Consider the following 72,089-nt stretch of genomic DNA (forward strand, 5'->3'; position numbering starts at 1 on the left):
AATAATGTCTGTAGGCACTGGTATGTGATTTACCCTAGATTCAATAGTGTATTCTCAAAACTTCGTCTTATTTAGTCCAACATGGACTCAGTGTTTCATGAGCACATCTTGCAAACCCCCTAAGGGTGACAAATCTAACTTTATCTTGCCTGACTTGTTATTGTGTTTTTTTTTTTTATTAAATTGTATTTGCTGTAATAAACTTAAAATTGTGATCATATTTTATTGAAACTCTCCTGAATTGTTTTGGAAAGCAAACCTCTTCAAGGCCTTATCATCGGCCCATTCCATCGGGCCTAAAATCATTAGTTTTCAATAAGTCGGAGAAAAATTTACGACAATAGATATCATTACTTGCAAGGAAGAATATAATTAGAGAGACGAATCATACACTGATCCCAGATTGAAGGAACCCAATTAAGGTTTAAAGGACGTTCATATGTGACAGAGGCAAAGGAAATTGAATTTGCCCTCGCAAGCAGGACAGACACTGCTTTAGAGACTGACCATATACATATATGAGATGCACCCAAGCACCTCTCCACCTAACCTAGGACCAGGCAATGGCTGCTGATGACTCAGCAAGGAAGGTGAGGTTGCAGACACTAAAGAAAGTATTCTTTTTGAGTGGGACTTGAACCCCAGTCCTGTGAGTGCCTGGCAAGGACACTTTCAATAGGCCACCACAACTTATAATTACTGGGATTGGATTCCAGCCAAATGAAATAACCAAATAATTCTGGATCTCTTTGGAAGATGCAATAAAGAACAAAGGAATGTGCAAGTTACAAAAAATTTAATTATCGAAATTCAACATTGGTTTCAAAATATCCATCAACCCCTCTGTTAGAGAACCAAGCATTGTTACGGTTGTTACAAATAAAGTAAGAAATGTAACATTGCTTATCAGTCATTTTCTCACAATCAATTAAGATGATTTACAGTAAGTGATGAATGGAATAATTATTTTAATTTATAGAATATTTATTACTTCTTTTATCGCAAGATCAGAGGCAATGTAATTTCAGTTAAAGTAAAGTACACAGCCAAGCTATGAGAGCCTCTGTAGCCCAGTATTTACAACTACATTATATAATTTCAACGCGATCTGATTAAAAGTAGAAACCATGGTATGATGGTTAGGAATATTAGTTGAAGTTGATGTCTAACCCCAGACGTGGGGGTATTCAATAATAATAATAAGTGCGCTATTATTCAGTCCCGTACCTTAAGTTTTCAATCAACATGACCATGCTCTTTATAAAATTCTGATTTTTTGTTCTTCCACTATATATGTAAATTTTTACTAAATTTTCCATACAATATTAAAATTTTCACTCACAATTATGAAAAATAATTAAAAACACAAAAACAAATTAGTTAGAAATTCAAAGTCTACACAACTGAATATAGTGCATAATAAAATAAATAATTTATTGTTTCATTTTACTTAGATTCTGTTACTATTTTGGTTCAGTTTAATCTTTACTTCTGTTATCCTTGCCGGCAGTTATGTCTCGGGGCTGACTGATTGTACATCCTTTCTAAGGGCCTGTCTTGGCTGTGCATGATCTTGGACCAGCTTATTTTCTTACATAAGCTTGCTCTGGGCAGAGCAATACTCTTGAGCAGAGTCTTGTGAGCCAAGATCTGGCAAGACCATGACCACACCGATTGGGTCTTTCACCACGTCCGGGAATAATGTCCAGGCGCACGCATGCACATGTACTTTTATATCAGTAACAACAGGATACTCTAGAGGATTCTGGATCATTCAAGACTAACATTGCGCAATAGCGACGCTCCAGGAACCCACTCTCGAATATTTCTGTTGAACTCACGTTCGTCTAGAACTCCCGTTCCAGAACATAATGATATTTTGAGTTACAAATACATTACCATATATAAAAACAATTTGTTTTATTTTTATATGAACATATATGAAATAAAACGAATTATTTTATTTTTACATATTTGAAAAAATAAGCCATTTTCTCAAGTTTTGTAGTACAATGTACATAAATTTAACGTAACATATAACACTTAGGAATATAAATTCATTACAGATTAATAAATGGCCTTGGCTTACGGTCTGAATCTGTAATTAGTCCTGAAAAGGAAGTTGGGAGTGATGCCTCGAATTTAGTTTTTGTTGTTGTTTTGTTTTGATGGCGGTAGACTCTGTCTTGAGAAAATTGCAGTTCTTGAAAGATTGTTTTCCAGATCATTTATTAAGGTTTGACAAGAAAATGCTCTTGTTCAATCAGGGCCCTCGCATACCTAGCTGCCACCCCAGGGCAAGGTTCCTAGTGACAACCCCCACCCCCTCCCCCGCTCCCACATCTACATTCAGCCCTAACCCACCAGTTCCAAATCCACCCCTCTTTTGAATTACTTTGCTGCCCAATGCCCTTTATAGAGGAACCTAACTATACTGCAAGGCCTAGTAACATGGTATCAAAATATATAATAACATTAATTACACTGGTGAAAAACTATTTTATATCAAGTGACTTACAAAATTACAAAGTAAACAGCTCTTAATTTTTGCTTCATAAATACACATTAACAGCAGTGAAGACTTTGAAGTAAACGAAAATAAATTGATTTCAAAACAAAGTTCCATCAGCCATACAGAAATATTCAACCATAACATAATAATAGTGTTAAGAAGAAAATACATAAATACTTTCCATTATTTGGTAGAAAATAGATTATAATATATATATATATATATATATATATATATATATATATATATATATATATATATATATATATATATATATATATATATATATATATATATATATATAGATAGATATATATATAGATATAGATATATATATATATATATATATATATATATATATATATATATATATATATATATATATATATATATATATATATAATCTTCCTTACCACGAAGATAACTCAATATATGGTAGTCTACATAAGGAAACTTGAAAGAAGTGTATATGTAGAAATGCTCAATGGTCCTCCTCTTGTAGCGTTTATTATGCAAAGAAAATATGCACACTTTTGTACATACAGGAAAGGTTTCAAATCGTAAAAAAAAGGAAAAAAAAGATAAAGATAAACTATCACCACCCAATTTTTGCCTGTGGGGTAGTAATAGTATATTTTTATCCTTTTTTCCTTTTTTTTTTTGACAATTTGAAGCCTTTCCTGTATGTACAAACGCGTGTATTATTGTTTTGCATAATAAACGCCCCAAGAAGAGGTTCATTGGAAGACGAAACTAAACAACATTTCTACATATACACTTCTTTTCATTTTCCTTAGCGTGTTGCGAGTTGATGTCCGCTTGAAGGTTATCTCTCAGTTAGGCTTTTCCTCTTCATTCTTGCAGTTAATGCAGGAGGGCTTTTTGTGGTGTGAGGTCACAATATTCACAGGGTCTTTCAATATTATTTTATTTCATCACCCAATTTGCTTTATACCCCAGCCTGAGTCTGTGGATGAATATAGCCTGCTCTCCTGGCATGTGTCTGTCAATGGGGGAGGCACTAGGTCCGTGACCCATGTGTACCTATACTCTGTGTATGTGTCTGGTGCTTTTGGCTAGCTCATCTGATTTCTTATTCCCTGGTATTCCAATGTGACTGGGAATGCAATTGAGAGTCACAGGTCTGCCTCTTTAATTCCGCTGATGTAGGAGTGCTTTGATATCAGCTAGTAGAGCCTTGGTTTCTTTGTTCTTTTCCTATTGCAAGGCATGCATTGAGGATCTTGAGTCAGTATGAATGACTACAGGTTCTTCATTTTCAATCGAGTGTTTTAGTGCTTGTTTTATTACAACAAACTCTGTCTGCACGGTGGAGGCATTGTTGAATGCTCTCCAGCAGGCCAAAAAGTTATTGAAATATACTGCAGCTCCTGTTTTCCGAATACCAGGATCTACGGTACTGTCAGTGTAGTAGGTGTGCGCCCCTGCCGGTTTTGTACTCCTGACTGTTTCCTGGGCTAGAGTTCCTAGTTCCTCCATTGTGCAGTTCATATACTTATCCTTGCTTGATAGATTGCCCTGCCTTCTGCTGGACACGGGCTCTTGCGTTGGCAGTGCATAGGGACATGTATCCGTGTGTGTGTGTAAATATTTATGTTAAATCTTGATTATAGTCTTATTTTCTGTTTGTTGAATATCATTTTCATAATGCTGTTAATTTTTTCCTATTGTTTAAAAAACTTTATGAGTAGATTATGCATAATCTACGTTGTGTACAATAGATGAACGTAACAGAATTTGGGGCCTGGCTGGGAGCTAAATTTTAGTCTTCAGGATGCGTTTTATACGTTATAGATATATTCTGAGTGATGATCTGTCTGTAGTTTCAGTCTTCTTGAAGTCTTTTAAATGTTAAAGATATATTCAGAGCAATAACCGTTCTTTAATTTTAGTCTTCTGGAAGGGTTATTAACATGATAGACGCATTCTGAGCGATGATCTTTCTAAAATTTTTGTCTTCTGGAAGCCTTTTGAACATTATAGATGCATGTGGGATTTTGTACTTTGGTAGGAAGTTCTATTAACCATAATAATTACCTGGAACATAGATGAAGTATCGTTAGTAATTATTTCTCAGCTGATCCCATCTGACGTCGTCGAATATAGCTTGATGGGTAATAATACGTTGGTATTATAAAATATACCTTTAATATATAAAAGACTACATTATGAACTTCACTTTGTGACAGCTGACTTTTAAATGTTAAAGATATATTCAGAGCAATAACCGTTCTTTAATTTTAGTCTTCTGGAAGGGTTATTAACATGATAGACGCATTCTGAGCGATGATCTTTCTAAAATTTTTGTCTTCTGGAAGCATTTTGAACATTATAGATGCATGTGGGATTTTGTACTTTGGTAGGAAGTTCTATTAACCATAATAATTACCTGGAACATAGATGAAGTATCGTTAGTAATTATTTCTCAGCTGATCCCATCTGACGTCGTCGAATATAGCTTGATGGGTAATAATACGTTGGTATTATAAAATATACCTTTAATATATAAAAGACTACATTATGAACTTCACTTTGTGACAGCTGACTCCCAAGTGCATATGGAGCGTCTTACACAAATCTCATAAACCAAAACATTGCTAAACAAAAGAGCATCGCTCTGAAAAGACTTAAATCCTACTCCAGTACAAATCATAAAGAATCACATCTTATCTGAGGTAATCAACAAATGTTTGAATCCTAATACCAAAACAAATCATTACTCTTATGCATAAAGCATGACATGTCTTATTCATGCAATATGATGCAATGTTGCGCAATACCTGAAACACTTGAAATAATATAGTACATTGTTACAATAATACATAACAGTCTCCTCCCCCTTAACTTGACATTGTAAAAATATTCATAAATCTAATCTCTCAGGGGGCTTTCCTCTGTTAATCCTACTAGGAAGCACTTTAACCTCATCTTGTACTGGTACATGAATTGGTTCTGAATCTACATCGGATGTTGGACCATCTTGGTTAATACTTGACTCATTTGATCTAACTACTTCTTTAAGTTTCTCATCTCTAACATTCACATGCTCTACTGTCTTTCTGTTTAACGGCTGTAATTGATCAACATGACGTTTTACAACATTATCACCAACACGAACATCATAATGTAAATTTCCTATCTCTCTTACAATCTCTCCTGGTACCCACTTCGCTGGATTGTTGTACGATCTTACCATGACATCAGACAAAGGTAAAAAAGGTCTTACATTAGGAAGCTTTGCTACTTGTTTATACCCTTTATCTTCTAAATCACTTTGCAAACTTGGATACAACAAATCTAACTCACACCTTATCCTCCTTCCCATTAACAAATTTGAGGGTGCCACGCCTGTTGTGCTGTGCGGCGTTGTTCTATAAGACAATAAAAATTTTGACACATGCAAAAATATATTACCTGCATTTGCCTTTCTACACTTCATATTGTGTTTAAACGTTTGAACAAATCTTTCAGCCTCTCCATTAGTGGATGGATGATATGTAGCTGAAAATGTATGCTTTATACCATTGACATTACAAAATTCTTTAAACTCTTGTGAGGTAAATTGTGGACCATTATCTGCAACAATTCTTTCTGGAATACCATGCGTTGAAAAAATTTGCATTAACTCTTTTATTGTGGCGTAAGACGTTGTCGTCTTCATTGGGATAATTTCTGGCCACTTACTCTAAGCATCTTTACTATCAAAAACAAATAATTCAAAAAAGGACCTGCAAAATCTATATGCACTCTTTGCCATGGATACCTGGGTAACTCCCACGGGTGCATTCTAGCAAATTGAGGATTGTTTTGTTGCATAACACAATTCATACAATTCTTTATATAACATTCCACATCTTTATCTACACCTGGCCACCATACAAAAGTTCTCGCAATTGACTTTGATCTTACAATACCTTGGTGATCAGCATGTATTTCAGACAAAACCTTATTTCTCAGTGAATTAGGAATAACTACCCTGGAACCTCTCATCACTATTCCTTGTGTCACACTCAGTTCATACCATATATCCTTATACGGTTTACAATTTTCCTCCTTTCCACATAAGTCCCTACCTGTCATTAAACTCTCCAAAACCTTACTAAGTACTGGGTCTTGCTTGGTACTGTGTGCTACATCTTTTGCAGTTATTAGTACATTATATACAGAAATTAACAGAACACCGTCATCATACTCTTCTGGAGCTTTGTCTACGGGTAATCTGGATAAAGCATCTGCATTACCCATATTTGATGTTGGACGGTATTCTATATCATAGGGGTACGCTGATAACATAACTGCCCAACGTTTTAGTCTTGCAGCTACCAACGTAGGTAAACTTGCTTTTGGACCCAATATTGCTAATAAAGGTTTATGATCTGTAACAAGTGTGAACTTTTTCCTACCATAAAGATACATATGGAATTTTTTAACTCCATAAACTAATGCTAAACCTTCCTTTTCTATTTGAGAGTAATTCCTTTCTGCCTTGTTCAATACTCTAGAAGTGAATGCAATTGGTTTTTCTGTTCCATCTGGCATTACATGAGATAATACTGCACCTAAACCTATGTTTGATGCATCACATATTAATTTAACTGGTAAATCAATTTGATAATGTACTAAGAATGTAGGTGATGTTATTTCCTGCTTGATTCTTTCAAAAGATTCCTGACACTCTTTTGTCCACTTCCATTCTACACCCTTATTCAACAGATTATACAATGGATGTGCAATTGTAGACAAATTCTGAATGAAATTCCCATAAAATGTTACTAAACCTAGAAATGATTGTAATTCCTTAAAATTTTCTGGCACTTTTGTTGATTGTACAGCTTTAATCTTCTCTTTAGTTTTGTGAATACCCTTGCCATTTATTACAAAACCTAAGTATTTCACTGAATCAACTTCTAAAATACATTTGTTCTTATTTACTCTAATATTATGTTCCTTCAACTTCTTCAGAACTGTTCGCAATCTTTCTCTATGTTCTCTTGTGTCTTTACCCGCAATTAAAATATCATCTATAAAAATGAATACTCCTTGCATTCCTGAAAAAATCTTATCCATAGTTTGTTGCCATATAGCTGGACTACTTGCAACTCCATAAGGTAATCTCTTTGGCCTAAACAAACCTAAGGATGTATTTATGGTACATAATTCTTGTGAAGTTTCATCCATGGGAAGCTGTTGAAATGCTTGTCTTAAATCTAATTTAGAAAAAAACACTGCATCCTGACATAGTTGCAAACATGTCTTTTGGATTTGGTAAGGGATGTTGAGCTACTTGCAGTTGTGGATTTAACGTTACTTTGTAATCTCCACATAACCTAACCTGTCCACTTTCCTTCACAATAGGAACTAATGGTTAGCCCAATCTGAATATGTAACCTTTTCCCAAGAACCTTCACTTTCTAATCTCTTGATTTCTGTTTCAACTGCACTTTTCAATGCATACGGTACTGGTCTCGGAGCAAAAAATCTAGGAGAATTGTCAGGTTTCAAAACTAAAATTGCCTTTGCGTTCTTTACTGTACCTATTTTATCTTCAAATACGTCTTGAAACTCTGATAGGATATCATCCATAGACATTTCATTTTTGTTTTCATCTTGTCTACCTGCAACTTTCAAAATACTAGGCCAATCTAACTTTAAATACTATAGCCAATCTAAACCTAGCAAAGTTTGTCCATTACCTTTTACTACTGTTAATGGAATTCTCTCTAATTTCTGTTCTTTGTACTGTACTTCTACGTTCGAAGCACCTATTACCTGAATATCAAAACCATTATAACTTTTCAAAACTCTAATTGTACCTTCTAATAACAAATTAGGAATGGTTTTAGCCATTTTCTCAGACATAATTGATACATCGGCTGCTGTGTCAACTTGCATCAAAATTGGTTTACCATTTATGATTACTTCTACCATATGTTTCTTTGCACCTTTGTTGACTGAATTTATGTGAAATGCAAAATCAGTTTCTGAACTAACCTGATTATCATGAACATTTTCCTCATTATTCTCTTGACCCATAGTATCAACTGTAGCATTTATTTTCTTTGCGTACTGTTTAGGAAATCTACAAGCAGTTGCAAAATGACCTAGCTTTCTGAAATTCTGGCATGTCTGTCCAGTAGCAGGGCATTTCTTTGCTTCGTATGCAAGATGATCAGTTTTACCACACCTAAAACACTTGGGTTTTTCCTGTTGTTTCTGTGTATAAGCCTGATTCTGATATTTATGAACATTAGTGTTAGGCACTTTTCTATGACTAGGCTTTGTCATATTCCTTCTCTGATTCTCATTGGTTTTCCACTTGGAACCTACTGTATTAATTTTAGAATTTTCCATTCTATTGCTTGTAGAACTACCTATTATGTGACTTTGCCTATTTGATGTTTCTAAAGCTCTGCCTGTTATCAATACCTTTTCTAATGTTAAATCTTTATCTTGCAATAATTTCTTTCTTAGCTCTTCTGATGTGCAATGTGCAATTACTTGATCTATGATAACATTTTCTAACTCTAGAAATTCACATGAAACGGCTAAATTCTTTAGTCTAGTCACAAATGCATCTAAACTTTCATTTTCTTTCTGATAAGCTTGCGCTGAAAACTGGTATCTTTCAAAAAATTTATTGACTTGAGGAGCAAAATATGTGGAAAGAGCCTTAATTGCAGCTTCACTTGTGTCATCTGTAGGCTGCAAAGTCTTAAACACTTCCCGAACTTCCCTACCTGCTGTATGAAGTAATAATGCCTTCTTTTGTGCATCCTTCATGTTCCCTAATGCTTCTAAATAAATCTTAAATTCCTCACACCACTGTTGCCATCGTGTTGCAACAGAATTAGGCTCAGCAGTGACGCTGAAAGCTTGAGGGGGTTCTATATTAAAAGGCATTTTGTTTGCTTACCTTAATAACTGTGGTAGGTTAAGTTACTCTTCTGCAGTCACAAGTATACTTCCTACCTACCCAATTTTAAATTTCACCCTTTTTGTGTATTTGATGAAATTCCTATTCTGCTGCCGGTAAAATCTTCATTGGGCGATTTTACTCTTGTTTCCCGATGTACAAAGACCTTCTCTTGTGCTGGCCGTCCTTGTACATAGGCTCCAATGCTTCTCCCTGCTTGCTTCTCCCTGCTTGTCCGTCGTCCTCAAACGTCGCCACTGTGGGATTTTGTACTTTGGTAGGAAGTTCTATTAACCATAATAATTACCTGGAACATAGATGAAGTATCGTTAGTAATTATTTCTCAGCTGATCCCATCCTCGTCGCCACTGTGGGATTTTGTACTTTGGTAGGAAGTTCTATTAACCATAATAATTACCTGGAACATAGATGAAGTATCGTTAGTAATTATTTCTCAGCTGATCCCATCTGACGTCGTCGAATATAGCTTGATGGGTAATAATACGTTGGTATTATAAAATATACCTTTAATGTATAAAAGACTACATTATGAACTTCACTTTGTGACAGCTGACTCCCAAGTGCATATGGAGCGTCTTACACAAATCTCATGAACCAAAACATTGCTAAACAAAAGAGCATCGCTCTGAAAAGACTTAAATCCTACTCCAGTACAAATCATAAAGAATCACATCTTATCTGAGGTAATCAACAAATGTTTGAATCCTAATACCAAAACAAATCATTACTCTTATGCATAAAGCATAACATGTCTTATTCATACAATATGATGCAATGTTGCGCAATACCTGAAACACTTGAAATAATATAGTACATTGTTACAATAATACATAAAAATGCATTCTGAACAATTATCTTTTTGTTATTCTAGTTTTCTTGGAGCATTTTAAATGTTACGCATGTATTCTGAGTAATGATCTTTCTGTTATTTTAGTCTTTTATAAATGTTTCAAACGTTATAAATGCATTTGGAGTAATGTTTTTCCTGTAATTTTAGTCCCCTGAGTCCTGGATGTGTTTTAATCATTATAGATTTGTTCAGAATGATTATGTTTTTGTAATTTTATTTTTTAGAGCGTTTTCAACATATTAGATGCATTCTGAACAATGATCTTTTTGTAATTTTTGTCTTCCGGATGCATTGAAACATTATAGATGGAATCAGAGCAAGGTTTGTAATTCCAATATCGTATTTTGTCACTTTTATAATATAGCCAGCGAACATGTCAGAAATTAATACCATCGGGTTTTTTGAAGAATTTTGTGAGGATCCACATGTTGAGAAATTAAGTGATCTCAAGAAATCTAGCTTAGTGAGTTTAGACAAACATCTTAAGCTTAATGTTAAAAATTCAATGAAGAAAGGGGATATTGAACATCTGTTAGTTAAACCTTACGTTAAAGACGATGTGCTATCTCAGAATGTGTTAGATACAATGGATAGAGAATCAGTGTGTTCTGATTTACCTGCTGTGGAACTTGAAAGGCTTAGAATAGAAGCTCGTTTAAGAGAAAAAGAATTAAAAGCCCAGACTGAGCGTGAGAGAAAAAAAGTAGAGTTAAAACGTGAGCAATAAGAAGCAGAATTAAAACTTGAACAATTACAAGGGAGGAGAGAGCCAAAGATAGGGGAGCTCAGATAAAGCTTCATGAGCCTGATGCTCAAAAAGAGTTAGAACTTGAAAAATCTAAGCTGACTAGTTCTAGTTATCCTCATAAATAAAGGTAAGTCATTTTCTCATGAAGATAGAGTTGTACCTCCTTTTAATGAAAAGGATTTTGATGAATATCTAGCCTGTTTTGAGAAAAAATCTAAGAAATGTAAGTAGCCAGCAGAAAGTTGGGCTTAGATGTTATCTGCGGTTTTGTGTGGTAGGGCTCAAAAAGTTTAGGCTACTATTCTTGAGTATAGGGTACAATATTATGAAATCTTGGAAAATGTTTTTTTTTTTTTTTCACAAGCCTATGAATTAACATCCAAAGCTTATAAGATGAAGTTTAGGAGTTGGACAAAGCAAGAAAAGCAGACATTTGTAGAATTTAGTAAAAAACAATCAGATTGGTATGATAAATGGTGTAAAACAGCAGTGTAGGGATGATTTTGTAGAAAAATGCAAATCCCTGTGCATTTTACTTTTTTCGTAAATGATATGAATTGTTTGGTTGTGGTAAATTTCGATGTTTAAGTTGTTTGCTCGGGAATGGTTTGATTCTTTTTTTTTTTTTTTTTTGAAAAAGCAAATGCATTTACTTAGCATACTTTAAACTACCTCTTGGGACAATTTTATAGAAAGAAAAAGCCATTCTTGAGCGATGTATTTAAGTTTTACCTGGTTGTTCTCTGCTTGACGCAAGGCTGGGAAAACCGTTGTCGGCGGTGAATGATCTGAAGAAGGGAATATGGAGAGGCCAGCTTGAGAAGCGCAGCAAGGCAGTCTTCTCCTGAATTTGAAGAAATTTTCTTGAAGCCAAGAGACAATGGCTGTCATTCATTAGTGGGAGATCGGAGGCTCTGGACTTAGCCGCTCATGGATCACGTCATCGTCTGACCACTTAATACTACTCATGACCTCAAATAGAGAGAAGAAAAGTAGAGTTAAAATATGAGCAATTAGAAGCAGAATTGAAACGTGAACAATTACAAAGGAGGATGAAGCCAAAGATAAGGGAGCTCAGATAAAGCTTCATGAGCGTGATGTTTAAAAAGAGTTAGAACTTGAAAAATCTAAGCTGACTAGTTCTAATTATCCTCATAGATATAGGTATGCTAACCCATGGAGATATGCCGAGCATATGCCAATCACGACTGGAAAAATCTACATCAGTGAAAGGGTTGGCTCTATCTTGCTGGAATAAGTGGAATTCTTCCCGAATTTCGAGGCTTATCCGGACTGTTACGTCCGGCTCAGGTCCGAACCAGCCTCAAAGGAAGAGACCGAACCGAAGGAGGTTATCATGTTCGATCTCGCGAAGGCCCAGGCTATGTTAGCCCAGGCGATGAAGAGTAGGGGTTTCACCAACTCCAAGATGCCGGCGGTTAGCAAGAAGCATCCAACCTTCGTTGCGCCGAATGCTGCGACTTTCCCCTTCATCGGAAAGGCCTTCACAGCAGTCTTAAAGGCAATGGAGGAAGGGAAACCTTACCCTGCACTGGAGGAGTGCAACCCTTCTCCCTTACTATTCCTCCCGATGATAGGCACTGGAAAGACGTCCAGTCAACCTTCACGGTAGGGAATCTAGAGCCTGACGTAGCCGGTCGTCAATTTAATGAGGACCTCCCAAGGGTAAATGACCACCTCCTTCGTAGGGAACAGGATACGAAGGAGAGGCTTGCCGCGTCTCTGTCCCACCAGGTACAGCTAGAACTTATGGCCGGAGATACTAGAGTCCCGGACTTTTATATGGTCCTAGCCAAATCGCACTTGGCAACGGTGACGAAGGACTTATATAGCTTCACCAGGGCTCGCAGAGCCTGTCGTGAATTCGTGTTCACCAACGCGACGGTGAAACACGAACCCCGGAGGCTGATTTCATCCAATATCTGGGGTAAGTATCTCTTTGCTTCCTCTCTGGTGAAAGAGATTGTAGACAAAGCCGCCACGGAGAATAGGAACCTTCTCCACAAGTGGGGCCTGTCAAGGAAGAGGAAATCCTCTCAGGACGATGGCCCTCAGCCTAAGAGGAAACTTCAGAAGCCGAAGCCCCAGCAACGTCAACAGAGACGACAGTTTCCGGGTACCGCTACTCCCCAAGTGGCCATACAGCCACAACAGACCTTTCAGTTGGTCCCCCAACCAGTGGTGTCGCAGTCACCGGTCTTTACCCCTGCGTATGAGCAACACTCTACTACCTTTCATCCCAGAGGTAGGGGCTCAAGCAGAGGTTCCAGCACAGATTCTTCTCGCCGTCCCTCCAGAGGCAGAGGAGGAAGGGGAGCTAGTGGCCGAGGTGGCAAACCCTCGGGACACCAGAAGCAATGAAGTACTTCCGGTGGGAGGAAGACTCCGCCAATTCCAGGATCGTTGGACCTTCGGTCCCTGGGCGCAAAGCATCGTCAAGAAGGGACTAGGCTGGAGCTGGACTCAACCACCCCCAGCCTTCCAGCAATTCTTCCAACAGTCAACCCCCCTCCTGGAAGAATATGTCCTAGAACTCTTGAACAAGAAGGTGATCAGGAGGGTAAAGTCAACCAGGTTCCAAGGGAGACTATTTTGCGTTCCCAAGAAGGACTCCGACAAATTCAGTGTCATTCTAGACTTATCCCCTCTCAACAAGTTCATTACGAACAACAAGTTCAAGATGCTGATTCTGCAACAAATAAGGACCCTTCTGCCTCAAAGGGCCTACACGGTCTCCATAGACCTGGCGGACGCCTACTGGCACGTTCCAATGTATCATTACGCTTCCTCCTACCTAGGATTTCGACTCCAAAGGAAAAGTTACGCCTTCAGGGCCATGCCCTTCGGGCTCAACGTGTCTCTACGGATCTTCACCAAGCTGGCAGACGCCATCGTCCAACAACTCCGTCTTCAGGGCGTCCAAGTGATGGCCTACCTAGACGACTGGCTAGTCTGGGTGACATCGCCCAAAGATTGTGTAAGAGCCTGCAACAAAGTCACCCAGTTCCTAGAGCATCTGGGATTCAATATAAACACCAAGAAATCTCGCCTCTCTCCAGCTTAGAAGTTCCAATGGTTGGGAATCCATTGGGATATTCAGTCACACCGCCTTTCCATCCTACAGAAGAAAAGGAAGGAAATAGCAGGGTCTGTCAGAAGACTTCCAAAATCCAAACGGATCTCAAGAAGACAGCAGGAACAAGTTCTCGGCTCTCTACAGTTCGCCTCTCCGACAAACCCAGTGCTTCGCGCACAGCTAAAGGATGCCGCGGGAGTCTGGAGACGTTTCGCATCCATCGCTCGAAGAGACCTCAAGAGACGGCTTCCAAACAGACTTCGCTCGCTTTTAAAGCCTTGGTCGGGAGCAAAGGCCCTGAAAAGATCCATTCCTCTTCAACACCCGCCTCCATAGATCAACATCCACACTGACGCTTCGCTGGAGGGTTGGGGAGGTCACTCCCACCAACGATAGGTTCAAGGAACATGGTCTCCCCTATTCAAGACATTTCACATCAACATCTTGGAGGCCATGGCGGTTCTTTTCACCCTGAAGAAACTCTCCCCGCCTCCCTCGATCCACATTCGTCTGACTCTGGACAACTCAGTGGTAGTCAGATGTCTCAATCGTCAGGGCTCGAGATCGCCCCAGATAAATCAGGTACTTCTTCCGATCTTTCGTTTGGCAAAAAAGAAGAAATGGCACCTGTCTGCAGTTCACCTACAAGGATTCCGCAACGTGATGGCGGACGCTCTATCAAGGACAAGCCCAATAGAGTCGGAATGGTCTCTAGACACAAGGTCATTCTCTTTCATCTCTCACCAAGTCCCGGAACTTCAGATCGATCTCTTCGCGACGAGCGACAACAATCAACTTCCTCGATATGTGGCCCGGTACGAGGACCCCAAGGCAGAAGCAGTGGATGCCATGTTACTGGATTGGAACAGATGGTCCAGGATATACCTGTTTCCTCCCCCCAACCTTCTGCTGAAAGTCCTCTCCAAACTGAGAACCTTCAAATGGAGAGCGGCCCTAGTGGCTCCCAAGTGGCCCTGGAGCAATTGGTACCCTCTGGTTCTGGAGCTGCAGCCCACGCTGATCCCCCTACCGGGCCCAGTTCTCTCTCAATAAATACAGAAGTCGACTGTCTTCGCTTCATCACTGAAAGTCAGGGACCTCCATCTCATGATTTTCTCTCCTTAGCCGCAAAGAAAAGGTTTGGAATCTCGAAGAAAAGTTTAGACTTCCTCGAGGAATACAAGACTGAATCTACTAGACGGCAATACGAATCTTCCTGGAGAAAGTGGGTCTCTTTCGTCAAGGCGAAAAATCCTACGGAAATCACCATTGATTTTTGTATGTCCTTCTTCATTCACCTTCATGGACAAGGCTTAGCAGCCAACACGATTTCCACATGCAAATCGGCTTTGACTAGACCACTCCTGTACGCCTTCCAGATTGATCTGTCCAGTGATATCTTCAATAAATTGCCAAAGGCATGCGCTAGACTACGCCCAGCACCTCCGCCAAAACCTATCTCCTGGTCCCTGGACAAGGTGCTCCATTTTGCCTCTAACCTGGACAACAATTCATGCCCTCTAAAGGACTTGACTCAAAAAGTTATCTTCCTTTTTGCTCACGCCTCGGGAGCCCGAGTCAGTAAAATAGTGGCATTATCAAGAGAAGAGGGTCATGTCCTATTCGCAGATACAGGAGAACTTACCCTCTTCCCTGATCCGACGTTTCTCGCTAAGAATGAACTACCCACCAAGAGATGGGGCCCTTGGAGAATCTGCCCCCTGAAGGAAGCTGTCTCTCTATACCCAGTGTAGAGTCTTAAGGTCTATCTTCAAAGAACTTCAGACTTCGGTGGAGGACAACTCTTCAAAGGAGAAACATCGGGTAGCGATCTGTCACTGAAACAACTAAGAGCGGATCCTGACAGTACACCCGCAGGTCACGATCCTAGGAAAGTTGCTTCTTCTCTGAATTTCTTCCAGAGTATGGATTTCGAAAGCCTCAAGAGCTTCACAGGATGGAAATCATCGCGCGTTTTCTTCAAGCACAACGCAAAGCAAGTGCACAAAGTCAAACATTTCGTGGTAGTCGCAGGTAGTGTTATGAAACCTGCTGTTTAACTCTGCATAGAACAGCGAGTTACTTGGGACTGTAACTCTCCGGGTGTCTGTGTTGACCCTATGGTGATACATAGTGATTTCATGGACACTTAGTGTTTCTAATAGACTGTTCTTACCAAGGTGAAAATGTCATAGACTTTACATGAGTGCCACATGCTTTAGAGCATGATGTGTTTTCTTTGAAAAAGACTGACGTTCCTCTGGAACTTGTGTTTCTGGAAGTGAAAATTCTTTTCAGATTCAAGATTGAAGTCTTTATTTCCTATGTACATTATTCTTTATAATTTTGAATAAACTTTTCATTTACTATTGCAATTGTTATCACAATAATCTGCAATTGTTGAAATAAAATTTCTATTTTATTACATGTGCGTCTCTCTCAGCTCTTATTATTTATTATGAAATATATGATTGTCATAGTTTCGTTTACCCCTTTCTTTCTGAAAGAGAAGAATAATACATATATAACTGTATTATATACTCACATATGCTTTGATAATATTCCTACCTGAATATTAACCTTCATCCTGCCTTCGAGACCAGATTGATTTATCCTCCAGGGAGTGTAGTAATTGTTAATCACTTACCTATGATTAATAATATTCCTACCCGAATATTAACCTTATTTCTTGTCTCCGAGTCCTGCACGAACTCTCCATAGAGTGAGTAGCTCTTCAATGATCGCTTCGAGATATTAGTATGGTCCACCAGCACTTCTCTGCCAGGGGGGCAGGAAGCTAGTTCTTCACGGAATCTCTAGTAGGACATGTTTGATACCTCTATTCGAAGCCCTTGGCACTTGCATAAAAAGGGGGAAAATTTCCACGATACATTAATTCTCTGGTACACTTCCATCAGGACGTCATGGCTTGAGCCCAAAAAAACGGATTTTGAGCGAAGCGAAAAATCTATTTTTGGGTGAGATAGCCATGACGTCCTGATGGACCCTCCCGTCTATTCTAGTCCAGCCTTTAAGGCTCCGCCCTGACCTGCTGTATCATGGATATTAGCAAGAAGCTGGCATCAGGATGAGGACGGACGTGACGTCATTTAGCAATGGCGCCCGTTTGTTTACGTCTCGATTACCAAAAGCAGCCACGGATGAGTGTAATTGTGGAACGGCACCCCAGTTATTCTCCACCTTTCCATATCGAAGTGTTAACTCTATATGGGGTGCAGATAGCTATGTGGCGTGTTAATACATGCGTCCCCTGTTGATATACGATATCCTAGAGGGAAACCTTTAGGGTACTCGCACCAGAAGTTAGAATTCTGTGATAACCTTTAGTTTAATTCTCTGGGAATATCCACTGTAGTTAAATATACTCTAGGAAGCTACTGAAGGAACCTTTCATCAGGACGTCATGGCTTGAGCCCAAAAATATATATATATATGTATATATGAAACCGTGTTGTGTGTATATACCAGGAATCTATATCTTGTGCACAATCATATCCATTTTGATGTATCTATATCTTTACCAATGTAAAAAATATTCTTACTCAGTTACTAATGAACAATAATATCAATTATAATATATCTGTATCTTTAACAAAAGTAACAACTATTCTTTAACAATTTACCAATTTGTGCAAACGTTTTTTTTTTTTTTTGTGGTACCTCATAATCATTTACTAGCATTATGCCATATATACCATACATGGATCTGTATTTTCCATTTATTTTTCTTTGTTTATGACTATGTCTGTTAGGTATGTGTTATTTTTTTTACATATAGCCTAGTTTTTTGCTTATTATTCCTTAATCACTTGTTTATGGCTAAACTAAATGCACATTCAGTCAAACTCCTAGGAAACGTATTTTAACGTAACTTTCAATGTTCAATGCTTGAATGGTAGCTGTCCATGCTTTTATGTCCAAGTCATAACAGAGTGTGAAACTAGACCCTGCTAAGAAATGCTGGGAAAGCATTGCATGAATAAACATTTATGTATGTCTTTTAAACAAGTCACAACGCCTCCCGTGGGAAGCAGTTGACCTATTGAGCCCTACCAGAATCACCTGACTTCCGGCCCTAAGGCTATGTGATCATTTCACTTTGTATTTATATAAAGCGCTGAGAGAGCTAGTGTTATTTTATCGACGCGAGCCTATTGTAAATCAGTTCTATTCATATTTTCATACGGAATGGTCATCCGACCAAACCATCCATACTCCAGTGATGGAGCTATCAATAAATTGTTGAAAGTTAACCTAAAACTTTGACTTATTCTAAGAGGACACGTACAAGTCTAATATTTCTATATCACATTGAGGAGACATGAGGATTGAACCACAATGTGTACGTACAACATTCGTACACTAACATATGTCATAGGTTGGCCAGAAAACCATCCACCCCTCGAGATACTACCACTAGATAGTTATTGAGCCCTTTGACTGGCCAGATAGTAGCCTTATACATTGGATCCCTCTATCTGGTTACAACTAATTTTATTCCTTTGCTTACTCATACTTCTCTGTCATCATTCATCTGACAACACCGAGATTACCAAACCATTCTTCTTCTTTGAAGGGGTTAACTACTGCATTGCAATTGTTCAGTAGCTAATTTCCTCTTGGTAAGGGTAGAAGAAACTCTTTAGCTATGGTAAGCAGTTCTTCTAGGGGAACGACACTCCAAAATCAAACCATTGTTCTCTAGTCTTGGGTAGTGTCATAGCCCCTGTACCATAGCCTTCCACTGTCTTGTATTATAGCTCTCTTGTTTGAGAGTACACTCAGGTACGTTGTTCTATCTTATTTCTCTTCCTCTTGTTTTTTTTATATTTTTTGAAGTTTTTATAGTTAATATATGAAAGATCTAATTTAACATTGTTACTGTTCTTAGAATATTTTATTCTCATTGTATATTATTTCTCTTGCTGTTTAATTGTATCCTACTTTCCTTTCCTCACTGGGCTTTTTTCCTTATTGGAGTTGTACCAACCATGTGTCACACGATAGTACATAGTAACGGCATTTCATTTTGTGTATATATTATGCTCGTATATTCCCTCTTCCCTCGCACTAAAAAGAACCTGAAATAACATGCATGTATCTCCCACCATTAACTGTTAGCTGATGCGGTGTCAGTTGAACAGGAAATTTCCTGTTGCATTGAACCTGAAATAATGTGTCTATTTTTCTCACCGTTAACTGAAACCGGTGCAGTGTTGGCTGAACAGGAAATTTCTTGTTGTATCGAGTTTTTATATATAAAGGAGAGTGTTCTGTAGTAAAGTTACTCAGTTGCTTTCATCCTGCCTTTGATTCACAACCTTCTCTCAGCACGTCATATTGGTGACCCCGGAAGTCGACTCGCTCCTCCCGCCTTCCTCCCCCCCTCACCCCTCTGTTGATGGTACTATGGCGGACTCTAAGGAAGTTGGCGCTGTGGCTGCCCCATTGAAAGTTTCGTCATTCGCCAGCGGAGAGGCATTTGCTTGGTTTCAGAATGCAGAAGTCCAGTTTCACATCAAGGGTGTGACCTGTTCAACCACCAAAGCAGATTATGTTCTTACGGCGATACCCGAGGATACCTTCCTGGAAATATCCGACTGGCTTTGGGAAAAAGGAGACACCCAAATAACGTATGACACCCTCAAAACATACCTTCTGCAGCAGTACTCGCAGTCGCCAGCCGCCCGTGTAGCAAAGCTTTTTCAGCTCTCACAGCATCCTTTGAGGGACCAAAGGGCTTTGCTCAACCTCAGGGAATTGACCAGTATTGCTCGCCTGCAACCTGCTGCAGACGGCTCTCCTCGTAGGGTGAACCTACTTCGTGCCCTTTGAATACACCGTTTACCCAAACCTGTACATGCTGCCGTACCCGATGTCGATAGTTTACCCATAAGGGACTTGATGACCAAAGCCGATTCCCTTATGGACAGCCACTTCAAGACCTCCATCAACGCCTCTACTCCTGACGAAGAGGACGCCTATTCAACGTCAAGCGAAGCTGACGTGAATGCCGTAGGACATACACGCCTACCCCGTGACGTGCCGAAGCGGTGACAAAGCCACCCACCACCCACCACTTGCTCGCACCCCAACCAACGACTTCTACAGCCACTTACTACCTCCCACCCGCCGAAGTTTTGCTATTACCACACCAGATTGGGAGCAACCGCAAAGAAAAGTGCCAAGGATTGACAGTGGCCAAAAAAACGTGTAAGTAGGCCATCGCTTGTGGCGGTGGCCTCCCGTGTTTCTAATCTTTTTTTTTTACATGATGCAGGAACGGGCGTGCGGTTTTTGGAAGACACGGGTGCTTGTCATTCTCTCTTGCCAAGGGACTTCTTCATGACATGACAAAGTCTGTCTACATTTGCTGACGTCGCCTTGGTAGCTGCCAACGGATCTGCGATACCCACCTACGATTACGAGAACGTCACATTATCATTTGGAAACCGTAAATATAATTGGAAGTTTCTCGTTGCTGACGTAACATTGCTAGTCCTCGGTGCAGATTTCCTTTCTCATTTCCACTTTTTGGTCGATGTCGCCACCATTGATTGGTCGACGGAGACTCATACTTGTCGACACCTCTTCAACCCGGCCCCTCCAACTTTGCTCTCCACATCAGCGCGCCCACGGATGCCTAAGCCCACCTCTTCACGTTGTACACGGACGTTTTCTGTCCAGAACTTTTCCAAACGCCCACGGCTCCTCCCAAGCATGGTATTTATCACCATATCAAGACAACAGGACCCCCAGCGTTCACAAAATTAAGACGTCGGACACCGGAACGATTGGCAGCCGCCAAACAGACGTTTGCCGAAATGGAGAAAATGTGCCTTTGCCAAAAGGCCTCCAGCCCATGATCGTCACCCTTACACATCGTTCTAAAGAAAGACGTCTCCCTCCGTCCGTGCGGGGATTACAGGCGCCTGAACATGCAAACAGAACTGGATCACTACCCGCTCTCAAACATCGCCGACGTAACCTTCTACCGGCACAAAGCGAAGGTTTTCTTTACGCTCGACATCCTGAAGGGGTATTATCAGGTGCCAATGAACCCAGAAAACATCCCAAGACCGCCATCACCACTCTATTTGGTACATACACATTCAATTAATCCTGTTTTTGCCTTTGTAATGCTGGGGCCTCGTTTCAACGTCTCATGGATAGCATATTAGGGGACCTGCCCTTCTGTGTAGGTTATGTGGACGACATACTTGTGTCATCCTCCTCAAAAGAGGAACACCTCCGTCACCTGCGCATCGTGCTCGACCGCCTGCAACAAAACGGCCTTGTAGTCCGGTACGACAAGTGTACCTTTGGCACCAACGGAGTGTCGTTCTTAAGTCACCGCATCACTCCTGAAAGAGTCCTTCCCCTCCCTGAGAAGGTAGCAGCTGTTCAGAACTTCCCCGCGCCCTCGACTGTCAAAGCTCTGCAGGAATTCTTGGGCATGATCAACTATTATCACCGTTTTCTGCCAGCCATTGCCGCCACTCTTGTTTCCCTCTATGCCTCCCTCAAGGGAAAGCCAAGGGACCTGAAGTGGGGTTCCCTTCAAGAAGCGGCTTCTGCAATGCAAAGAAGGTCCTATCATCCGCTGCGGCTCTCACTTTTCCTATCCCACATGCCCCTCTCCTTCTCTCCACCGATGCCAGCGACATCACTATTGGTGCAATATTTGAGCAGGTGGTCAACAGTTCGCCCCGCCCATTGGCCTTCTTCAGCAGAAAACTGTCCAAGGCAGAATCAGGTTATTCTACCTTCAATCGCGAATTGCTGGCGGTGCAATTGGCTGTCTGTCACTTTCGCCATTTCTTAGAAGGTATGTCCTTCGTCATTCGCACAGACCACATGCCTCTGGTGCACGCCTTCACTCGACAGTCTGACGCCTGGTCCGCCCGTCAACGCCGACATCTCTCCGCCGTGGCTGAATACAATTGTACCCTTCAATACATCCCTGTGAAAATGAATCCCCTTGCCGATGCCCTGTCAAGAAACACGTAGGCTGCCGTTCAACTGGGATTAGATTACAATGCCTTAGCTGAAGCCAAATGACAGGATCAAGCATGTAGGACATCCTGCATGTCCCTGCGCTGGGAAGACTTCCCGCTCGAAGAGTCCAACACCACCCTCCTCTGTGACGTCAGTACTGGTAGACCGCGACCTTTCATTCCTGCTCCCATGCGCCAGCAGGTGTTTGATTTCATTCATGGCCTTTCACATCCCTTGTGCCGTTCTACTGCTCAGCTGCTGAAGATGAAGTTCAATTGGCACGGCATTTCTAAGGATGCTAAGGATTGGGCCCACACCTGTACTTCTTGCCAAACTTCCAAAGTACATTGACACATCACAAGGACATTGTTACCTGTTTACCATCATCGACCGCTCCACTCGTTGGCCTGATGCTATTCCCATGGAAATTGCAACGTCCGCCTCATGTACATCTGCTTTACTTTCAGGATGGATTACAAGATTTGGTATCCCTGAGCGTATTACTTCTGACAGGGGTACCACTTTCACCTTTCAATTATAGACATAATTAGCGAATCGTCTGGGCATCACCCTATATCAGACAACTGCCTACAACCCTGCTACCAATAGAATGGTTTAATGTTTTCATCATACCCTCAAAGCAGCTTTGAATTCCCGCTGCATGGATTTCAACTGGTTTACTCAGCTTCCCTGGGTCCTCCCGGGACTAAGAACCACTCTTAAAGATGCCCTCGACGTCTCAGCAGCTGAAATGGTGTATGGCGACCTGTTGGTCATTCCTGCCAATTTTTTTCCTTCTACAACTTCCTCTGCCAATCTCCAGCACTTACGTCACGTTGTGGGAAAATTTACTCCATGCCGCCAGACTTAAAGCCCCCAGCGAAGCATCACATACTGACAGACTTGCACTCTTCAAGACATCTTCCTGCGCAATGACACTAGCAAGCCACCGCTAACGCCCCTTACACGGGCCTTTTCCTTGTGATCCGATGCAGTCTGAAAGCATTCCTACTAAACATGCGTGACAAAGAAGACTGGGTCTCCATTGATCATCTAAAATCTGCTTATCTCTTGCCAGATGACCGTCCTACAGTTCGCCTCTCTAGATCAGGGCGCCCTATTTAACATGTACAGTTTGTAATTTTTAGGGGGGGAGCCTTGTACCAACCGTGTTACACACGATCGTACATAGTAACGACATTTCATTTTGTGTATATATTATGCTTGAGTCTTTGCTCTTCCCTCGCACTAAAAAGAACCTGAAATACCATGCATGTCTTTCCCACAGTTAACTGTTAACCAATGCAGTGTCGGTAGAACAGGAAATTTCTTGCTGAATTGAACCTGAGATAAGGTGTCTGTTTTTCGCACCGTTAACTGTTTTGGTGCGATGTCGGTTGAACAGGAAATTTCCTGTTGCATAGGGTTTTTGTATATAAAGGAGATTGTTCTGTAATAAAGTTTCCCAGCTGCTTTCATCCTGCCTTCGAGTCACAACCTTCTCTCAGCACGTCACAGAGTCCTTGGAATTATAGCACCTTGCTTTTACAACTAGGACTATGGATTAGCTTTCAATAATAATGAAAATAATAATAATAATAGTAATAATAATAATGATAATAATAATAATAATAATAGAGGTTGAGTGTCAGTTGACTGAGTGGTGCAGCACTTGGCTTAAGTACTGTAGGTCTATGATATTCCCGTATCACTCTCCACCTAGTCTACCCAATTGTATACAATATACGCATGTACCATTATTAATTGGGGTGATAATAAAGGTGTAAGTGATGCAGTCTCACCCTTATAAAGCTTTCATGTTATGATATTAAAATCTTTGCTTATCTACAGTTTTACAATATTGCAAAGTTGATTCCACTGAAAGAAAAGAAAGTATTGCACAGTTTTGGATGGTGGAGAAGTATTGGACTGGTGGGATAAGAAGAAATTAGCTGACCTAGAGTGTGCTGATGACGCTGTCCTTATTAGCAGAACACCACAGGATTTGTAAATCTTGCTTACCAGAATGCATGAAATATCACATATGGCTGGGTTTAACATAAGTAGAAGAAAGATAGATGATAGGAACGGAATATTCAATGGAAGATGAGATACTGTGGAAGGAGAAAGGATAAATGAGGTGGAATCATTTTAACATTATGGAACTATAATCTTTAATTAAGGATCTTTTGAAATTGAGGTTAATGAAAGATTGAAAAAAAGCAAATCAGACAACGGCTAGATTAAGTAAAATTTGGAAATCAAATTACCTGAAATTACAAATAGAAATCAGTCTATATATCAGTTTAGTGAGTATGATGTTAATGTATGGACATGAGACTTGGTATGGCAATAAAACAATATCCAACAGATTTTGTAGATTTGAGAACAAAACCCTCTGAAGAAGATTGGGAGGTAAATGGCAGGGCAGGATTAGAAACAAAACTATAATAGAGATTACTCAAATGCCATATGTGGATAAAATACTGCTAAGGGGTAGTTGGAGATTGTTTGGGCATGCTCTTCGCACGCCCCAGGGGAGAGTAGGTCACCAAACTTTCAACTGGGTTCCAAAAGGTACTAGAAGAGTTAGAAGACCCAGGCCTACATTGCTGAGAAATATGAAGCGTGAAGTAGATGATAAATAGAAAGGTATTGATTTAAAAGCTCAAGATAGAGACGACTGGGGAAATCTAACCGAGGCCCTTTGCGTCAAAAGGGTAGGGGATGATAATGATGCTAATGATGATGATGATAATGATATATATATATATATATATATATATATATATATATATATATATATATATATATATATATATGTATATATATATATATATATATATATATATATATATTTGGGCTTAGGCCATGTCATCCTGATGGAAGTTCCTAAAGGGTAGCTTCTTAGGGTATATTTGACTACAGTGATATTCCCAGAGAATTTTACTTAAGGTATCCAGAATTCTAACTCCTGGAGCGAATATCCCTAATTAAATCTAACAGGGATATCACATAGTATCAGAGGACGTATTCTTGACACGCCACAAAGCTATCTTCACCACAAACAGTATTAACGCTTCGAGGGGTTACATGGGCAAGAATCTAAAAACGAGAATGAAAGGAGAGCCGTTCATAAGGTATCTCTCCTATCCCATTTCGAGTGTGTATATGACGATGACAGCAGCGCCATCTTTATTCCTTTTCGTGTAGCTCTACTACTCGGTGTTTTCCCTTGTGATCTCTCGTAATTTTGGATATTATTCAACATTATGATGTTTTCTCAGGCCTCTTTTGCCTCTAGAAAGTTGAGTATTATCTTTACTTCGTATAAATATAAGCTCTAGTTGTTTTGAATGAAATCAAAAGTGATATTAATGTAAACAAGAGCTGTTGCCTACTGGAGGCATCCTTGACGCTGTCGCTCACTATGCATGAGTCATTTAGTTAGCCAGAGCGACATTCCTGGTTATTATGCTTTAATAAATCTAGCTATTTAGCTCCTCTAGGAATTCTTATATAATGCCGTTAGTTTTCAGTTTCGGTGATTTAGGTAACCGATCCTGCCTTTCGCAAGGCTTAGTAGCCTAGGTGTCTGGCCCTAGTATTTTCATGCATGATATAAGTTTTCCGAGTGTTATGTTATTGAAGCTATAGGCAAAAATTTTATACAATATAAGATATTGTTGAATTTTTTTCTCCAAGATTGTATACGAGAGAGTTTCGGTGATGTAGGTAATCGATTCTCACCTCACCTAGGCTAGTAGCCTATGGGGCTTTATTATACTTTCACACACATCCCGGGTTGTTCTTTTCTCCTCTGGAGACTAAGTTCAATCCCTTCTCTTTCTGAGTAAGCCTTAAGCTTAGTCCTAGTGGTTCTATCTGAATAGTATTCAGGTACAACTATACTAGGACATGTCTGCCCTAACCCAGTAACCAGAGTGGCTGGTTTTTGGGTTTGGGGCAGAATAACAGATTATTTAGTCTGTATTCTGCATCTTCCTAGCATAGAGAATGAGTTTCCTTTGCTAGGTTAGGTGCAGACACAGGAGGTTTTGCTTCCCTAGCCCACATCTGAAGGAGTCTGTACGAGATGATTCATTCTACTAGTGGTCTAGCAGACTGTCCTTTGTTGTTATTCTCGGGCTGGAGAATGAGTTTTCTCCGTTGCCTGGCAAAATAACTACATCAAACTTTGTTCTGGTATGGAGGAAGGTAGCAAGTATTGCCAACCTCTCTCTCTAATAGACAAACCCTAGGTTAGGATGAGCTTTCTTAACTGCTGAATATGTCTCATACTAGAGCAAAGTTTACAGGACCCTTATCCCTTTCCCACCTTGTTTCTTAGTGATGGACTAGCCATCACATCTCTTGGCCGCAGTCCTACATCTGTACCTAGTGTAGGTTAGGATGTGGAACTGGCTCAGCTCTCGGCCAGCCAGCAGAGGCCCTTTTTTCTTCTGCAGAGTGAACCCCAGACCTCCCTTGGTCTCCCTTCCATGTCTGCTGGTAGAGCCCAGCAGGCTTTGCATATATAGGAAGCCTGAATGCTACATTCTCCCCTTCCATATGTTCACTCGTTCTGGGTGGAAGGTTGTACGGCAAGGCCGCCTCATAACCTTACATCCATACTGTTTCTCTTGTTAGTGTATTGTAGCCCTAGCCCGGCTGCCGGCTTAAACGGCTGGCAGCGGGGTAGGTAGAGGCTCTCTGGTTCGTAGTCACTGCCGGCTAGCATGGGTATCGCTACCTATGCCGGCCGGCAGTAGAAACACATCCCGAGATCTGCCGGCCACTACGATTAGCGGCCGGCAGCCGGGTGCTAGTGTTTTCAGTTGCCGGCCAGCAGTGATTGCTGGCCGGCACATATTTGCGAGCCAGTGTTCTGCCGCCCATTAGTTAAAGGTAGCCTACTTTTAAACTATACAAGGGTGAATGCCGGCCGACATGGCAGCATGCGATGTACATTAGTTACTATATTTGTGGTGTAGTACACACTGCATTGATAAAACTACAGTATAGAGTTTGTTGTAACACTAAAGTTCTTCCAACATCCTTAATGTTATCTTGTACAGCCTTTTGTTGAGACCATACAGTATGTAGAAAGTGAGTTTTTTTTTTATTCATTCTATCCCGTATATTAACACTTTATTTCAAGGTGTGAGTTACACCTTAACTTTCCGCTTATGAAAATATATAAGGTAGGCTAATCTAGAATAAGAATTAACCTTAGTTTTAATATCTTGGGAGGTCACAGCAATTGTCTGGGCAGAAAATACAAGTATGTGTCTTGCCTTCTTTCCTTTCTAGCTTTACTGTATAAGCTACATGTATTAATAAGTGAAAAGCCTTCACTTGAAACTCATGGATTTTCTTCTCTTTACAGGAGGACCATACGAAGTGCGGGAGTATGCTCTGCAATGTCCGCAGCAAGAATTTCTGTGGACATGAGTTATGCAGGAGGCATGCAGCATGCGCAGTCTCCAAAGGTGATCTCCAGTATTGGGACCCTCAGGTATGTACTATATGTTCTAACCTGATTACCGAGGCATTTGACACCCCTAAGTCGGCGGAGTCAAGGGATGCTGCTAGGGAAAATTTATAAACCTGGGTGAGGGGTTTTCAGATAAACACTCCAGAACCCTACCTTCCAAACGAGAAGATGAGGGCCTACCTCTTCCGTAAGCCTCATGAGTAGATACCAACCGTCCAGATTCCGGTAGATTCTGAAGTCTCGGCCACCCTTCAAGACATCCAATTGGACGATAAGATGTCAGAAGTGTCGGATTATACAGAGAAGGACCTTTTGGGAGAAGGTCAGGAGGAGGAGCTGACCCAGGCTCCAGAAATAGAAGAGGAAGAAATCGATGAGGTGTTGGTTACATCGGTTCCGGCGCCAGAACCTGTTATCCCAGGTGATATGGGTAGGACTCTTTCTTCTATTGTTGAAATGATTCAACAAATAAAAAAGAATAATGATGAAAAGGGAGCTGCGATGAAACTGGAAATACGTAGACTCGCAGCATCACGTGGGCCCCAGAAGCGACTCAACGTGAAGGATCTTTCTTTGTGCTCAGATACCAATCCTTGGAGGTATGCCGAACACATGCCAATGAAAACCGGGAAGATTGTTATATCGGAGAAGTTGGGCTCAATTCCCCTGGAAGATGTGGAATTTTGGCCCAAAAAAGACTCTTGCCCGGACTGCTATGTCCGTCTTAGGAAGGAGCCAGCCTCAAAGGAGGAAACGGAGACAAAGGAGGTCATAGTCCTTGACCATAGTGAAGCACAGGCGCTACTAACGAGCTCGGTGAAAGAGAGGGGTTTCACGAACTCAAAAGTGCCTTTGAGGCCTCTCCAATCAGAGCCTTTCCCTTCATGGAAAAGGGATATAAGGCCGCCTTGAAGGCGGCGGAGGCAGGGAAACCATGCCCCTCCTTGGAGGAATGCAAGCCGTTATCCCTGACCTTACCCTTGGACCAAAAAGACTGGAAAGACGTCCACCTTACCTTCTCAGTCGGGAAGTTCGAAGCTGATATTGCTGAACGTCAGTTTGGTGAGGTACTTCCAAAGTTGTCGGAGTTTCTCTTGCGCAGAGAGCAAGAGACGAAAGAAAGACTTGTGGTATCGATGTCGTTGCAAATGACGTTAGAAACGATGGCAAGTGACCCCAAGAACCAGGACATGTTCATGGTAGTGACCAAAACCCATCAGGCCACAGTTACAAAGGATCTCTATAGCTTTGTTAAAGCTAGGAGAGCCTGTAGAGAGTTTGTGTTCGCCTCGGATGCGGTGAAGCACGAACCGAGGAAACTGATCTCCTCTTGCTTCTCGGGTAAAGACCTCTTTCCCAACGAAGTAGTTAAAGAGGTAGTAGACAAGGCCGCCACGGAGAATAGGAACCTTCTCCAAAAGAGGGGTTTAAATCTTAAGATAAAGTCTTCTCCGGATGAGGGTCCCAAGCCAAGAAGAAGACAAAAAGGCTTAGGCTATCCTCTCGGCCGTTATCGACCATGGTGCCTCAGATAGTGCCACAACCTCCAACCACGTACCAGTTGGCACCTCAACAAGTGGCGACAGTCGCCGGTTTTTAACCCAGATTTTGAAAGGCCGACTTCTTCCTTTCACTCAAAAGCTAGAGGAACAGCCAGAGGTTCTCCTAGACGCCCTTCAAGGGGAAGGGGACTCAGGGGAGGACGTGGTCAAGGAGGTAAGACCTCAGGTCCACAACAGCAGCAGTGAGATGCTACCAGTAGGAGGGAGACTACATCTATTTATGGATTGTTGGACCTTCAATCCCTGGGCCCACAGCCTAATAAAGAATGGACTAGGTTTGAGCTGGAGCAGTCCTCCACCTCCATTTCCTCAGTTCTTCCAACACTCTATCCCCGTTCTGGAAGAATATGTCCAAGAATTCTTAGAGAAAAGAGTAATCCGAAAAGTAAAGTCCATCAAGTTCCAAGGAAGGCTGCTGTGTGTTCCAAAAAAGGACTCGGAAAACAAGTTCATAGTGAACTACAAGTTCAGGATGCTCACACTTCAACACAGGAGGAACCTACTGCCCAAAAGGGCATACACCGTCTCCATAGACTTGTCAGACGCTTATTGGCACGTTCCAGTTAATCATCACCTCTCCTCCTACCAAGGCTTCAAGTTACAAAGAAGTCTTTACGCCTTCAGAGCCATGCCATTCGGGCTAAACATAGACCCAAGGATTTTCACGAAGCTTGTGAACGCAGCCGTCCATCAATTACGCCTAAAAAGGATTCAAGTAGTGGCCTACTTGGATGACTGGCTGGTGTGGGCAGCAACCAAGAAAGAATTCATGCAAGCCTCCAAGATAGTGATCCAGTTCCTGGAACATCTGGGATTCAAGATCAACATCAAAAAGTCTAGACTATCTCCAGCTTGAAAATTTCAGTGGTTGGGAATCCACTGGAATTTAGAGTCACATCGACTTTCCATTCCTGGAAAGACGAGGAAAGAAATAGCCGGATCTGTCAAGAGACTATTGAAATCTAAACGGATATCAAGACGCAAACAGGAGAGAGTGCTGGGCTCTCTACAGTTTGCTTCGATAACAGAGCCAGTGCTAAGAGCACAGCTAAAGGATGCAACAGTTTTCTGGAGAAAATACGCATCAAAAGCGCGAAGAGATCTGATGAGACCTCTACCGACTCGACTGCGAACGCTTCTCAAGCCTTGGTTCAACGCCAAGCAACTGAGGAAGTCGATACCTCTTCAACCTCCTTCCCCATCAGTTACTATCCACACAGACGCTTCAAAGGAAGGCTGGGGAGGCCACTCTCACCAGAAGAGAGTCCAGGGAGCTTGGTCCAATCTTTTCAAGTCATTTCACATAAAGTTTCTAGAAGCCATGGCAGTACTTCTTACACTAAAGAAAGTATCTCCTCACCACTCGACCCACATAAGATTGGTTCTAGATAGCGAGGTGATAGTGAGATGCCTGAATCGGTATGGGTCGAGATCGCCTCAAATCAACCAAGTGATGTTGGCCATATTCCGTTTGGCGGAAAGAAAGAACTGGCACCTGTCAGCAGTTCACATTCAAGGGTTCTGCAACGTGACAGCGGACGATCTATCCAGGTTCACACTGATAGAGTCAGAATGGTCCCTAGACGCAAGATCCTTCTCCTTCATCTTAAGTCAAGTCCCGGAACTGCAGATAGACCTCTTTGCGACGAAAGATAACAAAGAAATACATCGTTATGTGTCCCCGTACGAGGATCCGCTAGCGGAGGCAGTGGACGCTATGTCCCTAGACTGGAACAGATGGTCCAGGATTTACCTGTTCCCTCCGGACAACCTTCTTTTGAAGGTCCTCGACAAATTTAGATCCTTCAAAGGGAAAGTGGCAATAGTGGCCCACAAGTGGCCAAAGAGCGTTTGGTTCCCTCTGGCATTGGAATACGACTGAAGTTTGTACTGCTACTGGATCCATCCCTATCTCAGCGAGTACAGAAGTCGACTGTCTTCGCTTCATGACAGGAAACCTGGAACCTGCATCTCATGATTTTCTCTCCTTAGCAATGAGAAAAAGATTCAGGGTATCAGGAGACAGTATAGACTTTTTGGAGGAATATAAGTCCAAATCTACCAGAAGACAATATGAGTCATCATTGAAGAAGTGGGTGTCCTTTGTCAAGGCGAAGAAACCAAAAGAAATCTGGACAGATTTTTGTTCATTTTTCTTCATTCACCTTCATGAGCAAGGTTTAGCAGCCAACACAATATCAACGTGCAAGTGTGCCTTGCCAAGACCGATACTATATACCTTTCAGGTAAACCTTTCTAACGATAATTTTAATAAAATTCCGAAGGCCTGTGTTAAGCTTAGACCTTCAGCGCCTCCAAGACCCATTTCATGGACACTAGATAAGGTTCCTCATTATGCCTCAATAATGAACAATGAGGAGTGTGCCTTGAAGGATTTGACTCCAAAAGTTATATTTCTATTTGCACTCACTTCGGGGGTAGAGTTAGTGAAATAGTGGCGCTCTCGAGAGAGGAAGGCCACATTCAGTTCTTGAAAGGGGGAGAACTGAATCCGTTTCCAGACCCGACGTTTCTTGCCAAGAACGAGCTACCCACCAACAGGTGGGGCCCTTAGAGAATCTGCCCTCTGAAGGAAGATGCATTTCTATGTCTAGTGGAGTGCTTAAAGGTCTATATTCATAGAACTTCAGACTTTAGAGGAGGACAGCTGTTCAGAGGAGAAACCTTGGGCTCAAATTTATCTCTGAAACAACTAAGGGTGAAACTCACGTATTTTATTTGCAGAGCGGATCCAGACTATACACCAGCAAGAAATGATCCGAGGAAAGTTGCCTATTCTATAAATTTCTTTAATAATATAGAATTTGAACATCTTCGTTCGTACACCGGCTGGTAGTCATCCAAGGTGTTCTCTATGCACTATGCAAAGCAAATGGAGCAACTCAAGAGGTCTGTGGTAGCAGCAGGTAGAGTTCTTGAACCTGCTGTTTAAATCTGCGAGGAACAGTGAAATTAATTTGGGACGATTAGTTAAGAGGGTGGGTGTGGAGTCACAGACTGTTACTACAAACTGAGTGATAGGCCACTAACGTATCCTAACGAACTGTTCCATTGAATTTGGTGAACTAAGCATAATACGGACACATGTGCCAAGCGTTTTTTACGCTAATGTAAATAAACAGTAATACAGACTGTATCAACATTATTAATAATTCGATTAAAGTGGCAAATTTGTTTCCTTTTAGACGAAACAATATTTTCTGTTTACTGTTCTTTATGATTTATTGGATATCATCCGCATTTTATGAATTTTATAAATGCTGACTGATATATATGTTTATTAAATTTTTAATAAACTAGTTCTTAGTGAACCTTGCGTCTTATTCGCCCACACTCATTTTATTAGAAATGTATTGAGCATTAAGTTTAAAATATGGATAATTTTAACATGGAACGTCTTTTAAGACTATTCCTCTCTTCAAGCAGAAATCCACTTGCTTTAACCCTTCCTTAGGAAAGATTAACGTTGTACCCTAAGGGGGTGGTGGTAGAGTTGCAAAATTTGTTCCAACTGTTGTCTGATAATTTATTAAGAGTAGACACGCTGGGGGAGAAGTCAGGAATTCATAATGGCATTGGTGACTCTTATACAAACTTTGCTTTATAAAGTAAAGGGCGAGACCACTATACAAGCTTGTCATTTTGTCATCCATAGATAATATGTACTCCTCTACACTTTTTCCAGAGTCTAGTAAGACTCTTCTCTGTAGGGGGCAGGAAGCACTAACATAGTTCATGCTTAGATGAAATGATGTATGACGGTAACATCATATGTCTTTAGGTCAAGACGGACCAGGAAAATACTTTCTTGAGGGTATGGCACCAGTTAAGAGTCCACAGATACAGTAATGCTCTGGTAGATTTCCATCAGGATGACATGGCCTGAGCCCAAAAAACAGAATTTGAGCGAAGCGAAAAATCTATTTTTGGGTGAGGTAGCCATGTCGTCCTGATGGACCCACCCTTCCTTTTAATTTAAAAAAAGGGCTTATTGACCCCTTCCTATAATACAGTATCTGTAGTACCTCGTGTATCGCTACAAGGAATAAAGTTGGCGCTGCTGTTATCGTCATATACACACTCGAAATGGGATCGGAGAGATACCTTATGAATGGCTCTCCTTTCATTCTCGTTTTTAGATTCTTGCCACTGTAACCCCTGGAAGCGTTAATACTGTTCGGGGTGAATATAGCTATGTGGCGTGTCAAGAATACGTCCCCTGATATTATGCGATATCCCTGTTAGATTTAATTAGGGATATTCGCTCCAGGAGTTAGAATTCTGGATACCTTAAGGTAAAATTCTCTGGGAATATCACTGTAGTCAAATATACCCTAGGAAGCTATGCTTTAGGAACTTCCATCAGGACGACATGGCTACCTCACACAAAAATAGATTTTTCGCTTCGCTCAAAATCCATTATATATATATATATATATATATATATATATATATATATATATATATATATATATATATATATATATATATATATATATATATATATATATATATATATATGTATATAATTATTATAAATATATAAAAAATATTGGAAAATTTAATATTGCTAGTGTTTGATAGTTATATTCAGTATCTATATATGGTTCTTAATTTGATATTTTGTCTTCAGGTTTGTTGATACATAGATTCTTATGGGTCTTTCTTCTTATTCTACGGGCTGACCAAGGGAAAGGCAACAACAAGAGTTGGTTATAATACTCCAACAAAACAACAATTATTATTATTATTGTCATGGCGCCCGTGCCTATATGAAGAGTTGGCTGTAATACACTATCACCTTTCATGGCGTCTAAGAAAATTGTCCCCAAATATGGAACAATCTGGTAAATTTAGGGAAGAGTTTGGTTTAATCAGTATGTTGCAATAACCCAAATCTTGGTGTTATAGTTACAGAAAAAAATGAAATCAATAGTATGTATAAAACATATTTTACATTGTCTTGAAGTTTGCTAAGGAAAAATTTCCTTTTAATTTTTGGGAAAATTAGATGGTTCTTAAATTCAGAGATTACGCAAAGTAGTGAGCTGATCATTAAGAGTACATACTCTGGAATGATAATATATTTAACATCACCATCAATTTCCCCTATGCAAGAGAGAAAGAGACAATCACGTTTAGAATTAATGTTTTTCAACCCTTCAATTAAGAGGGTTTTCAATAATATTAATCTTCATTATTTTTGGTGATTTATTCATACAGCAGCTTCCAAGCAACTTGATCACGCTCTTTTTGAAATTCTGATTTCTTTTTCTATAATTATATATGTCAATTTTTACTGAATCTTCCACCATGATATAAAATTTTCATTCAAATTTATTGAAAATAATTATAAACACAAAAAACAATTTTTTAAAAAGTTGAATAGCCCGAAATATTTGAAAATACATCATTAGGATGATAGAATATATTTCCATCCGACCCAATCTCGTCAGGAATTTGCTTAATATTGAGAGTGCACTGAGATTGGAGGAAGCCTTTCCTGCTCCATCAGTAATCAATAAGTAAAGAAACTGAATGACAGAATACAATCGTGAAAACTTTATTTCCGTTGACTATAATGAAGATTAATTAATGCAATTTTCTATAGATTTTGCAGAAAAAAAAGTAGAACTCGCAACGCAGTTTTCAATCGTTACTGTCTTGATTTTCGAGGGGGACTAAATGAAATCTAATTCTATATCATCCCTTTATCTAAGTCTATATGTTAAAAAATGTTCCATTTTTATTCCTTCTTATCCTATGATAATCTTTGATCTTTTTCAAATTAGGTTTGAGAGGATAGAGAAAGATCTGCTCTTCTTTCCTGTCATAAGATTTCATAAAAAAAAAATTATATTTACGAATACTATCTCATATTTCTAATATTAGATTTAGGGGAAGAAAGAAAAGATAGCGAGTAGTTGAAAACTATAGCAATTATCGAATCTTTTCTTCCTTATATACAGTGGCAATTTAATGAGAGAGAGAGAGAGAGAGAGAGAGAGAGAGAGAGAGAGAGAGAGAGAGAGAGAGAGAGAGAGAGAGTGGAAATTATGAATAGCAAATGGTTCTGTTTGCTAATTTTGTTTTTCCGTAGGTTCTGAATGATGCTTATATAAGTACCAACAGTATCCTTGAAGCTCCAGGTAAAACCTATTTCAAAGAAATACACCTCTTTGTCTATCAAATTAGGGACTTAATCATTCTCCAAAATGGCCAGTTTTCTAGTTTTATGGATGACATGACCAAATGCTCAGTAGTATCCTCTGCCTCCCTGTACAAAACACAAAGGGTATCCTTATCATTCCTTTTTCCATAATTTTCTTTTAATTCTCGCACATTTAACCTTGTTTTCATGAATATTACTGTTGCATCATCAATGCCATGCTATTATGAAACCCAAGAGACGATATACCATGTCCCATATTAATTGTTAAAGTTTCCTTAACAACCAAGTAACGAAGCCAGATTTGGTTTACAGTGAACGCTGTTATGTATTATTGTAATAATGTACTGTATTACCTCAAATGTTACGTGTATTGAGCGCAACATTGCATCATATTGCATTGATAAAACATGTTTAAGATTGTACATAACTGAAATAATGTATTTTGATGATAGGGTTCAAACATTTATTGATTACCTCGAAGATAGGATGTGATTCTTTCTACTTTTGTACTGCAGTAGGATTTAAGTCTTTTGAGAACGATGCTCTTATATTTGTTATGAGATCATAGAGCAGCAGAAGAAAAATTTATTGCAAGAGAAGCAGAAGAAAAAGGCCAATGAGTATTTCCTATGCAGCCGACCAGAAGAATTTCATCAAACACTAGCAAACAAAACAAGAAAACGAAGTGAATTTTAAAGTTGGGTAGGATACAAAAAAGGTAGGAAGTTACAAAGTGACTTTAGAACAGTAGCCTGACCTATTCAAGGTATCAAGGTATGCAGTCAAAATGCCTCTTGCCATTGAACATCCTGAACGATTTGGCATCACAGCTGAACCCAATTCTGTTGCAACACGATGGCAACAGTGGTGTGAGGAATTTAAGATTTATCTAGAAGCATTTGGGAATATGAAGGATGCCCAAAAGAAGGCATTATTACTTCATACAGCAGGTAGAGAAGTTCGGGAAGTGTTTAAGACATTGCAGCCTAGAGATGACACAAGTGAAGCTGCAATTAAGGTTCTTACCAAATATTTTGCTCATCAGGTCAATAAATTTTTTGAAAGGTATCAATTTACAGCACAGGCATATCAGAAAGAAAATGAAAGTTTAGATGCATTTTTGACTAGACTAAAGAATTTAGCTGTTTCATGTGAATTTCTAGAATTAGAATATGTTATCATAGATCAAGTTATTGCACATTGCACATCACAAGAGCTAAGAAAGAAATTATTGCAAGACAGAGATTTAACATTAGAAAAGGTATTGATAATAGACGGAGCTTTAGAAACCTCGGTTAGGCAAAAAAACATAATAGGTAGTTCTACAAGTAATAGAATGGAATATTCTAAAATTAGTACAAGAGGTTCAAAATGGGAAAACAATGAGAATCAGAGAAGAAATATATCAAAGCCTAGTCATAGAAAAGTGCCTAACACAAATGTTCATAAATATCTGAATCCGGCCTATACACAGAAACAACAGGAAAATCTCAAGTTTTAGAGGTGTGGTAAAACTGATCATCTTACATACAGAGCAAAGAAATGCTCTGCTATTGGACAAACATGCCAAAATTTTAGAAATAAGGGTCATTTTGACAAGGCTTGTAGATTCCCTAAACAGTACGCAAAGAAAATAAATGCTACAGTTGATATTATTGGTCAAGAGAATAATGCGGAAAATGTTCATGACAATCAGGATAAGTCAGATTCTGATACAAGTTGACACAGCAGCCGATGTATCAATTATGTCTGAGAAAACAATAGCTTTCCTAGTTTGTTATTAGAAGGTACAAATAGAGTTTTGAAAGGTTATATTGGTTTTTATATTCAGGTAATAGGTGATAAGAATGGTATAAAGAACAGAAATTAGAGAGAATGTCATTAACAGTAGTATAAGGTAAAGGACAAACTTTGCTAGGTTTGGATTGACTACTTACTTACTTACTTACTTCCACTCCCAGGTAGGCTTTCCGCCTGTCAGTGGAATCAGTTGTTTTCTCCACTCAATTCTGTTTTCAAAATTTCCATCTCTTCTCAGCTGTACAATTATTGGCATGTTGTTCTTTGTCAGAATCTCTTCAATTCCATCCCTCCAGCGTTTACGTGGTCTACCTCTTGATTGGCTACAGTATTTGAAATTAGATTGGCCTAGTATTTTGAAGGTTACAGGTAAACAAGATGAACACAAAAAGGAAATGTCTGTGGATAACAACATATCAGATTTTCAAGACGTATTTGAAGATAAAGTAGGTACAATAAAGAATGCAAAGGCAATTTTAGTTTTGAAACCTGACAGTGCTCCTAGATTTTGTGCTCCCAGAACAGTACCGTAGGCATTGAAAAGTGCAGTTGAAACAGAAATCAGGAGATTAGAAAAATAAGGATCTATGGGAAAAGGTTACATATTCAGATTGGGCTACTCCATTAGTACCTATTGTGAAGGAAAATGGTCAGGTTAGGTTATGTGGAGATTACAAAGTAACGTTGAATACACAACTGAAAGTAGCTCAACATCCATTACCAAATCCGAAAGACATGTTTACAACTAGGTCAGGATGTAGTGTTTTTTCTAAGTTAGATTTAGAACAAGCATTTCAACAGCTTCCCATGGATGAAAGTTCAAAAGAATTATGTACAGTAAATACATCCTTAGGTTTGTTTAGAGCAAAGAGATTACCTTATGGAGTTGCAAGTAGTTCAGCTATATGGCAACAAACTATGGGTAAGATTTTTTTCACGAATGCAAGGAGTATTAAATTTTATAGATGATATTTTCATTACTGGTAAAGACACAAGAGAACATAAAGAATGATTGCGAACAGTTCTGAAGAAGTTGAAAGAACATAATATTAGAGTAAATAAGAGCAAAGGTATTTTAGAAGTTGATTCAGTGGAATACATAGGTTTTGTAATTAATGGCAAGGGTATTCACAAAACTTAAGAGAAGATTAAAGTTGTACAATCAACAAAAGTACCAGAAAATGTTAAGGAATTACAATCATTTTTAGGTTTACTACCATTTTATGGGAATTTTATTCAGAATTTGTCTACAATTGTACATCCATTGTGTAATTTTTTGAATAAGGGTGTAGAATGGAAGTGGACAAAAGAGTGTCAGGAATCTTTTAAAAGAATCAAACAGGAAATAACATCACCCACATTCCTAGTACATTATCAAAAGGATTTACTATTTATATTAGTATGTGATGCATCCAACATAGGTTTAGGTGCAGTATTATCTCATGTAATTGCAGATGGAACAGAAAAACCAATTGCATTTACTTCTAAAGTATTGAACAAGGCAGAAAGGAATTACTCTCATATAGAAAAAGAAGGTTTAGCATTAGTGTATGGAATTAAGAAATTTCATATTCATCTTTGCAGTAGGAAAATGTTCACACTTGTTACAGATCCTAAACCTTTATTAGCAATATTGGGTCCAAAAGCAATTACGTTAGCCGCGTACCACTATGATATAGAATACCGTCCAGCATCAAAGATGGGTAATGCCGATGCTTTATCTAGATTACCATTAGACAAAGCTCCAGAAGAGTATGATGACAGTATTCTGTTAATTTCTGTATATGATGTACCCATTATAACAAAGGATGTAGCACACAGTACCGAGAGAGACCCAGTACAGTAATATTAAAATAAATATCTCCTATCATAAACTATAAAAATTTTAACAAACAAGAGGAAGAGAAATAAGATAGAATACTGTGTCTGAGTGTACCCTCAAGCAAGAGAACTCTAACCCAAGATAATGGAAGACTATGGTACAGAGGCTATGGCACTACCTAAGACTCAGAAAACAATGGTTTGATTTTGCAGTGTCCTTCTCCTAGAAGAGCTGCCTATCATAGCTAAAAAGTCTCCTCTATCCTTACCTTCAAATAAGATCCAAAATAAATGGTTTTCCCTCGTCAATTTAGTTTCCATCTTTCCTCTATACTTCTCTGACTTTATCCTCTGCCAATATAGTTTATATAGGACATATCTGTTTTGACGCTGTTACAGTTTTTAGAATGATATATCGTTAATTTATTTTCATCATTTATTTATATCCTTATTTCCTTTCCTCACAGGGCTATTTTTCCCTGTTGGAGCCCTTGGGCTTATAGCATCTTACTTTTCCAACTAGGGTTGTAGCTTGGCTAGTAATAATAATATTAATAAATCTATAACTCTACTTGGCACTGCTACTCAAGTCTTTTTGAAAGCAGCATTTCTCCAGCCCTCAGGTTCTGACAGCAATGAAAACAGAAAAGACAGATATATTAATTTTCTGTTATGAGGACAATTTAGGATCGTATTTACCTATTGGAAACATTCCTGCCTAGGCGGTTTGGAGGACCCTATAAGTCTGCTTCCAGAGTCATCAGCAGCCATTGCCTGGCCATCCCTGATCCTAGGCGTTGATAATATGCATATAAGGTCAATTTTTAGGCTATTACACTGCTAGGGCATTGTCACAGTTCCTTGCCAATGCCATTCATGAGTAACATTTAAACTTACCAATTAATCATTCACTTCATGGATCATTTGAGGATTGCATTGTTTGGCTGAGTACAGGAATCCCAAAATTCTATCAGAAATTAATGGAATTCATTTGAATTTTCCTCAATGTGCAGAAAGTTTAAGAAAAATTGCTAAAGGGACGAAATAAAGGACATTTAACTTTTGTGAGCAATTTATGTCTAGGAATCTTACTCCAATATTGAATATATCAAATTCCTTAAAATATATTTTTAAAAGAAAGTTGGGGAAATAGAATAAAAAAGATGAACTTTGCTTTCAAAAACCTCCACTTTATTATGGAACCACATTACAACAAACAATGGTGAATTCTAACTTAGTAAACGCTCTACGAAACCAATACTGTTCAAGAGATGCATCAGATCTTAAGGGAAACATTATACTGACACTCGGCGCTTCTTACTGCTACATAACAACTACTCAAACTACCAATCGATGAAAGAAATTGTTCAGTGGGTGAGTGTTTAAGCCATCTATATCCCAAATGGTTCATCTGGGAAGGAATATTACTTTCCGATAGGTTGTGAAGATTAAGTGGATGGTAGGAAGCAATGTTGATACAAATGGATTCAAGGAGAGTCTCTTTATGTGGCTGTTCAGTTCCTATCATCCATTCCAGTACGAATAAGTGATAGTAATTCAGAGAAAACCATGGTTAGGTCTCAGGGAAAGGAAACTTAATAGATGAGTATATTGTTTAATTGAAGGTGGTTTTAATTTGTTTCCCCTGGTTGCATTCTCTTGGCACCTTTGGTCATTATAAAATGGTTCTTCTTGCTTCATAACAAGGACAAAAAACACAAACACTCAAACTCATAGTGAGAGAGAGAGAGAGAGAGAGAGAGAGAGAGAGAGAGAGAGAGAGAGAGAGAGAGAGAGAGAGAGAGAGGACATACGATCTTCTTTGAAAGCTTATTTCTAGATAGGCGTTTTTTTTTCAAGGTGAGAAAGAGAGTTTTTATGAAAGACAAATATTAACTTTTAAGAGAAATTGTTCTATCACTCGAGGGAAAGTTTTCAGTTTAACAGAAAAGAATAACTTTTTTTTTTCATTCAATATCACTTGCAAAACGAGTAAAAACAATTGGTTGGAGTATGGAAGGGTATAAACAATAGTACAGATATGTTTGAAATCGAAAGAATCCTATGAAAATAGGTCCAATAAGAATTTCTTCACCGGTACAATTCAGATAAATGCGAAAAAAAGAAAAATTATTATAATCCGTTTTATTTTACAAGGTTCGTTGAGCCCCTACAAATAAAAACGCTTTCCAAGAATCGTAAAAAGAAGCAATGCTATGAACAAATAAGTTTCTCCTTAATCTCCTTCTCTCCTTGTCACTCTTTTCTTCTAAATCAACTCAAAGGGAAATGTTTGGTTTAAGTCTTCCAATTTATCTACTACTAAATGAAAATGAAACTTGGGCTTTGATACGACGTAATTTCAAGATAGTTTCATAATCACAAAAAGCTTTTACGCTTTGAAACCTTTAGTTTGTATAAAATATCTACACAAATAATTTAGCAAAAAAAAAAAAAAAAAAAAAAAAAAACACATGAATGATTTAAGCACACTAAACTTAAAGATAATCTAATTAAATTTTCCTTCTAAAATCAAAGGTCAAATCCACATTTCTATATTCAATATGGAAGGATTATCGTGGCCGACTGACTGATCTTTTACGACTACAGTTGTCCGGGAAATGGTCTACGTGTGTTTTAGCAAATAGGATATAAGACAGGACGCATGTTTCATTTATACTAATTACTATTTTTTTTTTTTTTTTTTTTTTGGTTGGGAGCGGGTATGCTGTTACCTTATTTTATGTTGTTTCTATATAGGTTCATGCATCTTCTCCTATAACTACAATCTCTTATGATCAAACTAATATCTAAGTTTCTTGATCACATGAATGGAATGAAAAATCTTCCATATTACCAGATCACATCACCTTTTTGTCTTATTAGAAATAAATGATGTTATGTGTAAAATAATTTTTCATTACATTCAGAATAGATATAATATATATTATGTCTTTCTAAGTAGACATTCTGATAGATACTGGAAAATCATCATTACTCGTCTGATATTTTCATCTGATTTATTCATTCATTAATAATAAGAGATAAAACAAGATCCTCATTTGAAGATATAGATTATATAAATGCAAACTGGCCATAATGGATCAACATCAAATATTCATCTATAAATATTGAATTTCTTGATTCATGATTCACACTCTCTAATTATCTAAACCTTTGATGCATAAATCCTTTTTATATTTTCTCTGAAGTTAAATTATCTCTTGCGTCAATAAATTTAAAATGCTTTTAGTGTCAAATGATGCATGTTAAAAGCCATTAGATCTCGACTCACTTTTATTGATATTGGAGAATGATCCATCTCTTTTTATTCAGTATTTTGTAAATACCTCGTAAATGAAGCAAAGAGACTTTGGGGTAACCTTTATTTCGGTATATTTTTTCGTATTTGGGAAACATTTTTTAACTATTTCAGAAATTATTTCTTATGTTGGGAAGGGGTGGCTCTAGAAAGCATCAGGTATCCGTTTTCTGTCCATCCTATTTGCACAAAGAGTGAGATTGCGAACCACATTGACTTTCTCCATTATCATCATTTCCCCAATCAAATGAATTCATCTTCAGAGGTTATTTATATTTATCTCTATCATCAATATAATACTTTTATGGAATTTCCAAAGGGATTTGACCTCATGATAACTATTTGCTTTTCCTTATTTTGTGTGCGATCCGACGAAAATCTCTCACCATCGCCAATCCGCCTTGGCCAGTGCGGTGATGAAAACTGGCCAAATCCTATCCATGGATTGACATATATGAGGCCTTTGTCCTACAGTGGACTATAAACGGCACCATTTGTTGCTATTGGGGTAACCAAAAGAAACATGAACCGTAACCAGAGAGGGATCCAATGTAGTAAGATCTGGCTAGTCAAAAGTCTCGATAACTCTTAGTGGTAGTATCTCAACGGGTGGCAGGTGCCTTGGCCAACTTATTAACTATATAACTTATAAAACTGGATTCCTTTTAAAGCAATAATTAATATTTCTTAAGGGTCATTGAAGATGAAACAAAGTATTTATCAGTCATTATTCACGATAATAGAATTTTTATTTTCTTTTGATACACTTTTCAAAGAAAAATATAAAAGAACAGAACCAGGGAATATAGCAACGAGTAAATAGGAATAGTTGTTTTTAGAAAGTACTAGATGTAATGAGATGTATGCCTCCCCCCCCCCCCACACACACACACACACACATTCCCTATCCCTCTCTCAAGAGAGGGGACAGTAATGCTGAATCTACTTACCATCACGATGTTTGGCATCATCAGTTTTGAAATATGTTTAGAATTATAGAAGGAAACAAATAAAAAGCGTCTGAGAGAGTTTCAGCAACGAACTCCATACGTCATCGAGTGTATAATAAGAGTAATTACTTCTTTTTAAATTCGATCCCTCAAGTAAAGGTCAAAGAAATTCATGAGGAAAGACGAACCTTGAGACGGTTTTTGATGGAAGAAGCAATTGCCTTCCTGGTGCTTCTGTGGGTGTGAAGAGGTTCCTTGGACATTGAATAATATATAATTATGATGTTTCTCCTTTTTAGTGAATTGATAGTGATCTCGGAAATCTGTCCAGAATTGATGATTTTACTCAATCTCAACAGTAAAGGAAAAAATAAAAAAACTGGAAAATTTAGCCTTTGAAAGTGTCCTCTTATACATCGCACCTATCCGAGAAACTGTCACATCATTGTGTATATCAGAGGGAAAATGTGTTTTCTGAGATTCCCTGACAGGAGACATTCATCGCTTAGAAGCTTCAAACGACCCACAATAAACTTGAAAGGAGAAGAATGTTCAAAATTTGCCGAAAATCTGAACCTATTTGTTGTTACTTTTGATCGTTGTGCTTCGTCTTTGGGGCGTTTTCTGTTTGTTGTCAATTGGTTTATTATTCCAAAGAAAATTCGGGTTTTGGTAAGTTTTTCTAGGACACAAGTCATCGTGAGTATGTACGTGCGTATATGTGTGTGTGTTAAGCTTATGGAGTGAGGATATATGTTGCAATACCATTGATTACATGTAATAAAGAATCCAATATTCTGTAGATCAAAATGAATAAAGATATCTTGGAACTTTTCTTTCAAAATAAAATGTTTCTAAATCAAAATTCGTTTGAGTCGTCAAGGAAAAGGAGAGTTGCCATAAACTTCTTTTCAGAAAGATTCTTTGGAAAGGAAGGCCGATGGGATGGGCAATGGTGTAAACTCGTCTGAACAGCCTATAAAAAGATGAAGAAATAAAGATTGTGAAGTAAAGACAGTAATTGAGCTTAACCCATAACGATATGAAAGGCTTCAATCAAAGAAGATTTTGAAAATAATCTGTATCATGAAGAACTTCAAAATGAGTAAAAATTATTATAATAATAAAAAGGTTTATATATTTGTTGATATAGATAAAACATTTGAAAGGTTTCTGATAATTTTTAATTGAGTTGCATAAATCAGAATCATGTGTGACTTTTACAAGGGTATTCTGCCTTGAAATAAATTTCCATTGAACCTAAGTGTCAGATGAAGCACTTTTAGAAATGCATAAATGTCATTGATAAACCGAATGAAAGATGCAGGAATGAATATTCTATAAGTCTCCATCTAATATTACTAGGATGTCTGATGTTCAAAGAAGGTCCTATGAATGTTTACTTATGTAAATTTAATCGACATAATAATATAAAGAATACAATGAAGAAGAAACGAAAGTAGTATATTCCTATAACTCTGTACAGCCTCTTTTTTATTCAGTGAATCCTTTCTTTAAAAGTGGTACCAATTGAAATGGAAAAGTTTGACCAAAATTTACAAAAGCTGAAAACATCACAATATAATTATAAACTCTTCCCAGAGGGAAACGTAATCAAAATATTGCCTAACAACATCAATAAAAGTATTCACCATATCAACATCCCTAGTGACAGTAGAATCGCTTCTCAAAACAGTAACATCAACAGAGATAAACATCACATCAAATAAAGAACCCCGTTTTCCTTCTTTTTATCGTTGCTTGATATAATCCTATCTCTTGAGAGAGAGAGAGAGAGAGAGAGAGAGGAGAGAGAGAGAGAGAGAGAGAGAGAGCGCTACTAAATGTTTGACTGTCTCGTATTCGTGGCCCTTTTCACTATAGTCTAAAACTTTACATCTGAAATAATTATTAAAGTTCTTCCACAACATTAAAATTCTTGGCGTCGTCGTCGTACTGAGTTGTTCCCTTGAAATTTTTATCATGAAACTTGTTCCTCATAATTCAGGAGGAGCCGGTTTATTGCAAGTTTATTTAAGGTTTATTGCATATCTATTGAATGTTTATTGCAAGTTTACTGTGCTTACTGAACGTGATGAGTTATAGACGCTTTGGCTCTAATGTTGAAAGTTAGAACGAGATTAATGGGCTGGAACATCGTTGCTTTGGGTTCTTATGCTTTTCAGATTTTGATAACATGACGTAAATAAAGACAACATAAGACCAAAGGAATAAGGAAGGACCTTTTCCGGTTGAGGGAAACGGATGTATCTTTGGTGTGATGTTATCTGAAGCGTAACTTAATTAGATGGAGTATCGTATGAAAGTTTTGAGAAAGATATGCATATTACAAACAGAGGAGAAAGAGAGAGAGAGAGAGAGGGAGAGGAGAGAGAGAGAGAGAGAGAGAGAGAGAGCTTTGTGCAGCTGCACCGTCAATATTAGATCGACAACTGATCACATACTAGAAATCCGACAACTAACTCAGTTGCTAAACATTTGTTATACAGTCACCCCCCCCCTCCCTCTCTCTCTCTCTCTCTCTCTCTCTCTCTCTCTTTCTACCGTTCTTTTCTCACAGTCTCACATTCAAATGAAGAGTTCAAAGTTACAAAGCAGATAAAAGAACAGAAGTAGCATCAACTCAACCAACACCTGTCAACTCTCGCCGATCACAAATTCCTTTTCAGCTCCTCCATCCATCTGTCTATCTAAACCAACTGAGAAATCAGGAACAAAATCTTTCAGAATCTATAAATTTCTCATCTTTCTTCTTCCAAATTTCCGTTTCTGTGTCATTCATCCCTGGGATAATTATTGTCCTTTGAATGATATTGCTCGGAAGGTGTTTCCCTTTTGTAAAGAGACAGGTTATAAGTACAACTAATTATTATCTTGAAATATATCTAAAGCAAAGAGTGAAAGAAGCGTTTCTGGGGAAAGTCTAAGTTTTCTCTTTTCTATAGGTAAAAGAAAAGTCTCATGGAAGGAAGAAGTTTGATGGGGGAGGAAACTTATTTGTGAATTTATTCGCTTCCACAAAAAAAGTGGACTTTTTTCCTTTCTATATTAACGAACCAGCCAAGGGTGACGGCCATGATGGAAAAACGTGTTTGACCATCTCTGACTTTGATATGAATCTCTCTCTCTCTCTCTCTCTCTCTCTCTCTCTCTCTCTCTCTCTCTCTCTGTCATGGCAGAGTCAAATAGTACGCCGCTGAATTTATATTGTGCCCCGATGCAAGTAATGAACTTGAGTCAGTATTTCAACCCGTGCTTGGCAAGAAAGATTTTGTACATATATATACCTTCCTATTCAACATACCAAGATTGAGGAGACATTTTAGGACATAGCCACATTATACGAGAGGCCATGTCCTCGAATAACACGATGATGCAACATTGCTTCAATGGATATACAACTTTTAAGGTCTGCTACGGTTGATATTTTATAGTTTGGTACATTTTCAGTAATAAAACGACCAGCAATTATAATCACGTTAGATATTATACTAACAACAACAATTATAATTAAGTAAACAACAATAGCAGTAGTCTCCCTGATATATTTACTCTCTAACTAAGATTCGGATTCTTAAATGGAATGGTTTTAAAAAGAAATAATCAAACTGATCCTTTTCAGCTATGATTGTAAAACTTTATATCTTTAATTTCACCATTACTGAGAAACTTTCCAAATCGGCCAAAACACAAATGTAAATTATAAGAACATGAGTTGGCAGGGACACTTTTTCGAAAAAGAGTTAAAGCGGTTCAAGACTAACGACAATGATAAAGAAAAATTAACAGTTTTTTTCACTGGTCTTGCATGGAAAGTACATACATACATACATACAGAGAGAGAGAGAGAGAGAGAGAGAGAGAGAGAGAGAGAATCTTTCCTTTCTTCTCATAGAGCAGATATAGACAATAAAAGATGGAAGTCTTAAAGGTTTGGTGTTCCATACATAAGTGATGTAACTCAAGTTATTCTTATCATTATTATCCGTAGGTCTCAGGTGAAGGAACCAGACTTTTCTTCTTCTTCTTCCAAAACTCGTATCTCTAACTTTGCTTCAAAAAACTCAACTAACTTCGGCCACTTTCCCATCAGATCAGTAACGAGGAGTTTTATAAACTTGAGACATTCTCAATATTTGTCAACATAACATAGGAATAAGTCTCCAGTGACTATCTTTTGTTTCTTTAGAAGAAAAACAGAGAGAGAGAGAGAGAGAGAGAGAGAGAGAGAGAGAGAGTTTCTCACCCTACATAATATAATAGTTCACATGTTTTTATTCAGTGGAAACAAGTTAGTAATTTCCTTGGCTTTTCAAAACGGTAATTTTGGATACATTTGCCATTTTACAGTCTCTCTCTCTCTCTCTCTCTCTCTCTCTCTCTCTCTCTCTCTCAACCAGGTTTGATTTAATATTTGACATTTAATCCAATCTAAAATCCCCAGATGGAGATCTCGAACTTTATTTCAATTTCATGTAACTTGTTATGAAGATTACGACACAATTGGAATTGTTACGACATGGAATCTCTCTCTCTCTCTCTCTCTCTCTCTCTCTCTCTCTCTCTCTCTCTATCTTTAAATATAAAAGAAGAAGAAAAATCTATACCTCCGTCTCCTTAGATGATGACAGAAAAATTCCTATCAAAATGATTCCAATGGAAGATATTTTTACGATGTCCATCGAGATTTTTAGAGCCAGTGAGAAATCCCCCTTCAGTGGTGTTCCTATCCTGTGTCCAGATATCCAAATGGCTTCGAATAACTGCAGAGATGTTCAGAGATAATCTTTTAAAAGAGTTCATGCAAGTGATTGGGAAGAAGTCTCTGCAGAAGGAGAGGAGGGTGGGAAGAGCTGTTTGGGACACGAGACGTTATTTCATTAATGTATATGCTGAGCATTTTTGTTCTAAGGTGGACCTTTTGTTCTCGTAGAAACTAGTTTCAACTGGAACATGTACAGAGAAGCCAAAAATTGACTCAAATATTTTGAACTACAAGAAGGGTTCAAGTCTAATGTCAAGTTTTGTTTCGATTCAGAAGTACAGGTTTTCTATTCCAGGAAATAATTATTTCAAATCTGAAAACTATTTTTAACTCAATATTTGAAATATAAATACATATGTATGTATGTAAGTGCATATGCACGCTCATAACTATAAATATAAATTTATATGTTAAAAAAGGGAGAGAGAAATTTGAACCATATCTATGAACGCAACAGTGAATGCATCTGTCAACATCCTTTGCTCCTGGCGAAGAGATGACCTTGCACAATGTGACTCCAATTAGAAATGAAGTAAAATCTTCCTCATATCTTGAATAGATAGAATATTTAAACTTCCAATATCACATCTGACCAGATGATCCTTCCATCACATCTGACCTGAATAAAAAGAAGGAAAAAAAAAAAAAAACAATCAAGGAGCCATTTTGAGTCTTTTCACATCAGATGCTGTTGTGGCTGTGGAAGCTCCCTTCACTTGACCATCCTGTGGTCCTGGGTGTGGGGCTTGCAACCCTATTCCCAGAATCCTTGTGCCAATATTAAGACCAGGTGAAAGGTGATATATGATAAGTTTAAGTGAAACTCCCAACAGAATATTCAAGATTTTGATGAGGACGACATTAACCTGAAAATAAAATCGGAGATTCTGTGAGTGCGTAAAACAGTAAAGATCTTCCATTTCAGTTGAAATCAGTTGAACAATAATTACCATCATTTCAAGTAGAAAAAAATGTCATAGAAATTCCTATAAAAAAACTGTTTAAATATATAAAAAACATCCATTTATTCCACCACATATCCATAGCAAGTAGGTCTTATGTAATGGGAACAAATTTCATGAAATGAACATCGCTATAGATTAAGAATCAATTATAAGAATTTGCTTTCCAATTCCATTCCATTTCCTCCTTCATCCACTCTGGCTCTTTCACAAAGACTTCCTTATGGCAATGAGTTGTTAGACAATTGAAAGGAAGTTGTTAAACTATTTATGTAATACATAATATTAAATGTGTTGCGCTGAAACAAGCAGTGCAGGAGACATCGTCTTCAAAAGCATACCAGACAAGGAAAAAACAAAAGACGAAATAACTTGTTTTGTCGAAGGTTCTCCCTCTGAAAACTGTTGTTTGCGTTGGAGGCTCTTGAGAATGATCAGTGTCAATATTAACATGAGATAGTAAAAGTAAAATCGAGGTGAAGCGATCAATGTTTGTCCTAACAAAATGTGCTGTCTTTTCTCTGCATTTTTTACTCGATGGATTTTGCTATCTATTTTTGGCTTTGCCAAACAAAAGAGTAGAGTCCAGAAAGTAGATATCTACTAATTCTACTTTTTAGAGAGAATACTCTCTCTCTCTCTCTCTCTCTCTCTCTCTCTCTCTCTCTCTCTTTCTGTTGTTCAAACCCTTTCTGAAATATCCCTTTAATAATTATATATATATATATATATATATATGACTATATATATACGTATATATATATATATATATATATATAAATATACAGTACTCAGGTGGCACTGGTGACTATTTGTATTTTCAAGAATATCCTTTAGACTAAACAACTCAGAGGGCCTGTTATAAAAGCTTGAGTATATTAATTTGCTAAGTGGAATTGACACTGAAGGGTTTTATGCCTGAAGTTTCCCCTCTCTCTCTCTCTCTCTCTCTCTCTCTCTCTCTCTCTCTCTCTCTAAACAAAGCATGAAAATAAAATATGTGGTAAAAGATCTATGAGAAAGAATAATTTATATAGAGTGAAAAAGTAACCAATATATTTCTGATCAAAAGTAAATTTAATCATTATTTCCTTTTTGAATATGATATGTTTAAATCACTATTGCTGAATACCGAAGGCCGTTGGAACCAATTTTTCCATTGACACCTACAAAAACAATTGACTCACAGGGTAAAATAGATATGCATAGGGTTTTACTTTTCAGGGCGATATCTAACATTGTTTTTGCCAAAAGAGATTTGAGAGCTCACCTGAAACCAATCGTGTCGAGGCCGTAGGTTTAATTGGATTCCTGTACAAACTGCCAGAGACTTGCAAAACAACCATTTTGTATTTTATTGCAATTAAAAGTCAGGATTGGATTTAAAGGGAGTATGTTTTTGCCTGCAATAGACCAAGATATATATGACCTGATGTGCAAATGCTAAAATACATCAAACTTTATTTCATATTACCAGAAACTGGAATAAGGAAGATTAAATTTCTCATTACTTTGCTCACTGTCAGACACATCAACCAAAAGGGTTGCCTTTTCTTTTGGACAGTGAGTGAAAGAGCCATCTAGTTTAAGTAAAGGAGAAACTGCTAAGTCTACACCAAAGAGTGCAGATGGTAGCCCACAACTTATGTTCCTGGTTTGTACCAGAAATGGTTTCTTTTATGGCTAAATTGTATTCCTTTTCAGTTGAAGCCTAAGTCCTCTGAGTAAAATCTACAAGCTAATCTGTTATCCTTCGAAAGATGACGGGCCCCCTCCCCTGCTTCTCCAGATAAGCACGTCTACAATCATCATTGAATCAGAGTTTGTCTCTCACTTGGTATTGAAGCACATGACAAGGGATTAACGAACTTAACCCTTTTTTTACAATTATGATAAATTCAAATGCTGAATTTCTCTCAAAATGCGATTCTAGTCTGCTTGACATTTGATGTATATTTACTTGGTATTTTATGTATAATCTTACAAGACTTTGACACACAGGGACAGGCTGCTCGGTCTTAATTACCAATGAAGGCAAGGCATGACAGACGTCCAAACTGGAGAACCAGGCTTGCCTGTTATAATTCCAGGGGAGTCAACGTTTACGAAGTCCAAGCAATTACTAGACTTATGAATTGTCCAAAGGACTTAAGACATGGCGAATAGTAGGGAAAATAGAATGCAGTTACTCTCTATGGTGATCATTGAGATCATCCAACAAGCACATAAGATTCCTTTCTATCATCTTAGATAAGAATTGGTGATCCTTTTGTCCACCCTACAAAGAGGATGGTCCTAATTGAGAAATCTCTTCAACAAGTTTTTCTTAATAAAGATAGATTGGTGTAGTGAACTTTAAAGTCATGTTCTACCTTATCTGTTTATTAGCAAGAAACAATATTGTTCTCTATTTATTTTGATTTCGTAAACAGACCTCACGAAGAGGTCTGATAAGAATATCAAAGTTGGGAGTGTATTGAATCAAAGGTTAAGATTGGCATTTCTACTTCACTAAAGCGCTGACTCATAGTCTGCCTTTACTCAATGTATTATCAACAACAGATCCGAAATATCATCAATTCATATGTCATTATAATTTCTTCCCTTATTATTTATTGCATACATTTATGATATTATTAATTCATGCGAAATGATCGATGAAATTGAAGATCCCAATTATCCATTGAACGATGACTAGGATCAGACGACAATAATCTCTCTTTGTAGTTTTCATGTTTAATGTCTTTAACCTCCTACAGCCACACACACAACACACACACACACACACACACATCCTTTCCAATGGCATAATCAAATAATGATTTGATGGAATGGGTAAAAATTTAAAATGTATGAAAGAAAAGTTATTGATATTCTACAACAATGCTGATTTTTAGAGACAATGTCACTCTGTTTCTAGGATGAATATCCCAAAATAGACTTCACATCTTTCATTAGAGTTTGTGAGGGAAAAGAAATTTCTTTAGAACTTTTCGTGGAAGCGGAAATCTGAAAGGAAAATATTATCAAACAATAAATGCATCAATCCTTCGTCTCCTTCCCTACATTACGTTCTCCTTTGGGAGGTGAGCAAGAGGAGCAATGGAAATGAAAAGTTAATGAAGCAAAGGATGAGATTACGGAGGGAAGTGAGGGAGAGAGAAAAGTGGGAAAGAAATCAAATGAAATACAAATGAACCAAAGTCTTCAAGTTCTTTTTATTAAGGATTGCAGCAAACCCTTTTTGTAAGAAACAATGATTTCCTGATATACAAGTTTCGTTGTTGTAAGAAGGATTAAATAATGAGTGATGCTTTGCAATTTGCAATCTTAACCCCTGTGTGAATAGACTAAGGGGAAATTGAAATCTTATGTCTGGAGCCAACACTTTGTGGAGATTGATATATATATATATATATATATATATATATGGAATAACTGATGAGCACAATTACACAACACCTGCTTTTCATCATTGATCAAATTGCTTCATAAACTAAAAAAATCCCTTCATTTTTAATCAGCAAGAGAATCACTTGAGGCTTTCAACTCAAATGAAGCGACACTGTGGACATCAGGAGTTTCTTCAATTGAGGCATTTATACATCAATGGAAACACTATGGATTGTGGGAGTAAATGTCTCTACAGTATTTTATGTAGGGACAAATATGCATCGCGTGATTATTATCAAACAAACATTACCTATTCTATAACTTTTTAAAGGTTTCTATATCACATTAAGGAATAGTAGGAAAAGATTAGTTCCTTTGTGGACTTCCATTAACATCAGGAATTTATGAATAATAAGTTTTTAAAATATGTGGGATCATATTTACACCGTTTCATTATAATTTACTTAATAAAATTATAATAAAAATCAATATTTTCGTCCGTGTTATTCTAAAAGCTTCAGTCTTCATTTCCATTAAAGTAGGTATCTTTCCAAAACATGAATATAGACACAGATTCTGCTATACGAAATGTTTGAAAAAGTTAAATCTTATGAAAATATTTTCTGGCGGGGATTAAAACTGTGTTTATTACATTAGTTGCGACAGAGAGTCAACCAAAGAAGTCGAGTTAAAACAAACATATCGAAGCGACAGAATTCGAAATGGCAACCGCTTCTGAATAGTTTTTTTTTTTTTTTTTTTGACCAGAATAAAAAAAAGGAAATCGGTCGTCGCTTAATTGTAATCAGAAGTCGGTTAAGCAAAGAAGAGATAAATGGGATGTTGAATAAAGGAAATAAAGAAAGAAATTCCTGATGATGCTGGTTAATGGAAGTTCATAAGCAAGCCAAATGGGAGAATCAATCTCTGGAACCATTGTTAAGCTTTGCAGGATGGAATAAACTTTGCATTGAAGACTAGACTTGATTATGCAAGAACCGAAACTTCCACAAAACGAGAGACAAAAATCGAATTTATGAAGGAAATGGGAAAGAGAGAATTGATATTTGGAGTTCCTGATCATGACACACCGAGTGGAAGGACTCGAGTTATAAAGGAGAAAAAGTCTAAAAATTTGTAGTTAAATCAAGTTTGAGAGAGAGAGAGAGAGAGAGGAGAGAGAGAGAGAGAGAGAGAGAGAGAGAGAAAAGTGAAGTAAAAGCAATTTCGCTCGTAAATCACTGAATATCCTAAATATACATTTATTCTGCTTCCCTTCAGTTCTCAATATTAGAGAGAACTTGATGCAACGGACAGAGAGAATATTCAGATCAGAGACAGTGTCATATTGAGTTTGAATTAGCCATCTCTGCATGATATATTTCCTCTTTATCATGCATTGATTTTACATGTAGAATCTCTCTCTCTCTCTCTCTCTCTCTCTCACCTCTCTCTCTCATATATTAAGTTGACTTGATAAAGCAGTTATTCAAAAGAGGATCTATATTGTCCTTCGTAATTGTGACCCACTCCCTCTTCTTCTTCTATTCTTTTCCATCTTTTTGTTCGGACTTGCAATAACTTTAAAGTTATTTACACAAACACATATATACAGTACATATGAGCATATATTATACTATCGGATCATCTAGTTAATGATATTTCTCAATCCTCTATTGACAATATCACACATAACAGATGATCTGTTCTTATGCAAATTTCTCTGTGACACTCCACGTACCAGATGCATAATTATTCAGTGGGAATCTGCATTGAGTCATCTTTTCAGAATCAGACATTTCATATCGTAGTGACTACAGAAAATATGTATAGAAGAGGTTTATACATATATGCATACAATCATATCTATTCATTTAGTTTAGCATCTTAACCTTGGTTTTTTTTATCGCTACTACTTCCACTGATATTATTATTATTATTATTATTATTATTATTATTATTATTATTATTTCTAATGCCAATGATATCATTTGACCAAAAGACCTTGACTTATAAATCCTCCTCGAAGTCGGATCCTTGATGAGTTATTATCAACTTTCAACCTTCAATTACTCAAACCAATAAATGAATAATCATGAATAGCTTCATTGATAGGAAATAGAAATCACATAAGTAGAGCTAAGAATGCCAGATCATTTAGTATGATAAATATGGACAAAAACTAATCCTTAAAATAGTCTTTGTCATATTAGGCTTCTTGTGTTTATAATTCATAGTTGTAAAACTAGGCCAGTCAACGTGACGTCATTTAGAAGTAGATAAATCATATGTAGACATTAGTTCATTTTCATTTCTGAAGGGTTTGATAAAGAATAATCGAATTGAATGATTGAATTCCACCTGACTCCATCTTCGAAAAGAAGCCTCTGGTTTATACCAAGACAAAAACCAACAGAAGAACAGCTGAATCTGCTAGGCCGATGCGGGTAACGTCCTTGACTGGCAACGCCAGAATGGGGTTTGAGTCTCGCTCAAACTCATTAGTTCGTTTGGTCGCTACAACCTCACCATCCCTTGTGAGCTAAAGGGGGGGGGGGGTTATGAGTGAGCCTATGGTCTAACTGGCGAGTCTTTAGAAGCCGTTGTCTGGCCCTCCTTGGTCCTAGCTTGAGTGGAGAGGGGGCTCAGGCACTGTCATATGTATATATGGTCAGTCTCTAGGGCATTCTCCTGCTCGGTAGTGTAATATCACTGTCCCATGCTTTTGCCATTCATGGGCAGCCTTTAAACCTTTAAACCTCTCCCCCCATACTATTCTTAAAAGTTTTATCCAACCTCAACATTCAGCCCCATAACATTTCACCTCAATATCGTTCTGTCATTCAAAATGACTAAGATAAAAGAGAAAATGAGCTTTGATATCAACCTAGTCATTAACCGAACGCAACCAATGAATATCTGATAATTATTGTTACAGAGAAAATCTCCCTTTTAGTTGCCACCGGTCTCTGGGCCATAGATATACGTGGCCCAACAGCGTCACTTTGTCTATTTTCATGATCACTGGAATAGGAATGTAATTGAGGATTCCCAGAGGGAATGTCTGTCCAATTCCTAGAAACGATGAACACCATCGTTGAGTCGTTCTCTCAACTGACTTTTATAGAAAAAGGATTTGTCACTTTGATCTGACATAAAACGGGAATAATCTTTCCATAATTTACTTAAATAATATTCTATTTACTTGGTTATTCTACCTTTTTAATAGATTGTTTACCCCTCCATCTCAATTCTAAACTAATTTCATTGAGGAGGCTTTTTGTTTCACCATCCTGTATTCCATCTCGAATTTTATAACGATTTTTTATATGTGTTATCTAATTTTACTCTATTGGAAGAAGTAACTCTTCTTTTTTTTTTATTTTACAGTTTGAAGCATCCTTTTGCAAAGGAAAGCTGAGGATTTTTAAGTATTATTCAACATTAAAGTGAAGTTATTTTAGGATAAATGAGAGAGGAAATAAACAGAACAATATATGCATTTTCACAGGTGAGGCCTTCTGTTTTTATATCTGACATTTGATTAACTGTTAACATTAATTATTGATTTTAGAGACTTATATCAATTGATAAAAAAAGCATTCGAATCAAATCTTATGCTCCATGAAGCATGATTATCATATTATTAATTGCAACGTAATGACATCATTAATTGGATACTAGTAAGTGAAGCTAAATTCTTTTTAGCAACGGAACATTCATTGGAGCGATAATGAGATGATATCCGATAAGCTAATAAAGATAATGTTTTTAAACACTTCCTCAATATCATAGGTCATTTTAATTCATGTTTTATATATATATATATATATATATACGTATATATATATATATATATATACATATATATATATATATATATATATATGTATATATATATATATATATATATTAATATATGTTTGATCCCAATTTTTTCCAATTGTTAGGAAAAAGGTGGTTAGTATACCATTGGGTAAGACCTGCTACATCAAATACCCATTTTGATATGCATAATTGAATATAAAAATATCAATTAACAACATTACATAAAAAAGGAAAACAATATTAATGTGTGTGATCATATCATCTCTATAAATATTGCATATCACATATTTACGTGAACTAATGGAACTAATTAATATAGCCAATCTGGAACACTCAGTTCCAGGCCCTTATGTAACCAATCAATGTAACAGCCACACTGATCTCTGGACACTGGAATGCTTCCCAAAGCTCTCCTAGAATTCCTAGTTTCCAGGAAATATCCTGGATAGATTCACGATGATTTCTGGTCTTCAATCACACCTAGAATTTTTGGGATCATTTCTCAGTCAATCTTTCCTTAGTCAAAGGAAGACTTCAGTGTCTTCAGAACTTTAAAACTTGATGCGAAAAAGAAGGAAAAGAAGAAGAAGAAGAAGAAGAAGAAAGAAGAAGAAGAAGAAGAAGAAGAAAAAGTGGTTATCAGTCTCCGTAACCAGACTTCATTGCTCGTTAAAGATAAACAGGAATGAATTAATGACAGTGTTTTATATCATAGAATCTCAATTGCCAGAATCATCCACGTTATAACATGAAAGAAATATGACAACAGAAATTCTACAGTTCTAGTTACTATCGGATTAATTTAATGTAATCAAAAAATATGATCTCTTGTTATTTAAATGAAAATAACGTCTTCCTTAAAAGATATTACATTGAAATTAAGGATCCAATCAGAGCAAGAGGGAAATGACCTCAATATAAAAACTTCCACGTCTCTCTCTCTCTCTCTCTCTCTCTCTCTCTCTGTAGCACCCACACACACATGTGGTCTATTACCAAATGTGTTTGATTCTTGGTAGACGCATTAATTAACTCATTAACTCGCTGGATGTTACGAAAAAAGAATGGCAAAACTTGTTTTCGCCAACGCCTAGATTCGAAAAAACCTAATCTTGTTATGGTGAGTGAATTTTTGATAATTTTCTCAAGGGAAGACAGACTCCTGTTTTCAACAAGACAGATAAACCTCAAATCACGGTCTCTCTCTCTCTCTCTCTCCTCTCTCCTCTCTCTATCTCTCTCTCTCTCTCTCTCTCTCTCTGTAGTTTTTGGTTATTATCTTGATACTAGAATAACAGGACAGAGAGAGGAGGTTCCCCCCCCCAAAAAAAAAAAAGTAAAACTTACAGCTGCATTAGAAGTAACGTTTAAAATGTCTCGGAGGCAGAGGAGAGAAAAGTAGTTTAGTTTCCCAAAACAGTTAAACATAAAAAAAACCAACAAATGCATAGGAAAAAAAGAGTAGATTAATTTGTGGTTCTAAAATGTCTGTAACATTTTGGCATATAAATGAGATAAATCCTTAAAAAGAATATTCCAATTGTAGATCCCTCTGTAGTTTTCTAAGATATTTCACCATCTGTTTTAATGACTCTATCGAATGTTTATTATTGTAGATGGAGTTGATGATTGATGTGTTTGATCAACTATTGCTCTCACCGATGTATGTACAAACAAACAAAGAAATGGCTCCATTGTTTTCAATGTGGACTGACCGAGCGTCATATTAAAACTGTCATTTCGACAGTCTTTTGAAGGAGCAAAATACTTTTATATCTGAGTTCTCTTTTCTAATTGCTACATTAAAAGTACACCTAACATGTGTTTTATAAAACTTCAAATCGATATGGCCTGGGCATACTATATAAACAGCATTTGTTATTCTATAATATAAAGAAAACATTTGCCTCGGAAATGGCAAATTGGCACCTGAAATGATTTATCGATACAATTCTCATGAAATTGTTATTTGAAGAACTTCCTGTAAAACAATGATCTATGTTAATGTCCCTCATTTATCGTATCACTTTATCACTGCAATAACTCTGCAATGTCTATAATTCAGTTATTGAATGAACAACAATCCACTCATCATGGCTTCGATCTCTCTCTCTCTCTCTCTCTCTCTCTCTCTCTCTCTCCACCCTTACTCTGTATGCTGACATAGACTTGGCTGAGTAACACACAAACACACTTACTTACTCAGCGGTGATACTAATACTTTCGGAAACTCATTTAGTTTCCTCACTAAATTTATTTATATTTTATTATTGCAGTATACATGGAAAACAAAAGAGAGAGAGAGAGAGAGAGAGAGAGAGAGAGAGAGAGAGAGAGAGAGAGAGAGAGAGAGAGAGAGAGAGAGAGAAATTGTTTCATTTACGATATAGTGCATATCTAATAAATATAAGTTATCCTTGAGCGATACCAACACAGTTGACTAACTACCCTTCCGATAACTTTCAAACGTCCTTTCAAGCTTCAATAACTAAAGACATTAAGTTGTTGCTTTGCATCTACCTGACGTTTAATTCCTACAATCAATGTTCAAGTAGACGTTTTATCACGTTTCATGTTACTCATCCAAAAATGATATATTTATCACTTTATAATGAGTAATGAATAATCTTCCCATTAGTCCACCTTCAGTAAATTCTTGGAAGAGAATAATGCTGACCTTGTTTACATCTATCAAAATGAGGTTACTTCCAAGTACTATGTCATTGCAAAATAACTTCATTATGTGAAGCAATTATTGCTAATTATTCTAATTCCGTGTTTGTCTTGTATTGTTTCAGTTGATCCTTATCTGTTTTTGTCTTAAAAGAATGAGATGAAATTAAATGGGATTAATCCTAGTTTTACATCAGCAACTTTCATAAACTTCAAATGTAAACATCATCCGCAAGATTGAAATGGTATTTTTATCCTGGTAAAGTAATTACAGAAACCCTAGTGGAGAGAGAGAGAGAGAGAGAGAGAGAGAGAGAGAGAGAGAGAGAGAACTAGTTGAAACATATCATATCGTATCACGACAGTATAGGTGTTATCCTCGTTTCTGAAAGGAAATTGAATCTAATCTCCTCAGACAGTGAGATCATGTCAGAATGACCTTCCATTACTTGGGGCTACTGTGATTGACGACTGGGAAGACTACAATCATCGGATCTAATTTGATCATGAGAGCCCTTAGGATTGGAAGACCAATATAGATCAGTGCCATCGATATCCTCTGATAACAAATAGAAAATCCTTTTAAATTTGTCGTTAATGCAAAGATAGTAATAGTTATTAACATCCTCTCGAATTACGTTCCTGTTCTAAAATGCCTTGAGTTTTTCAACCTTTTTATTTATTGGTTTTCACATCACTCTAACGTTTTATAGAACCAAACTTTTCAAGTATGCAAACATATGCTCACAAAGTAGGCATAGCTGTGGAGAGAGAGAGAGAGAGAGAGAGAGAGAGAGAGAGAGAGACTTGGTAATGAGATTGCAAGTTCGCTTTGTCGAAGATTCTGATGATGTCGATATGACCAAAGCGATGTTTAGGATTTAATACAAACTGCACCTAAGACTCATCTTCTGTTCATTCATATTTCCTTGTTTTCCTCTTTTTCTTTTCACTTAAAGGACTTTTGGTACTGAACCTTTTCCAGATAATCTGGGTCTGTCTCGTTGTTTCCCATAGTCACTCAGATCAGATTTCTGAGATTTTCTTGAGCCCCACGAATGCAAATATAAATATATCTTGACTTATTGTGAGGAATCCAAAGGTTCAATATCATGAACATAAACAACCTAACACCAATGATGAATGTTGTGGACAAAAGCATTTACAATAATTTTTTGTGCAATGTAATATTTTGCTCACATACTATTCATCAATTAATGTAATGAAATCTAAAAAATAATTTATCAATGCAATACATATATTGATTATCACCAACATCGAAATGAGAATTCAAATAATTTTATGTACTGAAATCAATTTCTATCATAATATATAATGAAATAAATATAGTCGTATGAACACCTGCAAAATGAAAGTCTTGTACCAACCATGTGTCACACGATCGTACAGAGTAACGAGATTTCATTTTGTGTATATATTATGCTTGTATCTTCGCTCTCCCCTAGCACTGATAAGGACCTGAAATAACATGTCTGTTTTTCTTACTGTTAACTGTTAACCGGTGCAGTATCGGTTGAACATGAAATTTGTCTTTTTTGCCTTTATTGCATGGAGTTTATGTATATGTAAACAGATGTTTATATATCTACTAATGGAGAACTTAGCCACTTTAACCCTGGATAGGTACGATGGGTCGTTCGCGACCCCGAGCGTCAAAAAAAAACAGGTTTTTCTCACGTGACTCACCCCCGTGACTGAATTTGTGGGTGATCGACCTGCAGGAGGTGTCTCCCCTACACGCTCTAGTAGTGTCCAGATGTGCATTGCTGTAGCTGTACTCCTTCCCCGATTTCTGAGACGCGTCGGGGTCGAGCGCGACCGAGTTTACCCTTCTAAGGTAGTTTGCATAATTATCAAAGTTATTACGTATTATGAAATTGTCGTAGAATGGTGCAACTTGTATAGGTTATCAGTTGTGGAAAGTCTTGGTGGATTGTTTGGCTACCATGTGCATGATTTTTTTTTTAGTTAAAATGTCGTTCATCACCACGAGGACCATTTTACCGCGAGTGCCCCTTTTTCATTTTTTTTCATTTTTTTGCCAAGTCATTTTTCCGTAAGATATTGCCAAATAGTGTCGTAAAACTTTTGCTTGTTTAGTGTTGGAAAGTGTGTCTAGATGATCTGGCTACCCATGCATGACTTTGTTTTTGTCAGATACGACGTAGTTATTGGTATATTGGGTATTTAACTGCGGTTGCCAATTTCTGTTTTTTTTCAATATTTGTAAAAATTACTACGTAGTAAGGAATTGCCGTATATTATTCATTTTTTTTTTTCATGTTTATGTGTTAGAAAGTGTGCCTTGATGGTTGGGCTAACACGTGCATGTCTTTTTTTTTATCTGAGATGCCGTATATTAGAATGTCGGGTATTTTACCGCGAGTACCCCTTTTTCATTTTTTTTTCATTTTTTTGCCAAGTCATTTTTCCGTAAGATATTGCAAAATAGTGTCGTAAAACTTTTGCTTTTTTAGTGTTGGAAAGTGTGTCTAGATGATCTGGCTACCCATGCGTGATTTTGTTTTTGTCAGATACGACGTAGTTATTGGTATATTGGGTATTTAACTGCGGTTGCCAATTTCTGTTTTTTTTCAATATTTGTAAAAATTTACTACGTAGTAAGGAATTGCCGTATATTATTGATTTTTTTTTATGTTTATGTGTTAGAAAGTGTGCCTTGATGGTTGGGCTAACACGTGCATGTCTTTTTTTTTATCTGAGATGCCGTATATTAGAATGTTGGGCATTTTTCCGCGAGTGCCCCTTTTTATTTGTTTTGCATTTTTTTGCTTAGTCATGTTACCGTAAGGAATTGGCAAGTAGTGTCGCAAAACTTATATTTTTATAGTGTTGGAAAGTGTTTCTAGATGATCTGGCTACCCATGCCTATTTTTTTTTTAGCCAGATATGGCGTATATATAAGTATGTGTTCGATTTTCCTGTGATTGCCATTTTTTCGTTTTTTCCCATTTCTTTCAAAATTACTACGTACTAAGGAACTATCACAGAGTAATGATTCATTTATATGTTTATTTGTCGGAAAATGTGCCTTGATGGTTTGCCTAGCACGTGGCTGAAATTTTTTTTTTTCTGAAATGCCGTATATTAGAATGGCCATTTTTCCGCGAGTGCCCCTTTTTATTTGTTTTGCATTTTTTTGCTTAGTCATGTTACCGTAAGGAATTGGCAAGTAGTGTCGCAAAACTTATAATTTTATAGTGTTGGAAAGTGTTTCTAGATGATCTGGCTACCCATGCCTATCTTTTTTTTTTTAGCCAGATATGGCGTATATATAGGTATGTGTTCGATTTTCCTGTGATTGCCATTTTTTCGTTTTTTCCCATTTCTTTCAAAATTACTACGTACTAAGGAACTATCACAGAGTAATGATTCATTTAGATGTTTATTTGTCGGAAAATGTGCCTTGATGGTTTGCCTAGCACGTGGCTGAATTTTTTTTTTCTGAAATGCCGTATATTAGAATGTTAGCCATTTTTCCGCGAGTGCCCCTTTTTATTTGTTTTGCATTTTTTCGCTTAGTCATGTTACCGTAAGGAATTGGCAAGTAGTGTCGCAAAACTTATATTTTTATAGTGTTGGAAAGTGTTTCTAGATGATCTGGCTACCCATGCCTATCTTTTTTTTAGCCAGATATGGCGTATATATAGGTATGTGTTCGATTTTCCGGTGATTGCCATTTTTTCGTTTTTTCCCAATTCTTTCAAAATTACTACGTACTAAGGAACTATCACAGAGTAATGATTCCTCTAGATGTTTATTTGTCGGAAAATTTTGTTTACTTTTTTTTTGATTGAATATCATCAAATTTTTTTAGCTAAAATATTATATTGTTTTACATTTTTTTTTTTTCGATTTTATTTCCCTTCAAAAAGATTTTTTTGGGTCAGAATTTCAATTTTATAGTCGTAAAATAATCGTCAATTATCCAGCAACCCACCATACAATTTTTATGCATATCCAATAATAATTAGATTAGTAAATAACACCTTGAAATTGACATACCCTTCCTACATTTCAAGTGGCAGATTAGGGAGTCTGAGTCAGTGTGGTTGGCGGCCATTTTGTGGACATATCCGAAGCGTAAGCTGCCCTATCTATATATATTCTTGTTCCCTATAGAATTTGTGATATTTTGGTATATTTTTACCTGCATAAATATCATATTATATATTAAATATATGTATTTTTTTACGAAATTTCTAAGTACTCAAAAAATTACCTTTAGATATGGCCCCTGATATAAATGTAATTTACAAAATAATGAAGATTTTTTTACATATTTCTATTTTAGGATAACATATGTTTATTCCCTAAAAAAATTAGCTACTTCCTATTTCATTTGGGTACCCAAAAAAATTCATGAAATTTGGACAAATTTTTTTGGCCAAAAAAAGTTACTCTTTTTTTCTCATTTCAGATCTTCACCTCCATGGGTCTGACTTCATCCAAAATACATCAAGATGTGTCATAAACATTCAAGAATCAATTCCTAAAAGGATTTGTGTATATATGTATAAACTTTTTTTTATGAATTTTTATGTCAGGTCTTTTTTTTTTCTACTTAATTTTTTAAAATATTTATAATAAATAGTTTATCTGCAGATGAGTAGTATTTATTTTTACAGTTGTTTTAAGCATTCATTGAAGTTTTTTTGGCAAAAGAAAAAAGGAGGTTACTGCAAAAACTGATTTTTCAAGAATTTTTTTTGCCGTCGGGGTCGTTCGCGTCCGAGTATACCCTTAAAGGGGTGTCCGAGGAACGTACCTATCCAGGGTTAAAACTCCCAAATGGGGTGGAAATTTTCATATATGCCGATGATATATGCATAGTATGTCCAAATAAAGCTCATGCAAGAAATATCACTCAAAAAGCACCTCATATGATCCAAGCCAAATGCAATGATCTTGGCCTAAAGATCAACACCAACAAAACAAAAGCAATGGCTATAAAACACTCGCAAAACCCTCAGAACTTCACACTGAGGGGTGAGGACATCGAATGGGTGAGTAAATTCATATACCTTGGGGTAATCATTAGCAAAACCTTATCACCAGCCAATGAAGTAATCTACTTCAGAGAGAAGCCAAAAATTCGTCTATCAGCCATGAAACGAATGACCTCCCTTAAACAAGGAGTACCAAATAACCTAAGACTGTTTTATCTACAAGCAATTCGATCCCATATCGATTATGCAGCACCCCCACTCACTACATTGACTGACACTCAAAAAGCATCATTAGAAGTAATCCAAAACAATACCATGAGACTCATTAGTGGCTCTCCAATGTGGACAAGACTCTGCTTACTTAGAGCAGAAACCAACCTAATTCCCCTGTCAGCCAGGATTGACATTAGGAATAGCAGCATTATATTCAAGTCAATCATCGCAGACAGAAAAAGCCCACTCAACAATAAAGAAGAACTGGATCCGGCAAATTCCCAAGCAAAGAAACTACTGGATACAATCAGAAGGCAGATGCAAAATGAGGCTCACAAAACCAAGGGACAACAAAAGCACGATGGATACATCCCTCCTGCTCCTTGGGCTCGTAATCCTATCAAATACAACTTCAATATCCTACCAGCAGCAAGCAAGGCTCTCTGCGCGCCAGACCAACTCACTGTAGCTGCAAAAAATGCTATCAGGAACACACCTGCGCCTCACACCTATCATACGGATGGATCAGTAGACAGTGCAATCCCTGCAGCTGCTGCTGCAGTTATCTCTACATCAGGATATAAAGAAAACTGGACACTTTCCAACTATGCCTCCACACTGCAAACTGAACTAGTGGCCATTGCAAAAGCTCTAGAACACTCTGCCAACTAACAAGACGGGAACACAACTATCCATACAGATTCCAGAGGAGCCATTCTGACCCTCAGCAACAAGGATCCTACAGAGAATGTTTACCTCATCACTGCAATTCAATTCTTAGCCTTGCTCCACCAAAGAAACAATAGGCAAGTTACCTTGAATTGGATTCCAAGCCGTACTGGAATCTCTGGCAACGATGAGGCCGACTACCTAGCTAAATCGGCCTTAATGTGCCAAACCATTAGCATTACTCTACAACCATCATTAAAAACCATCAAAAATCAAATGGCCGCCTACTGCAACATCCAAAAGACTAGTGAAGTAAGGAGAGCCTTCCTAGATGGATCAAGATCTGCAAAGTAGTATATTGAAGCGACAAACATATTACCACACCCAATTGCGAGACAAACACCTCACCAGGACACAGTTATCATCTGCAGACTACGACTGAGATATCTATGCAACTGTCAAATCATCTTAGATAATGGCGAAGACCCTGCAGAACAGCATAGACCAATTAGACCATGCAAGTACTGTAATCAAGACACAGAAGAACCTTTACAGCACTCTCTACAGCAATATCAGGAAACAAACCTGCTTTGGCAGGATCTTAATCCCAACACTCATGCAACTGCAACAGCAATTGTCAAGCATATAATTGACAATCATAACACCCTCTCAGTCTTTCTCCGCAGCTACCTTCCACCGAGATAACGTTGTAACAATGCCAACGAGAAATCTAAGCGGCATTTGAAGAGAAACCTTCTTATCCCCCCTGCAATTTCTATGTTGGGAGCAGAACGATTGTCGGCGGCTGGGGACAACAACTCGCACTCCTTATCAGGAGGCAGTTTTGTCTTCCCGTCCTGTTTCCAACATATCTGTCTCTCCTCTTAGCAACCTCCCTTGCTGGAGTCAGAACGGGTGCTGGCGGCTGAGGGCAATAACTCGTACTCCTTATAAGGAGACAGTTTTGCCTTCCCGTCCTTTTTTCAACGCTGGAACTGGGAACGGAGCGGTCCGTGGTCTTTTTGATATCCAGAATCTTTTTCACCTTCAATCTCTTTTCTCTTTCCAGTTCAGGCGTCCCTCCAAACCCCCTTTGTAAGTCTCAATAAATAAAATCATAAGTAACCTTTATTTTTACTTTTTTTTTTATTCACAGGTACAGGAATTCTTTATTCCATCCTATCTCTACTATTGAAACTGATATAACTCCCTCCTTTCAGCTCTCTCCCACTCAGCTGAAATCTCACACTATCCCTCTATCTCACAACTCAAGCTTAAACCACTACTAAGTTTTTTACTTCACCTATATCAACATCTCCAACTATAAACTTTTCAACTCCTTCCCGAGCTCTCCTACTTATCGGGACTTGCTACTATAATTTTTTTTTATAACTAAGGCTAGAGCCAGGGGGCTCATGGGAAGGCATCCCCTTCCCACAGTCAATTACTCCTTTCTCAAACAATCCAACACAACCTAAAACCTACCCCAATATCCTAAAATAAATGTTGTAGAATATCCCCCACCCAACTACCTATCCTAATATATCCTACCTAAACACCTACGGGCTGCAAGATTGCAAAAGCCCGTGTCTGGCCAAAAGGGCCAGGCAATCTTCAACAACAGCAACAACAATAAAGTTACTCAGTTGCTTTCATTCCACCTTTGAGTCACAACCTTCTCTCAGCTCGTCACGTTGGTGACCCCGGAAGTCGACTCGCACCTCCCGCCTTCCACTCCTCCCCCGCCCCTCCGTCGTTCGCCAATGGAGAGGCATTTGCTTGGTTTCAGTGGGCAGAAGTCCAGTTCCGTATCAAGGTCGTGACTCGCTCAACCACCAAAGCAGATTATGTTCTTGCGGCGATACCCGAGGACACCTTCCCGGAAATATCCGACTGGCTTTATGAACAAGGAGACACCCCAATAGCGTATGAAAACCTCAAAACATACCTTCTGTAGCAGTACTCACCGTCGCCAAACGCCCAAAAAGCAAAGCTTTTTCAGCTCTCTCAACAACCATTGGGGGACCAAAGGGCTTCGCTCGCCCTCAGGGAAAGGAACCAGTATCGCTCGCCTGCAACCTGCCGCAGACGGCTCTCCTCGTTAGGTGAACCTACTTCGTGCCATTTCGATATGCCGTTTACCAGAATATTTATGCGCTGCCATACCCTATGTGGATAGTTTACCAATAAAAGTCTTGATGACCAAAGCCGACGCCTTTATGGACAGCCACTTCTCGACCTTCAAGACCTTCCTCAACCCCTCCACTCCTGACAAAGAGGACACCTATTCAACGTCAACCGAAGCTGACGTGAATGCTGAAGGACATACACGCCTACCTGTGACGAGCCGGAGCGGAGACAAAGCCACCCATCACCCACCACTGGCTCGCCCCCTTAGCCAACGACTTTTACAGCCACTTACTACTGCCCATCGGCCGCAGTTTTGCTACTACCACTTCAGATTCATGGCAGCCGCGAAGATATGGGCCAAGGATTGTCAGTGGCCAAAAAAGTGTAAGTAGGCCATCGCTCATGGCGGTGGCCTCCCGTGTTTTTAATCTTTTCTTTTTACATGATGCAGGAACGGGCCTGCAATTTCTGGTAGACACGGGTGCTTGTCGTTTTCTTTTGCCAAGGGAACTCTTCTGGACACGACGTAGTCTGTCTACGGCTGCCGACGTCCGCCTGGTAGCTGCCAACTGATCTGTGATACCCACCTACGGTTACGAGAACCTAAAATTATCGTTTAGAAATGGTAAATGTAATTAGAAGTTTCTCGTTGCTGACGTCACACTGGTCAATCCTTGACGCGGATTTCCTCTCTCATTTCCACCTTCTGGTCGATGTCGCCCACCGACGATTGGTCAACGCAGACTCGTACTTGTCGACACCTCTTCAACCCGCCCCCTCCAACCTCGCTCTCCACATCAGTGCACCCACGGATGCCTACGCCCACCTCCTCAAGTCGTACCCGGATGTTTTCCATCCAGAACTTCGCCCAAACGCCCACGGCTCCTGCCAAGCACGGTATTTATCACCATATCAAGACGACGGGACCCCCGGTCTTCGCAAAATTCAGACGTCTGGCACCGGAACAGTTGGCAAACCCCAAACAGACGTTTGCCGAAATGGAGGCAATGGGCCTTTGCCAAAAGGCCTCCAGCCCATGATCGTCACCCCTTCACATCGGTCTGAAGAAAGACGGCTCCCTCCGTCCGTGCAGGGATTAAAGGTGCCTGAACATGCAAACAGAACAGGATTACTACCCCCTCCCAAATATCCTCGACGTGACCTCCTACCTGCACAAAGCGACGGTTTTCTCCACACTCGACCTCCTGAAGGGGTATTATCAGATGCCTCTGAACCCAGATGATATCACCAAGACCGCCAACGCCACTCCCTTTGGTACATACACCTTCAATTACTCCTGCATTGGCCTTCGTAATGCTGGGGCCACTTTTCAACGTCTCATTGATGGCATCTTAGGAGACTTCCGCTTCTGTATATGTCACCTGCGGCTCGTGCTCGACCATCTGCAACAAAACGACCTGGTAGTCCGGTATGACAAGTGTACATTTGGCGCCAACGAAGTGTTGATCTTAGGGCACCGCATCACTCCTGAAGGAGTCCATCCCCTCCCTGAAAAGGTAGTAGCCATTCAGAACTTCCCAATGCCCTCGACTGTCAAAGCTCTGCAGGAATTCTGGGGCATGATCAACTATTATCACCATTTTCTGCCAGCCATTGCCAAAACTCTTGCTCGCCTTTATGCTTCCCTCAAGGGCAAGTCAAAGGACCTGAATTGGGGTCCCCTTCAAGAAGCAGCCTTCTGCAATGCAAAGAAGGACCTATCAACCACTGCAGCTCTCACTTTTCCTATCCCATATGCCCCTCTACTTCTCTCCACTGATGCCAGCGATGTCGCTTTTGGTGCAGTACTCGAACAGGTGGTCAACGGCTCACCCCGTCCATTGGCCTTCTTCAGCAAAAAACTGTCCAAGGCAGAATCGGGCTATTCTACCTTCGATCGTGAATTGCTGGCGGTGCATATGGCTGTCCGTCACTTTCGCCATTTCTTAGAAGGTACGCTCTTCGTCATTCGCACAGACCATATGCCTCTGGTGCACTCCTTCACTCGACAGTTTGACGCCTGGTCGGCCTGTCAATGCCAACATCTCTCCGCCGTGGCTGTATACAATTGCACCCTTCAACACCCCCCTGGGAAAATGAATCTTGTTGCCGAGGCCCTGTCAAGAAACACTTTGGCTTCTGCTCAACTGGGATTGGATTACAACGTCTTGGCTGAAGCCCAAGGACAGGATCCAGAGTATCAAACATGTAGGACATCCTGCACATCCCTCCGTTGGGAAGACATGCCCCTCGACAACTCCAACACCACCCTCCTCTGTGACGTCAGTACTGGTAGACCGCGACCTTGGATTCCTGCTCCCAAGCGCCGACAGGTGTTTGATTTCATTCTGGGCCTTTTACGTACCTTGTGCCGTTCTACTGCACAGCTGCTGAAGACGAAGTTCATTTGGCATGGCATTTCTAAGGATGCTAAGGATTGGGTCCACGCCTGCACTTCTTGCCAAACTTCCAAAGTACATCGACACACGGATTCAGGACTGGGCACCTTTCCTCAACCTCAGCCTCGTTTCGCACACATTCACGTCGAAGTTTTAGGCCCCATACCCACATCACAAGGACATTGTTGCCTGTTTACCATCATCCACCGCTCCACTCGTTGGCCTGAAGCAATCCCCATGGAAACTGCAATGTTCACCTCTTGTGCAACTGCCTTACTCTCAGAATGGATTGCAAGTTTTGGTATCCCTAAGCATATTACTTCAAACAGGGGTACCACTTTCACCTCTCAATTGTGGACCTCATTTGTGAATCTTGTGGGTATCACCTACATCAGACAACTGCCTACAACCCCGCTGCCAATGGAACGGTTGAACGTTTTCATTGCACCCTCAAAGCAGCTTTAATGTCCCGCTGCAAGGATTCCAACTGGTTTACTCAGTTTCCCTGGGTCCTCTTGGGACTAAGGACCATTCCTAAACACGCCCTCGACTTCTCGGCAGCTGAAATGGTGTATGGCGACCCGTTGGTCATCCCTGCGGAATTTCTTCCTTCTGCAACCTCCTCCAACGATCTGCAGCGCATACATCACGTCGTGGGAAAATGTACTCCATGCCGCCAGACCTACAAGCCCCCAGCGAAGCATCACATACCGACAGACTTGCACTCTCCAACGCAGTCCGAAAGCATTCCTACTAAACATTCGTGGCAAAGTAGACTGGGTCTCCATTGATCGTCTAAAACCTGCTTATCTCCTGCCAGATGACCCGCCTACAGTTTGCCTCTCTAGATCAGGGCGCCCTATTTAACATGTACAGCATGTTATTTTTATTGAGGGAGCCATGTACCAACCGTGTGTCACACGATCGTACATAATAACAACATTTCATTTTGTGTATTTATTATGTTTGTACATTTGCTCTCCCCTCGCACTGATAAGGACCTGAAATAACATGTCTGTTTTTCTCACCGGTAACTGTTAACCGGTGTGGTAACGGTTGAACATGAAATTTCCTGTTATGTCTTTTATGCTTTTTTTGCATGGAGTTTATGTATATATAAACGCATGTTTTTTAAATAAGTTACTCAGTTGCTTTCATTCCGCTTTTGAGTCACAACCTTCTCTCGGCTTGTCACAGTCTTTATTCAAATCACATGAACTTGAGCAACATAATGAATGACGCCACCAAACATATGTAAAATTGCTATTTTTGAATAAAGACTCTTTATAAATATTTTCATATTAATTAATCAGTAGTTAGATGATAAGGAATAACACGAGAAATATTTTATTGGTTTATATTTTTCTAATTCATTTAAGTAAGAACCGATATCTCTTTACTTTCGCAATTGTCTTTCTTTATCCTACTTTTCCATCTTTATCCTATTCAGACGATTCTTTCTTACAAACTTTCCAGGAAAGAAAGAACAAATTTGGAAAGAAAAATAGTATGAACAAATATTCACTTATTGCCTAAAATTATCATGAATGATTCTTCATCAAATTCCGGGTCAAAATACCCACAACAAAAAAGAAATCTTAACTATTTTGTCTTTAAATATCTGTTGTAAAATAAAAGAAATGACGCAATATTTCATAGAGAGAGAGAGAGAGAGAGAGAGAGAGAGAGAGAGAGAGAGAGGTTTATCATTAAGATGAATATAGATAAAATTACTGACTATAGCCTGCTCTCTTTCAAGAGGCGAGGAGAATACAAGTAAAGACTAATACTATTTGGCTTCACGTAATAAACATAAGGTTCGGTTACACCAACGTCCAGCCCGGGCTCATTAAGGGTGCCTTTATCCAATCATCGGACAGATATGATCCTTATAGTCTCTACCTTTCCTGTATCTTTTATTTTTCTTTCATTATGGTAAAGGTGCATGAACAACAACAACAAAAACAACACCAATCACAAGAATGAACCGCAATGCAGACTTAAACACAAATTCTTTATCTATAATGTTTCTTATGTTTCTGCAAATCAAAGTTTGTAAAAGATGACTTCGAACAGTTTTTGGGCAAATTTCCCTCGGCAGATCTTTGCTTAATAGTGATTTTAGAACCGTTCAGTAATATGCATCTCAAAACACTTAACTATGAAAAAGGAACTACGTTGAGAGAGAGAGAGAGAGAGAGAGAGAGAGAGAGAGAGAGAGAGAGAGAGAGAGAGTTTGATTTGATCAAACTCTCTCTCCCCTTCTCCTGGGATATAACACCAGAAGATGCTTACTTATTTTGATAAAAAAGAAAAAAATCTTAATCTTGCTTCAGTCGGTCGACTGGTCCTTTTTTATCCTACCTAATACAGACTTACTGCAGAAGTCAAATTTGTCCAGATGAAAATAAATCAACGATCTTTGGCTAGATTTATTGAAGACAACCGTAAGATTTGAAAATATTTCATAATAAGAAATTAAAAGTTTCTAAGTATGAATGTGTTAATAGAGCTTACTTCATCCCAGGCTCTCTCTCTCTCTCTCTCTCTCTCTCTCTCTCTCTCTCTCTCTCTTCTTCTTCTTCTTCTTCTTCTTATTCTCCGAGATGTCAAAGCTCGTTGCATGTCAGCAGAAGAAAACGTCAACAATCTCTTTCTTAACAACAACAACTTCCCAAGTCCAACGATTGAATGCACTCGACTTCAATTGATGCATCCA

This window comes from Palaemon carinicauda, chromosome 25 (genome assembly GCF_036898095.1).
Source record: "Palaemon carinicauda isolate YSFRI2023 chromosome 25, ASM3689809v2, whole genome shotgun sequence".
NCBI lineage: Eukaryota > Metazoa > Arthropoda > Malacostraca > Decapoda > Palaemonidae > Palaemon > Palaemon carinicauda.